The 72,089-nt window shown below is 43.0% G+C and overlaps 1 protein-coding gene and 1 long non-coding RNA gene across 3 annotated transcripts; both read left to right on the forward strand.

Annotated features, from left to right (window-relative positions):
• Positions 1-16,804: 16,804 nt before the first annotated feature.
• LOC147419453 (G-type lectin S-receptor-like serine/threonine-protein kinase SD2-5) lies at positions 16,805-20,143 on the forward strand. Of its 2 annotated transcripts, XM_086505874.1 has the most exons (3): positions 17,150-17,322; positions 17,445-18,117; positions 18,196-20,143. In XM_086505874.1, exons 1-3 carry the CDS (start codon positions 17,293-17,295, stop codon positions 19,857-19,859), a joined length of 2,367 nt encoding a protein of 788 aa, XP_086362000.1. In that variant the 5' UTR covers positions 17,150-17,292; the 3' UTR covers positions 19,860-20,143. The 2 variants fall into 2 exon arrangements, with proteins under 2 accessions (XP_086361999.1, XP_086362000.1); XM_086505873.1 differs by having other exon boundaries at positions 16,805-18,117.
• Positions 20,144-38,236: 18,093 nt separating this feature from the next.
• Positions 38,237-38,981, forward strand: LOC147419454 (uncharacterized). The gene is made up of 2 exons (XR_015187202.1): positions 38,237-38,686; positions 38,798-38,981. It is a non-coding gene; the product is annotated as an uncharacterized LOC147419454 (long non-coding RNA).
• The last annotated feature ends 33,108 nt before the right edge of the window (positions 38,982-72,089 follow it).

Genomic DNA, 72,089 nt, shown 5'->3' on the forward strand with positions numbered 1-72,089 from the left:
AAAAGTTTGTGTGATTATTGGTGAGAGCTCTACAAAGAATAGGGAATACTACTGCCAGAAAAAAAATTGCAATTTAAGACAGTAGATATCCTACACGTAGGATGCCTCTAGGGCACTTTTGGCAGGGAATTTGGGAAAACTGAGGTTACCAGTGGGTTCAGAGGGTAGGCTTTACCCTAGTAACATATTGCCTTGGGTGTTTTTACCTATTTTTGTTGACCAAAAGCCAAAAGGCGAAGTCAGAAAACGTAAAATTGCAGAAAAGGCTTAAATTGAGTGATTTTTGCATGTTTTTGCAATTGTGAAGCATACTTGCACTTGCTGAGAGTATAAGGAAGCATCAGGGACACTTCAGTCTGAAAAAATAAGCAGTAGACATCCTATGCGTAGGATGTCTACAGGGTGATCTGGGCACTTTTTTGAAAATTTGAGGTTACCAGTGTGCTTAGAAGATAGGTTCTACCCTGTTTTCACTTGGAAAGTGGAAATTTGACCAAATTTTGACAGATTAAAGCCAAAAGACGAGAATTGCCAGACATCCTACCCAAATTGTGTCCAAGGCCTAATTTTGAGACCAAACCATAGGATGACTCCATAGGCATGTTCTAAATGTTGTATTGAGTGCATGTGATAAATTTCATCTCATTTGGGTCAGTGAAAGGAAGATTGAACAGACTTTAGCATTTTTGACTGAAAAAGGCAAGAATAGCTAGTTTTGGGGTCTTTTTTCCAAACTCAAATCTAAGCCTACCATTGGGTTTTGCTGAAGACTAGGGGAATCTTTGGTCCAAGTTTGGGTTCATTCTGAGCAAAAAGATATCCTACGCGTAGGATGTCTCCTGCATGATTCTGAAACCAAAATTCTAATGTGACCATACCATGCTGTCATATAGCCTTAGATAAGCCTCCTAGGCAAATTTGGTCCAATTTAGAGTTGGTTTGACTTGGAAATTCATCAGAACAGACATTAGGCTTTTGGAACAGATTCTTGATCATTTGACCAACCTATAGGTGTCAAAATCAAAAAGTAAAAATATCTGTGAGTTTAGCACATCAAGGGAAAGCTACAGTGCAAGTTTGAGCTAAAACAGAGAAAAAAGACATCTTACGCGTAGGATGTCTCCAGGGTCATAAAAGTGGTCAAAATTCTACTTTGGCCATATAGGGAGGTTCCCAGTGTCTCAAGGATTCCAAAACTTTTTTCAAAAGTGAATTTGGACCTTGTTTGGCCTATTTACCAAGCAAAGACAAGAATTGTCAGACATCCTATTCTTGGAGTGCACTAGAAGCTTATGCAGCCCAAATCTTGACCTAGTGGCATCCAAATTCAATTCTAAGCATACCATTGGGTTGCTAAGTCCTAGGCGAATCTTGGGATCAAGTTTGGACAAAATCTGAGCACTTAGACATCCTACGCATAGTATGTCTCCAGCTTGATTTAGGACTCCAAACCAACATGTGAGCACACCACTGTGATCAACACAACAAGGAGAAGCGGGGGTGAAAATTTCAAGTCATTCTGAGCAAAAAGACATCCTACACGTAGGATGTCTCAAGGCCATTTTTAGGTCCAATGAAATTCTGAGCATACCATTGTGTTGCTGGACTTAAGGGGAGTCTCTGGACCAAATTTTGTTAAATTCTGAGCATATAGACATCCTACGCGTAGGATGTCTCCAGGCCAATTTTAGGGACCAACAGTAATTTTGACCATACAGGAGTGTTCAAAGTGTCACAAAGATCCCAAATCTTCTTTCAAAATTGAATTTGGACTCATTTTGACCATTCTAAAGTGCATTTCACTGTTTTGGCCATAACTTTCACAAACGGTATCGGATTGGAAAAGTTTTTATATCAAAACATAGCTTGAGAGCGGCACTACAGATCTTAGAGTAGGACTTGAACTGAATGCATACCGTTTAGTTCAACTTTGAAAAAAAAGTCGTTTAAGGCCTCAAATTGCATCCGAAAGACAGGTGTGTCTAAAACCGACAGTTCGAAAGAATTGTGAGAAAACGGGCACGATTTAGAACATAGTTTTGACTTTTTCCTAGGAGAGGGGCTAGTGAGCCTTAAGCGAGGTCATCGGCTAGAGTCGACCCAGGCTCTAGAACAGACCGCTCAAATCGACCTAGAGCAGACTCGAGTGCATGTGAGATTTTCATCATCAGGGAAGCTGAAATTTGAAACCAGATTTGGTCTCTAGACCTTCTAATTGACCGTCAAAGACTGCTAAGTAAGCATATTGAAATTGTCTTTTGGAAAAACCATTGGTCACCCGCCACTGGAAGGTGCTCAAGGAACAAGTGTGGCCGTGAAAGTGAAAACAGGTTAGCTCGACTCAAGAATCGCTACAAAGGGAGCAGTCGTTGCAGTATAGTGGTAAGCTGCATAACTTATCACAGTGCTTCCACTAGATCGAGGCCTGCTAGAAAGATCTAGGCAAAGAAAGCAGCCAGACAAGTCAGTATCAGCCTTGGCAAGCAAGGGAGCTAAGAAGTTCAAGCAAAGCCCAGTTCAGAAAACTCAGAGATAGGGAATCCACAAAAGCTGAAGGACCTCAAGCGAAAAAGACCGACACAAGGGTGCTAATAATTTTTATTAGCATTGAGGCAAGCTATAAGAGCTATCACTGAACAGGTACAACAAGGGAGTCAAGACGAAAGCAATGGCATCTCAAAGGAATCAGACCAGTCGGGAAGAAGCTTCAAGTACATCCACAGAAATTACAAGAGAGCAAATTTGGATCTATCTGATTGGATACTACAAAGGACTGCCATGCTATGAGGATGAAAATCGGAATTTGTACATCAAGACAAAGAAAGATACAGAGGAAACTCGGACATCTCAATATGTGGAAGTTGAAACAGCGAAGAATGTACTACACCCACATCCAGATTTCATGGAAGACTATCTGGGATCAATTTACATGAGGCACGGAAAATACATCGACAATGAGATAGAAATTTTGTACAAGGATCAACTTACAGAACTCTACGCATATCCTCCAAGTATTTTTCTGTACAAAGCACAAGATGGAAAACGGAAAATTGGTACCCTCTATGGAGACGAAGACGGTCGATACTACAGGGCTGTCACAAGTCAGGAAGTTCCTGTAGAAAACAATCATTACTTTATAGCAGAAGCGTTTGGCTCAAGAGGAGAAGACTACATGTCTAAAGGTGGTAATGTATACCATCTCCTCATGGGTTTACCTCTAACTATGCACTTGGAAGAGTTAACAACAACAGCTATTAATGCACAAATGAGTGACACACCACATGACACACAACAAGGCACAACACAAGACACAACATGGAAAGGCACGGCACAAATCTTGTGCACCGCACCAGCACAAGACAAAGCACAAGCACACCAAATTGCACGAACAGCAAATACTTCGGAAGTGCCCGCTATGAAGATAGCACAACTTCAAAAAGAACTAGCTCGGCTCCAGAGCTACTTAACAGAGCACAACAAGTCATATCATCATGCATTGAACAGATGCCAACATCAGATATGAAACCCTCTCGGATGGGGGGAGTTCAAACTCAACAAAGAGACCCTATCTCTTCAAGAGTGGGATTAAGAAGTCCAGCTTTACAAGAAGTAGTGTCCTTTTCAGGAGTCCAAGTGGAAGTTCAAGAAGCATTGGAAGATGCCGAACCGGAGGAGAGACCACTGGAAATTCACAATGTCCAATGTAGAAGGTCAGGTCAAGATGTCATTGTGGTTGACAAATATGATAGGCACTATGAAATAGCCGATGTGAAAAATATGGATGAGTTTAGCAATTGTGGGCAACCTGTAAGTCACATACTTGGACCCCGTCCAAAAGCACCATCAAGGGAAAAGAAAAACAAAGATTCGGTTCAATCTTCACCCTCGGTGCAGAACTCGCCAAAATCAACTCGGAAACATAGCCCTAAGGCTATGCAGAAGCCCCATGTCAAAGACCATATACTGATGGAAGAATTAGCATTACAACTGCTAGAAAGCATGGATAGTGATTTGATCTTGTATGCAAGCAATAATGGAAGCTATTTTCAGCTTCTTAAGGACAAGACGATGAAGGATAAAGAGACAAAGCCAGTGGATACACCTAAGTCAGTCGTAATCTACAGGTTCATGCATGCAAAGAAGAGGTCATATATATATCTAGATACCACAGGAAACCATTATCAAAAGTATTATGGAGAGCTGCCTCGTCCAAAGGGTGCACATGTTGAGATAACAACATATTGCGACCACTGTGCCATTGGTCATTTAGTGAAGGACTGCCCAGCAAAGCTCTACATGGAAAAGAAGAAGCAACAAGCCAAAAGCAAAGTTCAGACAGTGACAACAAGGGAACGGAAGAAAGAATCCCCAACAAGATCTCCGGAAAAGAAGTAGATCTTGTCATAGAGCACAAAAGATAGGGTCAAGACACAATTGCTTGAATTCAAGGGTGTCAACGACATTATCATAGAGAATCAGGCTTTCAAAAAAGATCAATTGAATCAACTGATTCAAGATCGTTTAAGGAAACTCAGTGAGGACAAGTCAAAGCATCCACAAGGTGATGAAGATAAAGCTCGTAGTTCAAGGTTCTAGAGCAAAAGAAGCCAAGATTCTGACGATAGTGACCCAACACAAGAAGAGGTGGTAGAGGTAACAAAAAATCTTAGTGCCACATCACAAGTGGAAGACATGCAAATAGAATCAATGGATGAAGCTGAAAGTCTACCAAATAAATTCTCTACTGTGGACTCTTCATTGGTGATTGAATAAATCAAAGAGTATGAGAAGCTAAAAGAAGAGCTAACTAAAGACATAGAATGCACAGAAGAACAGGAAATGACTGAGTCCAAGATTGACTACCAAGGACAAGCAATACATGATATGAATGAATATTTTCGAGAAGAGACTCTACAAAAACCCATGGAACAATGGAAACCAAAGGCCATGGCGACCATTGCATCAGAAGAAGAGAGTCAACCTCAACATCTTGCTACACAATCTTCAAAACATTTCCAAGAAGAAAAGTCACCATTGAATGACCTTCAAGTGCTAGAAGAAGTAAACAGTGACAGAGAGCTTCTGAAATCAAGAATCAAGGCGTCACAGTCAGAAACTAGCAATGAACACCAACAAGCAGCTACAGTAGAAGATAGTAAGCACTTGGAACATGCTACAACCAGTCAAATGACAAAGAAGTTCAACATACAAGAGGATGACAAAGCTTCCAAGACACAAAAGTCCAAGAAAAGTACCGAAAGCGATGAGGACATCAGCTACTTGGCAGCCAACAAGAAGATTAAATTCTCGTTGGATGTGTATGAGAAACTGAAATTCAACTTTACAACAGAGATAGATTGCACTGCCACGACTAATGTCATGTCTTATGGGTTGTGGTTACTTCTAGGTAAGCTAGAACTGTATGAAATTCAGGTAGAGGTTCCTATATCACATGGAATAGCTGTCATAAGTTTAGGGATTGCAGAAGCTACCCTTAAACTATGGTCAAAGGCAATCAAAGACAAATTCCTAGTGGTGAATTCCTCCAAAATGAGTACACATTTGATTTTGTCCAAGCTATGGGCAAAAACACTTGAAGAAGAATTTGAATCTTCAATGATGGTCATCACGACCAGCTCTCAAGAAAGCCAGCCTACTACCGCTCCAAGATTATCGGCTGCCGACAAAGGCAAAGCCAAAATGATCCCACAAATGTCCAACCAACAAAAGCAGCCCCTTAAATCAGAGTCTTCAATCCAACCAAAAAAAGTTCAAGATAGAGCTTCTATATCAACTGACCACATGCTTCCACATGAAAGGAAGACTCCAAAGAAAACCTTTCAACCGAAATACCCTACACTGCGAGATCACCGCCGCCAAAGGTTTTCAACGGTCTACATTAAAACTGAAGAAATCAAGGTCAAGGACCCAATATGGGTAAATGAGCCTAGGCAATTGACAAAAGGTAAACACATGGGATGGATAGCCTCCCACTACAGTTTAGCAGAGCAAGGCTATTATGAGGGTCAAAAGAAACTTTGGTTACCAAAACCACAGACATCGGCTTATGGGGTGGATAAAGGTTTCAAAAAGCATCCCCAAAAGCAACAAAGCTCATATTTATATCGCCAAAGGAAACCAACCAACAAGGCTCGCCAAAGGTACGCAGGAAATTTCAAATCCAGCTGGCCTTCATACCAACATAGGCCTTCATCGATAAATAATCCCAAAAATGGCACTCTTGTACATCTCAATACGACATCAAAAACATCATGGGAAGTGCCATCTACAATTCTTCAAGCACAAGGTTACTATCAAGGAAATCGAAGAATCTGACTACCAAAGATGCCAGGTAAACATTCTTCAAGCAAACGACTTCAGCTTGAAAATAATCGCAATTTCACGGAAGGCAATATCAAGGACAATGTCATAGTCAAGGAAAAGGCCCTATTTGCAAAGACACGCTAATCACACGATGCAAATACAAATGGGTGCCAAAATAACAATACATAACGAAGAAGATTGAAGTCATCTCTAGCTCTCAAGAAATGTCAAGACATGATAGACAAAGTGTTACGGAGAATGGAGCGAGTCAATCTTCTCAACCAAGGGACCAACAACAACAAAAAGAAATTTTGACAACCAAGGTCACCCAGGTATGGCAAAAGAAACCAATATTGCCAGTATGGTCCTTTACAAATCCTCTCTTTGAGGATGGGAGTTTTGAATTTCAAAACCTATTCTTGGTCGAAAGCTCTTGAGAGTAAGTCAAGTCACCATAAAAATCATGGCATAAGAGTCAAGAGTCGGGCAGCTGAGCCACTAAATGAGCAAGCGTCAAACCCAAGCTTCATGTCTTAATATTTTTTGTGGTCTATGAGTCTAGATATTTAGATTATAGCTCAAGCTGGAAGAGTTGAGCATATTGTAAAATGGGGTCGCTCATGCTGGATAGGTGAGCATAAGAGTCAAAGTCTACTATTTTAAATGGTGAAGTGGCAGAGTAGTCCAGAAAACACTCACGCACATGAACACAGTGAGGAGAGTGGACAAAACCTCGTCGACAAAAACCCTTCTTGTGAGTAACGGCAGCTCTTGAAGTCAAATATATTTTTGCTTCTCTAGCTACGTTCACTCGTGGAAGCACCCATTCAAACTCCTCTCGCACCGCATATTGTTTCCCATGCATCTATCTGTGCAAGCATATATAATGTCCCATCATTGGACATTTGCATTTGACACGATTTGTGTTCCACCCATGCACTTACACAACAAAATGACTATGACGAAGCGGTAACAGGTTTCATAAGCATTTGCTCAACAACAATGACTCTGACTTCAAGCTACTAACGCTTATCCAATGTATATCCAGTCAATAATAGTAGCCATATGGCCATAAGTACTTTAACTCAACAAAACTCGGTTACATCAATACATAAGTACATATAGCCTGACATTTAATTATTACTAAAGGCATTTTTTTCCCACTGGGTTTTTCCCTTTAGTCCTATCTGTTGGGGTTAAGGCCTATGTGCCTTGATCGGTCGCCCAGGTCATGGGTGCCCGCCCACTGTTACCCTGTACTTATAGTGAGTATACTGTATAGGGGGGCTGCCACTCTTTGAGTCTCCCCACCCACATCGTGTGTGTCTCCTTCTCTCTCTCTCACTCTCCGTCTGTGGTGCTCCCCGATCCCCTTCAATTGGTATCAGAGCTATGGTGACAGCGGAGAGCACGACGGCTTTGAGAACTTCGAGGCGATAGCTCGCTCTCTCTCGATGGTAGAGAGATTAAGAAAGCAGAAGACTTGCTGTGGGAATGCAATGGGAGCTTGTGAGCTCAGTTGAGAGTGATGTATGCTCTTGTGGAAGCTTAGAAAGGAGTGTGGAAGATTGTGTGTAAGTGAAGGTGCTGCCCTAAAAACTGTGTACGCAACAACACTATTTTCAGATTCGTTTTTCTCCTTGTAGAATGCAGATATGAGATTTTTGACTGCTCTACCCATCCGTTTCGACGTGTTCTACAACTTTGCAGAAGAAACTTTTTGCAAATTCCTCACCGTTTTGCTGATATTCAGCTCAGACTGACTGTATACAGAAATTCCAGATTTTCTGTTGTCGCATTGTGTGCGATTTTGATGCACTTTTGGAAGCATGGGAGATGCTTGAAGTTGAGTGCATAAATTCTGAGCTGAAGATGCAATTGCAGCTTGTGTTAAGCTTGTGGTTTGAGGGTTTTTTGGTAGACTTGGGCAACGAAGTACGGAGGCGTTTACACACCACCGAAGCGGTCTCTTGAGAGACGCAGTTTTTTGGAGCACACAGGTGGAGCTTCTTTCACTGGTTTTCAAAGGATAATTTGGCAGTGATTTTGTGCTTGGATTCATGGTCTTTGCAGATGGTTTGCATATGGTTATGGCGCATGGTTGATGCCCATTATACATGCATTTTGGCGAGCACTTTCAAGTGCCGGTAAGCTCTCTTGAGAGCATTGTTTTCACATTGATCAAGTTTCCGGATTGCAAATATTTTGGCGTTTGCTTATGCGCAGTCACTCCGTTGATGTACGTTGAGTGCGGATTGCCATTGTATGTGAAAATGTGGAGCCATTTTGGCATTTCTACTCATTGGCATTGAGTAGTGTTATGGTTTATGGTAGAGATTGTACTTGAGTTTTTTGCTCAGTTTTGAGGGGAAATTCTATCGGATTTTTCCCAGATTCTCGCCATAGTTTGTGATCGAGTGTTTACTCTCACTTTGACAGGTTTTGTCAGTTTGTACACAGTTTTGTGTTTTTGTATCCACTCTCGCAAGAGTGAGGAGTTGTGTATCTTTCTTTGCTTGAGACAGTGGTTTGCTCTCAGGTGGGAGAGTCTTGTGATCTCGAGCATTGTTTGCCATAGTTTTGCAGAGCTTATGCATGTATGTTGAGTGTAGTTTGATGCACATTGATTACTCATTGTATTGAGCTTGCAGGACAATGGTTATTTTGTGTTGATAGCCATTGTGCGTCGAAACTCTGGCGAAATTTTCCCAGAAGTTTTATGCGTATCATTTATGCGATCTAGGTAGAGATTGCGGGTTGCACTCAGCATTTATGTGCGGTGTTCTCTGCAGGTGGGAGATTTGTGCGTGTGTATGCATCGATACCGCACAGTGTGGGCTTGGTGATTAGCTCACAGATGTATGCTCTATGACGGCGTGTGTGCAGGTGATCTTCAGACCGAACAAGTCATAACTTCTTGGAGAAGTTTTGGGCTGATTCTTTATGCGCTACGGTTGGTAGTGTGGGGCTGAATTACAGACTGTTTTTGGCCATGCAAGAGGGCTGAGAATTTTGTAATTTTGGGCTGAATTTCAGGGCTGATTCGGTGAAGATTATGCACAAGGTTATGGTCGTCATGAATGCGTCTTGTAAGTAGTGCGTTTGATTGCAGTGTGATACTAGAGCATGCGAGGCTTGTATTGACATTGCGGGAGCTCTATTTTGGAGTGTGTCTCACAGGTTTTACATTGTGTTTCTGGCCATATTGGTAGACAGTTTCCAGGTGTTGTTGGTGAGGTGGTTTTGCTTTCTAGTTTGCTACATTGTGCTCATGGCAGAGACAAGTGATCGCTCAGGTTATGATCTCTCCGAAATGTGCATGTTTGATGGGTCAGACTTTGCAGCATGGAGAGAGTGTATGCTTGATGCATTGACACAACGAGGGTTGCATCGACCATTGAGTGGTGATGCACGTAGACCTTCAAACATGTCTGACGATCAGTGGCAGGAGCTAGAGGAGATGGCACTATCTACGCTCTCTTTGCACCTTGTGGAATCTGTATATGCTCTTGTTATGTATGAGACTACTTCGAGAGCACTTTGGCGCAGATTACATGATATCTATGATAGATCTGAGTCATCACGGGCTCGTGTGAGACATGTACATTCATGAGCACGCCGACAGGTGACATGTTGGTATTGTGGTCATTCTGGACACGTTAGACGGCGTTGTTTTCGTTGTATGCGACATCGTAGGAGACATGGCAGTCTCAGAGATGTATGTAGTGATGCCATGGACTCAGTTGCTTTGACAGTTGAGGCACATGTAGTGTCGGAGTATACTAGTGACGGGGATGTCACTTTTACCTCAAGCTATGCACGAGATGCTATACATGTGGATAGTGCACTCCCTTCGCAGTGGTTGCTAGACGCAGATGCTATGTTTCATGTCACGCCGCATCGTGCATGGTTTTGTAGCTATTCTAGCGGGATGCTTGGCAGTGTACGTTTGACCGATGGATCGGTGCATGCGATGGCAGGTGCAGGAGATGTGAGACTGTCATTACCGAGTGGTGCATCTTACTTGTTACGACATGTGCACTATGTACCAGATTTGACAGTGAGTTTGATCTCGATTGGTCAGCTTAGAGATTGTGGATGTCAGATTTCTCTACGAGAGCGAGATTTTTGTGATGCATTTGGGTTTGCTAGTGATTGCGAGAGGTGCCAGGAGTGGTACAGGTTACCCATTGCATGTGGATCATGCGAGAGACGGTGTTGTCTCTGTGATCATGCAGCCAGGTAGAGAGCGAGAGAGCAGGCGAGTCTCTTTTGCTTGTGGGTTTCAGGATGCTTTGCATGCAGTGCAGAGCAGTGAACTTGTTGTGCAGGTTGCGTCTGCGGATGCACAGGTAGAGCGGGACAGCTCTAGTGAGTCACAACAGGATGAGTCATCAGAGGTGATGACAGAGATGACTCACATGGATGCTGAGATGTCGGCTATTGTGGAGTCATTTCTTGATATGCTTATGCCAGAGCTTGATGAAGATTCAGGACAGATGGATACTCTTGGTACACATGTGATATGTGGTGGGCATGAGGAGTCACTCCAGAGCTCGGAGTCAGAGTGCCATGGTCTCTATGATAGGGGACAGGATTGCCATGAGTTGAGTTCTAAGTTGGAGGTGGCAGAGGTTGCCAGGGTTGCATCAATGTTCGGTGTCCTCATGTACGAGATGCTGATCTCGAGGCCCGACATAGCAACTGCAGTGGGAGCATTTGCAGCAGGGTTGATTAGTTGTTCGATGACTGATCTCGGCATAGAGCATAGGGGAGGTTTGTAGGTATTGGACCGATACTTGCAGGAGTGCATGAGCTCTTGTAGACTATTTGCAGAGCTTGGAGCTAGCTCTGTGTGGCTTCCGCAGCGGGATGTTTGTCTATCAGTAGAGCCGGATGCACTAGCTCATCGAGAGTCAGTGGGCATAGGTTGAGAGAATATCTCACCTTCTATTAGTTGTACACTAGTAGATCTTGCTTAAAGGCACATTGGCCTTTAAGTGGGAGGTTGTTGGGGTTAAGGCCTATGTGCCTTGACCAGTCGCCTAGGTCATGGGCGCCCGCCCACTGTTACCCTATACTTATAGTGAGTATAATGTATAGGGGGGCTGCCACTCTTTGAGTCTCCCCACCCACATCGTGTGTGTCTCCTTCTCTCTCTCTCACTCTCCGTCTGTGGTGCTCCCCGATCCCCTTCACTATCCAGGTATCCAAGACCTTCATTTTGTAATATACGCCACATTTTATTTTTACTATTTTATTTTTTATATAAAAACAAAAAAGCGGACCAATGACATCCCCAAACAACTACATGCTCATCAACTAGAAAATCCAAGGGGAACGGCCCAGAAAAAAATTCAAAAAGGCTTCAAGTTTACAGGTACACATGCAGGATGACACCCAAAGAACAAGCAATACAGAGTTGCCACGGTAAAGACTTGCTGCAACAACAAACCTCACTCGACTTATTCCCGCTACAACAACCAATCGGAGGGGGAGAGCTATGGCTTCAACTACACTACATGTACAAGAAAAAGGTACCTCTACAACATACAAAGCATGGTAGAAGCAACTGCAACAACAAAAGCTTCAACCAACACCAAAACATGAAGCACTCGTCAAGGCCACTGCAGACATAGGGTCTTGTCGGGGACGACAAGACTTCGGAGGGGGAGAGTGTTGAAAGGTCAACCTTCAACAACGCTTCCACAAAGATTCCATAAAGATCCCTCAAAGATTCTCTATAGATTCCAAATAAAGATGCTGATGAACTGAGGAAGACGAAGATGGATGTTGTAATGTGAAGATACAAGCTCATGGACATCATCGAATATCCCGTTATTATTATTTTGAGCCATTACGGCCACTTTTGTAATGTTTACGGGAACTTCATATGTTAAGTCGACAATTGTATTTTGGCCACAGATGCTTGTTGGATAAGCAAAGCCAGCTCACAGTGTTGTAATTAAGCTCTATAGAAGCATAGGGACAAATCAGGTCATTTTGGTCGCACATTAGGTTTCTAAGGCTTAGTATATAAGCAAAAACCTAAAGCTTTGTAAAAAGACTTCTAATAATCTGATCTTCTGTGTCGTTGGGAGACTACGAGAGAGTGTGTGTGTGTTTGCTACAGGAGCTACGGTGGTCGGAATCGCAAACGGAGAGCAGCAATGTGTTGCCCACGAGGAGAGCTACGCGTTGATGCTTACATCACGCGCGTTCGTCTGTGTTTTGGCAAATTCACCCACGAGCTACTTTTGGAGTTTCGGTGAGTAACTGTTGTCCGTTTTTGCATTTCAGCATATCCACGCAATCAGAGCGAGTAGAGCTACACATTAGGCACTTTAGTTTTCGGAAACGTCGACCTGAAAAAATCGGCCAGACATCCTACGCGTTTTCTGCACGGAGGATATTGGGTAGGTTTTTTTGGTCACGGACCTTAGGGAGAGTGGCCTATTGGTGTTGATAGGATATCCCTCAAGTTTCGTAACGTTTCGAGAACGTCTAATGGGCTTTTGGCTTGCGGTAGCATCATAGGAGACTCTCACATTCACAGAACCGATGGCATGTAGATTTGATATCTCTATAGGAAGTAGTCATTAGTCGATCGAGTAGAGGTTGACACCCTTTGCTTGCTTCCATGCGCCAGCGGGTCGAGCTTCGTCCTCAGTTGACATTATATGTTAGGTGAGTTCTCGCTGTGCTGACATCCATCGCGGCGTATCCGTCCAACAAGGGCCCAGCTCTAAGACAACGGAGCGTTTGTTACAGTGTGGCTTAAACATGGGGAAGAGGGAGCTTAGGGGAGACTACCTATAGCTGCCTAAATGTCTTCCATCAGGTTGATGGACCTAACAACCAACTACGTGGCTTCTCTGATTCTGGCCAAATTCCCCGTTGCCATGTCAATCAGGGTGGAGGGTTTGCATTCCTCAGAGTTGGCTCACTTTTGAGCATCCCTCAAAGATTGATAGTATATGCTAATGTCTCTCAGTACCAGGTTCCTCACATTTAAGTGGAAACTTCTGGGTGCTTAGTTCGAACAAGCTACAGATTAAAGTCAAACAACAAAAATATTAGCCTTGGAAATTGGTAGGTGATGTCAAATAGAATTTTATTCCTCTCTCTAAACTATCTTATTTTTTTTAGCTCTAATCCTATTCCAGTAAGAGGAGAGGATCCTAACAAAATTGCCTAGTAGAAGTTGTTTCCAAGAGGGGGTAAAGTTTAGTACAAAGATTAGGGGCTGGGTGATTGTCCTGGATCTTAGATTGTTGAGAGCACATAAAGGAGGGTCTCCACTTACAGGTGACATCTTGAGCAGACCCTATATGACAACCATGCATTTAGTCCCCCCCCCCCCCCCCCCCTCCCCCCCCTCTTCAAGATTGCTTTGTGGAGAATCAACCATAATAAAATATACTTTTTGAAGTGAATGATTGGATTTTGATGAACTTAAAGTACCATTGTCTCCTATCCAAGGAGACTCTCCATCTTTTGTTGATTATGGTGTGCAATGACTGGGAGGAAGAGGAGGGCAAGGGTTGGGAGTGAGCCGGGGTGAAGTTGCCGGTCCATCCAAACGCCTTGATGGCTACTTGATTAGAGACAGAAGATGGAGAGTCTCTTGTCCAAGGAGATTCTCCATCTTGTGTTAAGTATGGTGTACAGTGACACGGAGGAAGAGGAGGACAAGGGTTGGGGGTGAGCTGGAGTGAAGCCGCCGATCCATGCAAACGCCTTGATGGGGACTTGATTAGAGACAGATAGGTGCCATGCTTCTCCTAGGGGAAATGGCGTTTCTTGCTTGGATTAGAATGATTTCCCACAGTTGCAGGGGACATGAGAGGAGAAGCTCATCTGTTGTCTTCCACCTGTTCTTGATGGAGTCCCAAAGATCCTTCCAGTATTTGAGGCCTACATTGTGAATTCTGAGGGCGGATCTTTATTGAATAGAGGAGATGGGAGGGGGGGATCTAGGGGCCACCAGATTGGGTCCTGTTGCCTAATGGTTAGGGAGTGGTGGGAGTCCAAGTTGATCTTGATGTTCCTTCTATACTAGCTACATGCTGCCCACATGGATTTAATGAGGCGAGAGTCACAAGGGCTGAAGAAGTCTTCCACCCTTTGTGTTCCTCAAGAGTCCCCATTCAAGTTTCGTTGTGATTGATTACTTTGTTAGCGCAGTAGCCTCTTTTGAAATTCTGGCTGGAGGTTCGTCCACGTGGCCTTGTTAAAAATAGCGGCTTTTGTAGTCCGTTCTCTCTCTCTCTCTCTCTCTCTCTCTCTCTCTCTCTCTCTCTCTCTCTCTCAGCCTGCGCACATGTACAGGAGCGGTGGCTGCTCACGGCGAAAAAGTAGGTTGAGCCCACCACAGGCCCGCCACGCCCATGCACTTAGCCACTGTCGCTTTCACTGGCGCCACCGTAACATCACAGTGCTAGCCTTAACGGTCATCCCTGGTGAGAGTCGTTTGCTCGGCGGGAGGAAGCCCCATTGGCTGCGACAAGAAGACGCACAACAAAAGGAGCTGACTTTTGTTTTCGCCTCTGTGACGCCGATTGCAGTGGCTGCATGTGCGCTTACTACCGGTGGGTGCTGAAGGTCAAGCCTCAACCGGCCACGCGTTGGGACGGCTGCATGTGCGCACTCTCTCTCTCTCTCTCTCTCTCTCTCTCTCTCTCTCTCTCTCTCTCTCTCCCCGTTGACAGAAAAGCCGTCACATCCACGTGCTTTATTGATCCGAGCTGTCTGCCACATGCTCGCCTCTAATGATGCATGCCACTGCGAAAACGAGGATGAGGACTCAAGAGTCAAGGCCATAATGTCCATTCAAGGAATTGGCTTCTTCATAGAGTTAGGCTGGTATACCAAGTGTTGTGCCTCCACCACGTGTGTTCACAAGGTGCGGAAGACGACCCTAACACAAAAATGACGTGTAGAGATTAACCAATATGTATCATCCAATCTGTAAAGCGTAAGATTCAGTTGCCCTCGATCTGCGATCAAAACTGCAGTCCGTCTTTTGCGCTGCCAAGCTTGCAGCAGCTGTGCATTTCCGAGGGGGGGGTATCACCCATGAAGTGGCGGGTCCGGAAGCTTCTTTGCTTTTCGCTCGCCAGTCTCATTGCACCACCTAGGCAGCACGCACCTTTCTCTCTGTTTGCCACCGGGTCGTCTGAACCCAGCCTTATTATGGATGAATCTAGGCTTTCTCTCATATGTGCATATGTGCGGATGATAGTAGACGCCATGGCCAAAGTTACCCTTGGCTCATCCAGATAAGAATGCCCCTACCTATGGATTGGTTATCGAATCTGTGAGGGTGAGAAGCTAGAAAATCATTCGGATATTGTTAGTTAAGGTCTGTTTCAAATAATTGTTGTGCTTGGCAAGATTGAAAGATATGACCCACAGAGGCAAGGCCAGAACGCTCTAGTCTGTTTTCAGCAAATGCGAACCGACGACCTTTCTCCATCACCTACGCATGCATCTTGAAGGCATGTGGATCTACGCAAGATACTGAGTTTTTCAAACGACAAAATTGATTATTTCGTTTAATATAGATGTATGCTTCTCGGCATTGCTACGCCATCTTGCTTTGGTTATATTATTAGCTTGAGACTACCTCCATCCACCTTGGAATTGGGCGGAAAATCACACAAAAAGGTCAATTTTCTCACATGAATTTGTGCTTGGTTGATTTGCCGGCTCTAGATCGACATGCAGTGTCACGGCAATGATGCATGCTTCCCTTGCAGTTCCTTGCCAGCCCCTTGCCAATTGATGGACGTGGCAGAGGGTCGTTTCTACTCCTTGACCCTGACAATAGCTTGGATCACCCAGGGCCTCTTATGAGCTTTAGAGTCAGCTTCAGAGCTGCATAGATGTGTGCCCCCACTCAGTTGGAGAATCCACGATGAGATTGCAAGATATTCCAATAGGGGCGGATAAGCATCATGTCGGCAAACTCATTCACAAAGCTTTAGCCAACATCATCATGTTCGTTACAACAATTGACACTTTCTCTCTCTCTCTCTCTCTCTACTTTCTTCTTTAGGGATATTACTCTTGTTGACTCTTCAAATGACACAACCACACTTACACAAATGACAAGAACGCATAAAATAGAGCAAGATTGAATCGAAAAATTAATACAATTTAAAAGCTAAGGATATATTTAGACATATCAAAATTAAGACATCAAGATCGTTGCGTTGTAAACACAGGACCATGTCACCTTAAGGTAATAAGATTTTTGATGTGTCTCTCTCTCTCTCCAAACTTTTTTCTTCTAGGTTCTTGTTTTCTCTCACCTTGGACTCAAGTCAATTCAATATAAATGCGGCTAACTAACCACTCTAGTTTTTGTTTGGAAGGGAGAAACATTAATGAAAGAACAAGCAAATGACACAATTCGGTGAACGCGTTACGCGGTAAAAAGCCTCGCTTCGGACGAAAAGGACGGGATCCGGACTCGACAAAGTGGGGGGCGGAAGCGGGGGCTTCTGGGGGTGTGGGTTCAGCATATCAGCATAGACAACTTCAGACAAGAGTCACAGACAAGGGAGATACACCTCTTGCCTTACGAATCGCGGCTATGTAGCATGGGGGTGAAGCTGATGATATGGGATCATGGGTTCCTTTGCCATGATGAGTCGCTGTAGTACCTACTCTCTTCTGCTGCCATGGAGCTGGCGATGGTGCTTGCGGCCTTGATGATATGTCTTCATCTGCAGGTCACTTCCTCCCTCAGTCCTTACGCCCCTCTCTCCACCCTCCCCTACCCCTGCTCCACCTCCGACCCTCTCCTCTCCTCCGATCGCTTTGCTCTCCGCTGCATACCATCGCGTACGCACCCAAATTCCTTCTTCCTGGCAGTTTCCTTCTCCAACCCTTACGGCCCTCCTGTGTGGATCGCCAACCCATCCCGCCCTGTCTCCCGCAACGCGTCTCTCGTCCTCTTCGATGCATTCCAGCTCTCGCTCTCTGATTCAGGTTCGTCTCTTGTGCCCTGGTCGCTTTCCTTTCCACGGACTTCTCCTGCTCCTTATGCGCTTGTCCTCGACTCTTCTGGCAACTTCTGCATTGTGGACTCTTCGAATGCTATCCTCTGGCAGAGCTTCCTTCATCCTCTTGACCTTCTCCTGCCGCGACAGTTGATGACCCCAGGTATGCAGCTAACCTCGGAACCATCAACACCCACATCAATCGCCATGAATTACTCAGCAATCATGGAGCCTGCGGGACTTGCCCTCTTTGCCAACTTCCCTAACTCCACCAGCTTTCCCTACAGTGTCTTTGGGCTCAATACGAGCTCAGTTCGCCTCGAGGATGTGATGCATGATCAATCTTCTTGCAATGGTACTGACAATCTGAATGGACATAGTGCTCTGTTTTTTCATGATGGGAAACAGCTTATCTTGCAAAGCTGCATTGCTAATGTCTCTGTGTCAAGATCGCATGCATTCAGATTGGATGATCAAACAATAGATTTTATTAGACTTGATTCTGATGGGAGCATACGTGGCTACAAGTTCGACTATGGCAATGCGACATGGATGGTGGCTTATGATTGGTTTGCCAACAGCTCAAATGGTGTTTGTAGTGTGCCGTCTGTATGTGGGCCTTATGGCATTTGTAGACACTCATCAATGAATGAGCCTTATAGTGAGTGCAGCTGCCCTGCTTTGCCAAACGATTCAGGCTTGGATCCTCATATATTCGTGATGGCGAACAAATCAGATTCACATGAGGGATGCCACTTAACACATCCTCTTAACTGCACATTTGGTGAGCAGTCCCTCTACTTCATTGAGCTGCAGGGTGTTGACTATTTCGCCAATGATGCTCGTTTCTCTCAACACACAGGGAACAGAACAAAGCAACAATGCATAGCTGCATGTGCTCAGGAATGCAAATGCAAGGCTGCATTTTACCGAGCAGACACCGGGGCATGTTTTCGATATGAGCAAGTGCTGAGTATCATGAGGTTAGGTAATTCAACACAGTTGCACACTAATGTTATCTATTACGATGAGCAAACAACAGCAAATACAACACAGAAAGTGTCTACTTTCAAGCTTCATGAACAGGCTTTGTTGCAAGCACAATCAACCAATGTGTTCGCATCCTTGAATTTAACGAAATTGGGCATGGCCGATGGTTTAACTAATTACTTGGGTTATTTAAAGGTGCAGAATAATTTTGTACAGAATTATGGCGGAGGAACCGTAGCAAAGGCTGGAGACAGAAGGTACCTCATTATCACTTTAGTGAGTACCTTAGCAGGCTTTATTTTGTTAGGTGTCACATTTTGGGTGTTGTATGTGTGCTGCCAAAAGAGAGGCAGATTCAAAGCTTTGGGAGATGAAGATCTTTTTGCAGCTACTTTACCAGGCCAGCATAGTGTTATACACTTCACTTTTGCTCAGCTCCAAGCAGCAAGTGGTGACTTCAAAAGCAAGTTGGGTATCGGTGGGTTTGGCTCAGTTTACAAGGGCACCCTTCCCAATGGCTCTGTTGTTGCCATTAAACAGCTTGAGAGTGCAATCCGATCCGACAAAGAGTTCGAGTGTCAAGTCGTCTATTTAAGCTCTCTTAATCACCCTAACCTTGTCCGCTTAACGGGGTTTAGCAACAATGGATCTCGCCACTTCATCGTATCTGAGTACATGCAAAATGGGTCTCTTGATGCTTGGCTTTTTTACAAGGCCATCGGCAAAGACTCTTCATCATCCTCTCCACTTGATTGGGTCACTAGATTTAAGATTGCCCTAGATGTGGCGAAAGGGTTGGCTTTTCTTCACCAATCCAACCTTGTCCATATGGATGTTAAGCCCCAAAATATCCTCCTAGATGAGAAATTTGTTGCGAAGCTTTCGGATTATGGCCTTTCTAGGCTGATGGATCAAGAGGACGGTAGTCTGATTATGCATATGCGGGGTATGCCAGGCTACATGGCACCTGAATGGGTTCAGCATGCATGTGCGACAGAGAAGGGTGATGTATATAGCTATGGCATGGTCCTAATGGAGATGTTAGGGGGAAGGAAGAATGTGGATTTGTCACAGAAGAGGGAGAACTGGTATTTTCCTATATTAGCGGCCAAAATGTTGAAGGAAAACAAGGTGCTGGAAGTCTTAGATGAGAAGCTAACAAAGTGCAAGGCCATGGGGGAGGCAGAGTGTGAACAAGCAAGGAAGTTGATGCTAGTTGCTTTTTGGTGCATAGTAGAGAATCCAAGCAAAAGGCCTGATATGGGAAGCATACTGTCGATGCTACAAGGACACGTAGAGGTCCCGGAGCCGCCTTTGCCCCTCCATTTTGATGGGCACAATGTACATAATACTATGTGTAGTTATGATAATAACCAGCAATTTTATTACAATCAAAGCGGGTCTTCGTCATCCCCGTCGACCTGTTTCAACATCTCATTTGCTTCAGAGCCATTACCGACATCTGTGTATAGTTCGTGGTCTAGCAATGGGGGCAAAGTGGATGATTGTACCTTGTTACTTCCTGCTCATGAATGAGCGATGATGTACATACTCTCCATTCTCGAGTCGTATCAGAACATAAGTCTTGTGCTCTGATGGGAGAAGTAATTCCAGTAATTCTTTACACCTTTGCTGCAAGCTTCCATTGAAGAGGAGGGCTGAACATTAAGGATGGGGTGCTTACATGTCAAACTCCAACGGAGGTGGAGTTTGCCTTCTCTCCTTTGTATTGTAAGTTTAGCTTCCAAAGAGAACTGAACTCTGCTGAACATGAAAATGAACAAAAATTCACATGCCCAAGAGTTAAGAGGCTCCATTGATTCGAGGGCTAATTTTTGCAGATTTTGCGATGGCATTGTCTCAAAGTTGCACACCAACCAATTTAGTCTGCCCCATTTTAAGCAATGACCATGTCTATGTTTAACTTGAGTTTGAATCTACTCTTTGATTTGTGCTAAACCGGATCCGCAGAGCGAGGCAGTGTGAGACCTTCAGTGGGAACATGATCTAAGTATGAGTAATGAGTCACCAGGTCTCTGAGTCACAAGGTTTGTGTGAAAGCTGGAAAAAGTCCTTTGGTCAAGATCTTGACTCCTAAAATGTGTAATAATATAATGCTGAGCCCAAGATTCAAAAGTTGGAACTTGGAACTTGGAAGAGTCGAGCCACTGATGCCTAGAGAAAAGGGCAAACTCGTGGCTAAGGGCCGGGTCGCACTCGGGGAAGTGCGGGGAGGGGGGGGATGATATTCCCTATTTACAGGAATTCTGAAAAGGTTGGCACGAGATCCGAACAATGTCAATAATCCCACTAGCACTTCGAAAAAGTAAGGGATTAAGCGAGGGTTAAGGAGGATTTTCTTTATCCTTGAATGCAGGAGTTCGGGAACCAATCATAGTGTAGCATGCACGTTGGCCACTGTTGAGCTGGTCCTTTCTGCGTCGATTGGAGCTTTGGGTGCGACTCTGTGCAAGGACCTGCCCCAACGTCTTCCCCCACTGGCCCGGGTGCGACCCAGCTCTAAAGAGTGGGAACTATTATGTAGGTAGTAGTATAATCTATCGATAAAAATGGCATATATATTATACATATGTTATTATATTATTATTTTCCTCACTCCGGCCAGCTTTCAGCTTTCAGGTGAGTGCCTTGCGTCATCTATATCTATCTATACTTCTGTACTGTATATAAAAGGGGGAGGGATTCCTTCCCCCCCCCAACCCTTGGCCTATATCTCACACGGGCATGGGAGGAGATGGGATCTACGGTGGGATGATTGAGCACCGTAGATCTCGGGCTTCCGTGGACAATGTAAACTCGAGAAAAATGTAAACTCGGGTACCCGAGTTTACTTCGCTCCTCTCCCCCGCCCCCAAGGATTGAACCCACAACCTAGGGTTTGAGGGCCATGTGGCCTATCCACCACGCCCGCGTATGTCACTGTGGAATGTACACGTTTCCATGGAGTTTTGACGTGCAAAAGTATCGGGACGGGCAAAAGTAAACTTGGGTATTTTTGTAAACTCGGATACCCGAGTTTATTTTTGCGACAAGATCTACGACGCGCGCCTAATGTCGGGGCCCAAAAGTGATGGGAGCCTTTGATCCCATCTCCCATGCCCGTGTTAGATATAACTGAGGCCCCCCAACCCCCCACCCCCCACCCTCGCACGTGGTGCGTTTTCCTTACTCCGGGTGAGTGTGCCTTTGCGCGAGGCGACACAGGAGACAAGCGTACTGTGTGCGCAAGCAGGGTGCACGGGTGCAATTGGCCCTGCGACTTGCATCTCGCCCTGCACGCTAAGGCCTGCTGGGACTTGCCCCTCACCCTGCGTGTGCTAGTACAGAGCCTACATAAGGCAAGCAAGAGGAAGCTGAGAAGAAAAATCTACAAGGTGGGAAGGATCCAGCATACTCTGTTGTGACCATTTTAAGGGCAAGCACCTCAAGATTGAGGTGGGCAAGGATTGGGTCCCCATTAAGGTGTTTTTTGAGAGAAGAAGGAGCTGTCATAATGTCGGAAATTTTACTTCTTTGTCATGGCATGGGTGCTCTCTCATTTTGAGCTTAGCTTCCCATGGTTTGCATGTCATTGCGCCTGGTGTTGGTCTTTTTGAGAAACCTACTGTGAATCAAGGCAACCTCTTCTTGAAGGTCAGAGAGTTCTACAAAGAGATCTTAGAGAAAGGCTTGCTTTGCAGGTTCCAATCGATGTTTGAAATAGGTGCTTTTCCCGACTAGACACCCAACACTAGAAGTAGGTGTTCAATATGATGCAGGGGATTTGAGTGAAAGCATTGCTCAAGTGTTAAGCTTGCTAGCTTTTTGGGCTTTCCCAGACTAGGTTTCTTGATCATATGTGTTGGGTTAGGTTTCTTGATCATATGTGTTGGGTTCAAGACCTTATCAACATATCTAAGTTTTGTGGAAACAATCCCTATGCCATGCAAACAACACACGGAGTGTGCATGGGTCATATTTTAACTTTATATATATAGTGTTCTTTTTTCTTGGTGTCGAGCCTCCTCTCTCGCTCTCTCTCTCTCTCTCTCTCTCTCTCTTTCAATCTCTACTGCTCACCATGGCTCGCCTTCACCCGCCATAGCCTGCACCAACACTGGTATCATAGCCTTGTCTACTTGGCTTTGATTGGCATCGATCTCGACTCGGTTCAGCAACGCGAGAGCAGCCGCTTGTGCAGAAGAGAAGGAGGATCTCGACCTGCGCCAATTTGGGCACAATCTACATCAACAGGGCCGCTTTAGCCTCCTGGTGAATTTTTCACACTTGAGCGTCTCCTAATTCAGCCTCCTTAGCCTGCTGCAAAGCAAATCCGTCATCTCGGCGCTGTCCGCTACAGAATTCGACATCATTTTCCTTTTGTTTTAATCCTTTCACACTAGCTATTCAAAGTGGCCAACCCAATTTAATACTTCAAGCAAGAGGGCCTTCACACCTGTTAAGGCTGCAGTCTCAAGTAAAATCTCCATCATCAATTGCATTTTGGTAAATGCTATCGAGTATTGAAGACTCAACACATCTTAAGTTTGTAGCAATTGCAGCCCTCAACAAATATTGTGTAAGTAGGCCAAGGTATGGACGGACAGTAGAGCAACCTGTCAAGAAGTTTTTATCGACTTTTGCACATTAATCAGTGGGATTTCCAAAGCACTTCAAAACACCGCTTGAGAGGTTGATAAGCAAGGGTTTTTTGTGGCGTATCATAAAGCATATCAAGCATGGTATCAAAGGTGGATAAGTGTAATGGATCCGACTTTCACACCTGGAAAATCAAAGTGAAGGGATATTTGTTGCGAAAGAATCTTTGGAGCGTCGTCAAGCCTCTATCAAGAGACGAAGCAGGCACATCCGCTGCTGTTACGAGAGCACTACCTATCGAGCAACAATGTAAGGACGAGCAAGCATTAGGTATTATTCTGACATCTCTTGAAGATGATTTTATTCAGTATTTGGATGACATGCAATCTACCAATGCTGCTTGGATGGAGCTAGAGAAAGTGTTTGGTCCTAAAGCCAAATACTCCAAAATGAGCCTTTAAATGGACGTGTATTCTCTTTCTATGTGTGATGACAAGAATATTGCAGCTTTAGCTAACAGGTTGAAAAGCATCCGCACCCAGCTGATTTATGTTGAAGCCCCTATCCCAGATAAAGATCTTATACCTGTTTTTCTTAATAGCCTACTTGTAAAATTTCGTCAAATTGTAACTATTTTAAAGGAGAAGGATCCGCTGCCTTCTTTGGATGGTATTGTTAATTCATTGCAGGAAGAAGAGAAACAAGTACCACATATTAATTCTGTTGTACCTACTACATATGTAGCTCGTGGTTGCATTTTGACTGCAAATTCAACCAGGTCTACTACCAGCACTAGACCTTATGCGATATGTGGACACAGTAATCATCAAATTAAGAATTGTTTCAAAAAAAATCCTCGCATCTACTGTGCAAAGACCAATCATCCTTTGGATAAATGTTTTAAGAAGAATAAATGACAGATCAACATGGTTGAAAAGTGATGAAGATTGAGAAGCACCAATGCTTTTTGTAGATAGTGATGTCCTGTAGTTTTCAGTTTGTTCTATGTTTCCTTTTATGTCAGACATTTGTCAATAAAATGTATGGGTTATAAACACTACCATACATCAATGGTAAGACCGCCCTTTTATGTTTGGTTCTAAGTTTTGGTTTGTCTCACACTGATAGTTGTTTGAGGGAAGTGCACACACACACACCTATGTTATTGTCAAGGGGGGGACATCTACTCCTAGTTTTAGGTGATTGAACTCTGCCATGGTTTGTCTCAAATCCATTGTCAGTGGTTTGGGGGGGGGGGGGGGGGGGGGGGGGGGGGTTTGTTGGGTTCAAGCCCTTATCAACATATCTAAGTTTTGTGTGGTAACAATCCCTATGCCATGCAAACAACACACTCAGTTTGCATGGAGTGTGTATGGGTCATATTTTAACTTTATATATTGTAAAGGTTTGTTAACTAATGAATATAGCGAGCTTTTTTCTTGGTGTCGAGCCTCTTCTCTCTCTCTCTCTCATTCAATCTTTGCTGCTCACCATGGCTCGCCTTCACCCGCCATAGTCAACACCCAACACTATGGCCTTCAATTTTACTGCAGGCCCCGCTTCAGCGTTGTTGTGCTACACATGTTACACATGTTGAGGCTCATTATCATGCTTTTCTGCTTAGAATCCATGGTAGGCAAAAGTCAGCCCTTCGAACAAGGGAGATGAAAAATGCCAATTTTGATTCGATGTCTAGATTGAGAACCTTAGTCAATCACCTATACATTTGCTATGGTATAATAGCTCTTGGAAGCATTGGCAGGAACTAGGTGATTGGTCTGCTTCACACTTACCAATTGCGTCAATCAACCTATCTATATTATATGTAAAAGGGAGAGGGATCTCCACCCCCCCGGACATGTGGCTCCCTTTCCTGCATCCGACAGGTGTGTCTTGCAATGAAAAGGGAGAAAACAAGAACATAGATAGATAGATAGATAGAGAGAGAGAGAGAGAGAGAGAGAGAGAGAGAGAGAGAGAGAGAGAGAGAGAGAGAGAGAGAGAGAGAGAGAAAATGATAAAGTTTGGGGCACACGGGACTCTTGCACCGAGAAGATTGCAATGTTCAGAGCAGGGGAGATCGTACAGAGGAGCCCAAGGCCTAGCGCCCGTGTGGTGGTGCGGTCGCCCTTTTGAGGGCTCTTTTCTAGCAATGCCCTATGTGGGCTATATCTCGGTCGCAAGATGACCCTAGAGGGTCTACCAGCTGTGTATTTTGGAGTAGGTTTGCAGGCACAGGATAGCCGTCCCATGTGCTCTCTCTGAGCACCTATGGTTTTGTGAATACATAGCATCACCAAGAAGCCAACAATACTGCTACACAAGCAAACATGGACACATTAGTGGTATCAACACACAAAGGTTTTGAGAGAGAGAGAGAGAGAGAGAGAGAGAGAGAGAGAGAGAGAGAGAGAGAGAGAGAGAGAGAGAAAATGATAAAGTTTGGGACACGCAGGACTCTTGCACCTAGCAAATTGCAATGTTCAGAGCAGGGGAGATCGTACAGAGGAGCCCAAGGCCTAGCGCCCGTGTGGTGGTGCGGTCGCCCTTTTGAGGGCTCTTTTCTAGCAATGCCCTATGTGGGCTATCTCTCGGTCGCAAGATGACCCTAGAGGGTCTACCAGCTGTGTATTTTGGAGTAGGTTTGCAGGCACCGGATAGCCGTCCCATGTGCTCTCTCTGAGCCCGATGGTTTTGTGAATACAGAGCATCACCAAGAAGCCAACAATACTGCTACATAAGCAAACATGGACACATTAGTGGTATCGACACACAAAGGTTTTGTGAACATAGAGCAACACCAAGAAAGCAGCAATATCTACTACACAAGAAAACATGGAGTATACGGGGCTCCTGCATCAAGTGGATTGTGGTGTTCAGAGCAGAGGAGGTAAAATTCAAGAGTCCCAATGCCCGTGCAGATCGCCATTCTAAGGCTATTTTCCAATCACGCCCAATGTGGGTTCTGTCATTAGGCAAAATTTGGACTCACAAAGGGGCCTTATAAGGAGTTTGACTTCCTCTCTCATGTCCAAAACGGGCGTGCGGTAAAATTTTTACAAATCAACTCTAAACTTGGCGGAGATTTGGCATTTAGAATCTACTCTTCAAGCTCTTTCTATTGATATATAGCACGCCACAAGATTCCTCATATTTGGAAAGATACTATTTTTGATTCTCTAGATTCTAGACGGAGTTGTCACATCACAGGAGAATCAAAAATAAAATCTTTCAAAATATGAGGAATCTCATGGCGTGCTATATATCAATAGAAAGAGCTTGAAGAGTAGATTCTAACTGTCAAATCTCCGCCAAGTTTAGAGTTGATTTGCAAAAATTTTACCGCACGCCCGTTTTGGACATGAGAGAGGAAGTCAAACTCCTTATAAGGCCCCTTTGTGAGTTCAAATTTTGCCTAATGCTCGATCGTAATCTGACCCTAGAGGGACTGTCAGATATATAATCTGGAGCAAGTTTGCAAGCACCGAGTGGTGGTCGGATACACTCTCTCTAAGCATCAATGGATTCATGAATACAGAACAATCAACAATATCCGCTACACAAGAAAAACATGGACAGAGCAACGATATCCACTACACAATGGTTTCGTGGACACAGCAGTGCCAGGAATATTCTCTACACAAGCAAACATGGAGGGGAAGAGAATAAGGCTTTCTTTAGTGAGCTCACTTAAAGACTATGCTAACAAGTCAAAGAGCTTCCTATCCACAATGTTGTCTCATTCAGTTCATTGAATGTAGGATATGTCCAACAAGTCAGGGTTAGGAAGCTCTGGGTTATTTTCAACAGATGCAGAGAGAGAGTATCTCTCCAAATGTGATCACCTATACTTGCACCTTGAAGCCATCTAGCATTACACAAGATGCTGATATGGGCATAAGAATTCATGATGCTATTGTTAGTTAGGGGTTGTTGAAAGAAACACCGTGCTTGGCAATGCCTTGGTTGACATGTCTGCCAAATGTGGTGCACTTCATAAAGCACAAAAAGTGCTCAAGGAGCTTCATGTCTAGGATGTCATCTTATTGCTCTAAGCTATTTTTTGGCGGATTTGAAGTGGGGGTGTTTCTTCAGATGCAAACACATACACTTGCATCTTGAAGGCAATGGGTTGGGGTCACAAAGGTCTGGGCTGTTTTTAGTAGATGCAAAGAGAGGGCATCTCTCCTAAAGCAATCACATACAACAAACCCCTGCAATGGGTTGTGGATTGTATGGTCCATTGCGCAAAATAACAAGCTGTCGTATGCAGCAAGGATTGTTTGATCAGTGTTAGTGGGTCGTCGTGATGGACGTCTGTAGCATAGCTATCTAGCACTAACATAATATATCAATACTTAGGGAAGTAATTTGGATGGGGTACGGAAACTCTTTGAAGTTGTCAATCTCAAGACGTGAACCTAATAAGCAAACACACCAACTCAATGATCAGGAAAATATTTTTATGTCCTTTCTCACCGCTCTAAATCATCACGTTGTCATTTCGGCACTCAAACGAAGTCGAAATGCAAGAGAACTTTAGGGGGAGGTCTAAGACACCTAAGGACACTATCCTACCAAGTTTGGTGGCAATTCGACAAGGTAAAATGCAACAAAACTATCTAGAATGGTCTCCCTATGGTTTAGGAACACTCTCCTATGGTCAAAACATAAAACAACAGTGGTTTAAGCACTAAAATATGAAGGTTAGGCTCACTAACACGTAGTCACAAACCTCAACAAAACTAACAATGCTTATACTTGAATGAAAGAGCAAAGAGAGAGGAACAATATACAAGTTTCAAAATTAAAAACGGATTACCCAATCATTAGCTGCAATGATTACAAGTTGAAGCTTCATAGTCTTTTGAGCATAAGTACAATATAGCTCTTTCTTGTCTTCAAAAGATAAGGCTCCTTTCACAATAAGGTTATTGACCTTTATATCTAGGGCTTTCTAAATGGCCAGTAGCCATCTCACATGGACCTTTACAAATATCATGACCGAATTACAACTCAGAGAATCGACTAGCTACCCTGGAATCAGGATTTACACAGAGTATCACTACACTCGGTCGAAAAAATAATAGAGTACAAATGTGGTGTCCAACTACGAGTTCGACCAGGTGGATGCCCGTTCGGTCAATCTATTAACATTCTCCCCTTCTAGCTCATGTCGTCCCTTAACACAACCATGTGCAATCTTGTTGTTAGTCTTGTCTTCAGCTTTGTCTGCAAGGATGATCATTAGTGTTGTATGCTTTGTCATTGATGACACTATCCTTCCTTGAGTGCTTCATAACTGTTGTGTTTTTATTGATGTGTGTGTGTTGGACTTCAATTTTCGAGGAAATTTTGCATCTTGTTGCTCATTATTCTCTTTGTTGCCACTTTTGGCCGTGAAGATGGCTTCTAATGTTGCTTGTCGTTGTTGGAACTGAACATTTTTTGCATTGAGTTGATGATGGACTTGCTTTCAAGTTCCATTGCAGTGTTAGTTGTCTACAATAGGTCACGAACTTTGAAGCATTGTGTGAGCTACATATGGTTATTGTAGATAGCTCTCTTGCTGAATTTATCATTGCTTATCATTGTAGCCTGTAGCTCATTTTTTAACTCGCCATTTGTTGATGGAGCTTTTTTATCGCCCTTGTAGATAAGAGATGCTCTTGACAAGCATGTTTGAGATCTACAACTGTGGTTGTCTTTGACGATGCACATGGGTAAATTTCCTTATTGCTTATGTAGAACGAATATATAGAAGAGGATGGTGTGATTGTTTTTAGATTAGGGTCTAAAAACCTAGATAACCAAAGGAAAAAATCCGGTTGGGTAAAAAGTGCCCTTAGTATACGCTCTTACCGGAGTTGAGCAATTCCACTTGAAGTACGTGTCATGCAAGGTGAGTGCTTGGGAGAAACAAAGAAAGAGTGCCTAATGCAAGTGCCAATTATGAGACATTTTATATGCATATGAGAATTTTGTCGAACAAAAGCATACAATGCAAAAAAGGGAGTTGATGGGTGCTTCAAGGAAAAATGTAGCACATAAGACATCAAAGGACGTTACAAGAGCTTCTGGGTTTCTAAGAAGGGTTTTCAATGTTGAAGCTCCTCCACTCATAGCTCACTATGCACAGTGCGTGAGTGTCTTGTGGACTCTCTCCTTTACTTCACCAGACTTAAAATTCATAGATTTCAACTCTTATGATCACCTATACCAACACGAGCAACAAACCGTAATTATGCTTAACTCTTTCAACTTGAGTAGTACCTATAATAGCTAAGATGCTTAGACCATAGAGAATATTAATTGAAGCTTTGGGACTAATGCCTCGCTCATTTAGTGTCTTAGCTACCCGACTTTGTCTCTTATGCCATGTATTTTCAATGGTGACTTGGACATACCTGCTCAAGGCCAGAATTAACCCAATTCTTAAAGTTCTTGGAGATTTAAGCCTCTTCATTGTGTTGGTCTATGGATGCCACCATTTTGTTGAGTAGGGTGGCATATTTGGGCTCCTCTTGACTTACTTGTCGTAGTTGACAATACTTTGTGAAACAAGTTCTTTGGCTATTGTAGTGACCAATGAAGCCTTTGCTTTATCTCCCATGAGAAGCGGTTGTCAATGTATGTGGGTCCTTTGTGATTATGTTTTCACTAGTGATTTTAGAACCCACCTTATTGGTGGTCGCTGTGTGACCGTCTTTCATATTTTCTCTTCTGCTTTGGTTTGATGGAGACTATACTTTGGTATCCATACCTAATTATTTACGCTGTAGACGCCTTCTTTTTGTAGTTGGAAATGAGGTACCCATCTAGAGGTTGCATCATCCTTGGTTGCAATTGACTTCTGTTGGCTTTTGGTTGTCATTGCTATGTTCCAGGTCGTGTTCCAGGTCGAGCTACTACTTTTGGAAACAATATTTGAGTGTTACCTTCATAAAATCCTTGTGCTTCAAGTAGCCTTGACCGGAATCATCTGGTATTGCACCTCTCTTTGTTGGGTAGCCTGGTTGAAGTCTAACTTTGGCACCCATACGTGCCGCATTGCTTATTTCTTTGACCTTTTATTTTTCTCTTTTCAGTTGTTCATTCTCTTGATTGATGTGGCTATCTTCCATTGATAGCTTGGCTTTCTCTTTGTGAAACTTATTTCTTGAGGTGAGTAGATCCAAGCTGTCACTTTAGGATTTTTGGCCCAAACATTGGTATTTCCTTGGAAGTAGACTTGAGCACTGATTGACTCATTTGATGCGACCCACCCTATAACTTTTGGTTGTTGAAGTTGAACCCGTGCTTGATGTATCCAACTGGGTCTTTGACTTTGATGTGGTCTTTGGATACCAACACTTGGTTGATTCTCTTTGGCTTTTTCTCGAGGCTTTGTTGGGATGGAAACTTTGGTTGATATACTTTTTGCTTAGGTTTCCATCGCGTTGTCGATGGTGTGGCTCTTGATGTAGAGGCTACCCAGGAACTTTGATGGAGGCTCGTTGAAGGTAAAGTTGAATTGCAAGGTTGATCGACTTTAGTGGTGGTTGCTTTAGCTTTACTTTTGATATTGTTGTTCTGGGGCTTTTGATATTGTTGATGAAGCTTTTGGTTGTTGTCAAAAGAAGTCGTTTATCTAGCTTTTAGTCAGAACTAGACTCTCATTGATGTGATAGGAGTAGATTATATAGAAAGTGTCCTTGAATTCACCAATGCTCAACTTGAGACTTCGGCCACTCCAAAGCTAGGAATTGGCATTTTGGAACTTGTGTACACTATCTCCTCTAGCTCGGTGATTATTGGCTTTCCCATCACTATCCATGTTTCATAAGACATTAGATTCTTTGTCGCTTCTAGCTCTATCATAGTTGAACATGTGATTTTGAGTCTTATTTCTCTACATATACTGAATTTGATTATCGTAGGAGACACTTGATCTTTTGTCGTATCCTTGTCCTTCTCTTGATGTGGAGTTTGTTGAACATTTAATGTCAAACTTGGAAACTCTTTTTCTTCATATGCTTTCATTTGAAATTTTTTTGGAGTCGGCTTCTTTGAAACAACTTTTGTAGATTCTTCAGGTATGCCAATGATGATATATTCTTGTGGTTGCTCTCCTTGGTGTTAACCTTGGTTGTGACACCCTTATGTCGTAGATAGAGGTGGTCATGGCCCCAATTTTGAACCATTCTGAGTTGAGATATAAATGATCGTCCCAAAATAACCTCAAATTTGTTGGCGTTTCCAAAGTCAACTATAGCAAAAACTCTATTCTGCAAGAGGATACAAAAAGTTGTTCTAGCATCCCTAAGGGTCTCTCTACATGTCCGTCTACTAGTTGCAGCTTCATACGCACTTTCCTGAGAGCTGGTCTTCCCCATTTCTCTTAGATTTTCTTCGTAGCAATGGCTATTCCGGCCTCACTATCAAGTATTCTTATCATTTTCATTCTCTTGCACTCTAGTGGTAAGGTGGTGTTCCCTTCTTCTCCTTGATTATAGTCACCCACCTTATTCACTGGTACCAACTTTAAATTTGGTCTCTCGGATTAAGTTCTACCCATGTTGTCGTCTGAGAGTTGGTCATATGAAGGGATTTTCAACTCCATTTTTTCCAGGTGTTTGTCCATTTGGGCCTATAGATGCGGTCTGATTTTTAGCAACTTCGAGAGAGTAATCTTGCATTGTATAGGAAAAGACATCAATTCGTGCAAGCTTTTGGTATCCATCATTTTTGGTGTGTCTTTCCATTGAGAAGGTGCCACTCTGAAGTCAAACTTTGTTTTGTGCTTCCCTATGAAAGATGTCTATAGAGAATGTGGTTTGCTCTCTTCATACGCGATAGATTCAACATCCCCGTATAGAGATCACATATCTCCAGGATAGAGCTCGTGATCCATGTTCATCTCAGGGATAGGTGCTAACTATAAAGTAGCACTACCATCTTTGTGGTTTTTGATAGTTTTACATAAGGATTGTGGCCATGGATTGTCCACTTCAGGAATTGATGACATCTCATTAGAGTTTGCCTCATCCGTAGTCTTCGCAACAACCCTCGTATCCAATGGATTTTCATTCCTTGATTTATGTGGCTCTACTGATTTGTTTTCCTTTAAAGCAATTGTATTGTTTTCCTTGAGCACTCTTGAATTTATCTTTGCAAACACATGCTTTACTTGCTCATGGGTTTTCAATGTTTCTAGCTACAATAGAGCTTGAGCTTTCTCTAAGAGCTAGTTGCACATTTTCATCCATTTTGTTTCAAATTTTGGATGCGGATATGTCAATGGTATTTGTTCTAAAGTTTGGTTTTTATTGAGCCTTGCTGCATAGACTTGTAACATAGCGTTTGTTCTAAAGTTTGGTTTTTATTGAGCCTTGCTGCATAGACTTGTAACATAGCGTTTAGTTGCTCGTTCACCTTTTCCATCAAAACCAAACCATGTGAGTCAGTCTTTGACTCTTCTGGTCCCTTTGCGTCTTTCTTGCTCTCTTGGTTGCATCTAAGTAGTTCTTTTTTTTTGGTTCAATTACGTTGAGTCCAAATATTTTTTTTCACTACAAGAGGCTATTCATATTAGCAACGTTCACACAATGACGCTCAAAAAATTTTTTCCCGGTGTCGCTATGAGCGTCGCAAATTTCTTTGTAAATTTATGATGCTCATAGCGACGCCGACTGGGCTAAAAAAATAACAGAGAGCGCCCAAAAACTCAGATCTCAGATCTGAGTTTTTCGGCGCCCTCAAGCAAGGAGAAGGTAATGCTCTCCCTCTCTCTCTCTCTCTCTCTCTCTCTCTCTCTCTTTCTTCTCCACACACACACACACACATACACACACGAGGAGAGGAAGGAGAGCCAGGTATGCTCCTTCCCTCTCCTCACTCTCATGTTCCCTTCCCCTCTTTATCTCTCCCTCTCTCTCTCTCACACACACACATACACACACACATAGTGTTTTTGAGAGAGAGAGAGAGAGAGAGAGAGAGAGAGAGAGAGAGAGAGAGTACAAACATAAACAAAAACGCACAGACACATACATAAACAAAGAATGCACACACGCATTGAGAGAGGAAAAGAGAGGGAGAGCATGCATAAACAAGAAACGCACACATTGAGAGAGGAAAAGAGAGAGAGAACATGCATAAACAAAAAACGCACACATTGAGAGAGGAAAAGAGAGAGAAAACATGCATAAACAAAAAAACGCACACACATTGAGAGACAAAGAGAGAGAAACTAATTTAACGTCGTAGGAAACTAATTAAAATTAAAAGACCTAAAGATTTACGTTTATTTATGCTAGATTTAGATTTACGTTATATTAGATTAGATTTAGGTCTCCATAGACTGCGATGCCTGCATGAAGCGGGTGAAGAAAGCCCTCAATGGAATATAGGGTATTGCTGCCTTCACTCATGGTGGGCTCCGTCGATCCAAAAGTACTGGTGAAATGTCTTCAGAAGATAGGGAAGAAGGTGGATCTTCAGGGCGGCAAGAGTCACTACATCCCCGACACAATGACCATCTAGACAACCTCTAGTCATTCAATAGCAACTTCAAAGTTAGTAACAAGAGCAAGAACGGTCTAAAGGGCCAATTGCTGTCGTCAGATGTGGATGGAGATGAGGCAGCGTCACCGTCGGAAGTTAACTCTCACATCTTTAGTGATGAGAACGCCAACTCTTGCCGAGTTATATGAAAAATTATGTGTTAAATCAGTTTTAAGGTTCATATAATCCCTGTTAGTTTAGTTCTTTGTTTTTAATATAACATAATTTACGTTAGATTTAGATTTATGTTATATTAGATTAGACTTAGGTTTATTTAGGTTTACCCACACACACACACACACACACACACACACACACACACACACACACACACACACAAGAAGAAGAGAGTTTTAATGTCGTAGGAAACTATTCCAAAAGACGTTAAAGATTAGGTTAGATGTAGACTTACGTTAAATTAGATTTAGGTTTATTTTTAGTTAGATTTACGTTTATTTAGATTTACGCTTATTTACGTTAGATCGAGTCCACGCAAGAATTACTTACGGTTTACGGTTTAGAGTTAGACGAACAGTGAAAAGATCTACTGTGAAAAGATGTTAAGATGCTGTGAAGTGCTACAGCTAGAGAAGAGGCAAAGGGGTTTTGACCACTACATGCAGTATCATGTAGACGTGGGTCTGTAGATTTCTTGTACCCACAAATATAGGTATTGACCAATAAAGACAAGATTATAACCCGGTGGTTCTGATCTCCGTGCACCTCTAGACCGAGGTGTGCGGGGATTGGACATGAATAGAGAATGTGAGGTAAAGAGAGAGAGAGAGAGAGAGAGAGAGAGAGAGAGAGAGAGAGAGAGAGAGAGAGAGAGAGAGAGAGAGAGAGATAAGACGAAGAATGCCAATAGAATATTAAATTTGTTGTCCAGGTTATAAGATTTTTATCCTCATTATGAGTAGTGACGAGGATGTGGGACCGTCCAACCGAAACACCTATCTCTCAACGAGGGTCTTATGTCCTTGTAATCAATGCAAGCATGCTGTGGGACGGACAAGACGTGTTTCTTTGCAGCACGTTCGCAAATTTGGCGAGTTCGATCCATCTATTATAGATCGGTTTGTTGCCAATTATAACTCGTCGGACTCTGACGCTGGCCAACAAGCAGCAATCTTGCAACGCAATAGACGTGTTCGCAGGCGCTTTGGTCAAGCAGCATATGTGAGGCCACAAGATGTAGCCTCTGACAGCTCGAGGGATGATCATGCAGAGCACATTCCCAACGAGGCAATGTTTGAGCCCGAGATTGATGAAATGATCGAGACGATCATGGATTCAGAAAGGCTTATCTATGATGATATGAAAAGTGAAGCCGATACGCCATTGTATAATGGAGCACGTATGTCTAGATTGAAAGCACTCCTGGTTCTTCTCAACATGCAGGCAAAGTTTGAATGGAGTGACACTAGCGTCACAACGCTTTTCAGGTGATCTATTACAATTAGTTTACTTTAATAAAACTCTAAATGTATAATGATCTGATAGATTTTTACACGACTGTATCGTATTTTTATGTTGTGTAGATTGCTTAAAGAGAACATACTACCAGCTGACAATGTGATGCCAGATTCCCGAGATGAAGCAAGAAAGATTTTGCGAAACTTGGGGATGGATTACAATTCTATCCACGCTTGTCCTAATGACTGCATTCTTTTCAGAGGGGAATACATAGACATGGAGAAGTGTCCGAAATGTGATTCCGAAAGATATCGAGTAGATCTCCACGGGACAAAAATTCCATAAAAGGTTTTGCGACATTTTCCTCTGCTTCCTTGCATCAAGCATTTCTTCGAATGTAAGTCCATGGCCGCCCTAGCATCATGGCATGAGGAGAATAAATCTTCGGATGGTGTGCTACGAATTCCTGCAGATTGCGCAGCCTGGAAACATATAGATGGAACATGGTTGGATTTTGCCAGGGAAGCTCGAAATTTGCGCTTAGGCCTGGCTATGGATGGCGTAAATCCATTTGGTCAAAGATCAACATCTTACATTGTATGGCCCGTTGTCATCGTCAACTACAACATTCCCCCGTGGTTGACTACGAAGAAGGGGCACCTATGGCTAAGCTTGATTGTGCCAGGGCAACATAAAGTGGGGAATATGGATGTGTATCTTCGTCCACTATTGGAAGAGCTACAACAATTGTGGATTGGCATAGAGGTGGTGGATATGAGCCGACACACAGGACGACAGATTGCTTTGATCAGAGGCATTCTAATGTGGACCATGCATGACTATCCCGGGCTAACAGAATGCTCAGGTGATCTATTGACACTCCTCACTCAGACACTGTAAATCTTGTTTTTTCCCATAGTTGATCTATTATCATGTGTATACATGCAGGGCTTCAAACAAGCGGATATAGAGCATGTGTCACATGTGGACCTAGACTGAATGCACGTAGGGCGCCCTCACTGAAGAAGCAAATCTACGAAGGTCATCAAGCGTATCTTCCAGAGAATCATGTGTTACGCGACGGCTTTTTGGGAAGAGAGCCACCAAGGATGTCTGCACAAGCATGGTTAGAGCAGAAGGAGATGTGCGATGACGGATTGCCTCCAGGGATGAAGAGACTATCTCTATGGTACGAGTTACCATACTGGCCTCGACTCATGATCAATCACTTGTTCGATCCAATGCACATATTCAAGAATGTGGATAATCTACTATGGGACCATCTGACCGATAAGAAAGATACTTTGGGAGCCAGAGTTGACCTTAGAAATGTGGATCGTATGGAGCAATATTGGCCGCAAACAGCGTCTGATGGATCGATAAAACTCCCTAAAGCACCATGGATTTTCACAGGAGCCCAAGAACGCAAAGTAAAAGAGACCATTCGATCTTTGCGGACCCCCACTGGCGTAATGCACTCGCTCCGAATGTGTTTTACTAAAGAAGGAAAGCTTACCGGTTTGAAGTTACACGATTGGCATAAAATGTGTCAGGTACGTTCATAGTGGACTTTAATATCATTGCATAAAATGTGGACTTTAATATCATTGCTGCACATACTTTACAGTTTATTTTACCGGTTACCATTGAGGGATGTTTGTCTCTCGACATCCGTAACACAATCTACAAGCTTGCAAAGCTGGTGCAATGGATCTCACAAAAGGAGATCAACGTAGACTCCATACCATTCGCCAAACTAAATGCTGCGGAGCTTGTGTGCATGTTTGAGAAATATTTTCCTACTACCATGCTAACCATTCAGGTGCATCTTCTTGTTCACATAGTTGATGAGGTGGAAATAGCTGGCACAGTTCATTCCAGATGGATGTTCTTCTTAGAACGTTTCATGAAAACGCTTAAGGGATATGTGCGTCAAAAGGCACGTCCGGAGGGTAGCATGGCAGAAGGTTGGTTGGTATCAGAGTCCCTAGTGTACATTGGAGAGTGGCTAGACGGATTTGATAAAGCCCAGGACACGCTATGGCGAACCATAGATGATGAGCGCATATCTGGGATTGTCATGTGCAATCTCGGTGTTGAGAAGAAGATGACGGAAGATCTAGAGGCTAAAATCAACCGATTTTGCATGCTTCACAATCCAGTGATGCAAAAGTGGATTTCACAACATGAGGATGCAAAGCAAGAGCGACAAAGGGCACGAATTGAGTGGAGACGGGGAAGACGACCACCGATGCACTATCCGACGGTTCTGGAGAGCCTACCAAACTTCATGAGCTTAAGATGGTTGCACAACCAATTGAAAAACGCACAACAATGCGGTGACGAAGTGACTGAGGAAGAGTGGGAGTACTCTCGGGGTTGCGCGACCAAGGTAAGTTTGCAATGTACGACTAGCTAGTGACTTTATTTCTAAACGTTTGAACGGCCACTCATAATCTTTGTTCGTTGTAGTATAAGTCATACACAGCAGCATGGTGTAAAGGTCGACATTTTAGGGTGGAACGAATCGACAAAAAGCGTTTTACTCAAGATTGTGGAATCATGGCAAAATTTGAACAGTCTAGTCGACGACGTTTCTCTGATGCAGATCCTGTGGTGGCGGAACTCACTTACTTCGGCACGCTGCAAGAGATTTTGAGGATCGATTACAGAGGATTTTTTGTCGACTTGTTCGACGTGCAATGGTTCAAGATAATCATGGAGGGTCGCAACGCTACTGTGCGTAGAGGAGAGTCTGGTTTTCTTGAGGTGGATTCTACTAAGAAATGGATTGACCTAAGAGACACTTTCGTACTACCCGAGCATTGTGAACAAGTAAATATGTAAATAGTTAACATCCCCCTTTTACAAGTTATGTGCTTGAAAGCTCTCATGTAAGTTATGTGGCTCTGGCAGGTAATATTTCATCCTACAAAGTCTACATCAAACTGGTGGTACGTCATAGAGGTAGCCCCTCGTAGTGCAAGGACGTATGAAGGCTACCATGTGCCAATCACAACGGCATCAATGGAGGAGATCAGAGAAGATGCTCAATCAGAAGCCGCTGCGGTGGTGCCATCCGTACCCCCATCGACACGTCGCTAGAGACCCCTGCCGGGACACCCAGGTTCACGCGTCACCGGCCAGAGGGCTTGCCTTACTCCGTCGACTTCAGCGGCGACATCATCATGGATGATGACGGCAGGAAGGTGATCTCGCGCATGCGTGGTCTTTGCTCTCAGCTGTCTAGACACTACATACTAAACAAATGGAGTGAAGTACCAAGTGATTTAAAAAACAGAGTCATCAGCATACTTCATGATGAGTTTCCCGTTCCAACACGGGATCAGCGCTTCAATGAAGACCTGATGAAGATTCGAATGCGCGAATACTGCAAACACAAGCGTTCCGAAGTGCAAAAAGCAATCAAGCATGGGTGGAACAGGCCAGATTGGCTGGCCAAAGAAGATTGGAAGAATGCGAAGAAAGCAGCGCGCGAGAATCCCGACAAGTGGAAGCAACAAAAGGATGCAGCCAGAGCGCGAGTAGAGGCAGGGAGCTCGCACCACTTGGGGAGCGGTGGATGGGCATCATTTGAGGCCTATTTTGTAAGTGTTTTCGCATTGCTCTTTATGTTCGATAGTTTAGGGTTTATGAGTTTTTTAATTCTAACATAATGAATTCTTTGTATGTTTTGACAGTGGTCGATGACAGGACGTGATCCCACACCGTACGAGCGCGAGTACGTAGGCAGGAAGGGCTTAAACGCCCTGATGGACATTCTCAGTTCTCGCGGCGGCATGGTTAGTATTAGGGTTTACTCTTTTCTATTTTTTGTATTGTTTTATAAATGTCGTTATATGTTTATACTTACTGAAAGCTGTCTTATTGTCTTTTTTTGCAGAATCCGACAGATACGCCGCTTGGACGCGATGAGACGTCTGACTAGACGACGTCAGTTTAGCCGTAGCTAGATAGCATTAGTTTAGGGTTTCTCATAGCTTATGTATCATGAGACGGATTTTATACGTCTTTTTGAACCATGTATATTATTACATTTGTCACCGCAGTTCATTTTGCCAATCAATTCTTTATGCCTATGATGTTGTACAATTGTCATTATTACATTTGCCAATCAATTCATTTTGCCTATGATGTGTACAATTGTCAATTTTACGCTTGTCAATTTTGCAAACAATGCGTCTTGTGGGTGATTATTTTGGGTCTATTATCTACCCTTGCACTTTTTTTAAAAAGTGAATCAAGTACAATATGGTTGATGGGTGGCAGGGCATTCAATGCCCTGTCACCAAAAAAAAAATTCTCTCGGGCGTCGCTATAACCGTCGCTATTTATGGCTCTGGAGCGTTGCTATAGACTTCTGTGTAAACGTCGCTATGACCGTCGCTATGAGCGTCTCTATATAGCGACGCTCTCGTAGCGACGCTATTAGCGACGGTTTTAGCGACGCCGGGGGTTATAAAAACCCAGTGTATTTCCGTCGCTAACAGCGTCACAAGAGCACACAACCTCTTGTAGTGTTTCTTCAGCTTCTTCGCTTTCATTTTGTCTCGTTTGGCTTTCCATGATTTTCTTCTAGTTCTCACCGCCAATAAATTTTCGATTTCTATTTGAGGTGGCAATATATTTTCCTCCTCAAGGGTTGTTTTTGGCAGCTTCTTGAGCTTAAACTTGAGTCATCACATGTACAGGAACCATTATTTCTATCTCAGGTCCGCTTGAAGAAGGCATCATCCCTACAACGTTCAATGTTTCTTTTCCCTTATTGTTTGGGTGTTTTAGACAGTCACGAACCAGGTGTGCAACAATGCATTCTAGACAATATTGAAATATCACCACGTTCTTTACCCAATGAGGACAATCTATTGGCCAGTGATTACCTCCACACTTGTAGCACGGTCCTACTTGTTGCGTAGTTGGTGGTATGGCCAATGGTTGTTCTTGCCTTGCAAAAATGGTCTTTGAACCATACTCTTGATTGGTTATGAACATGAGCGTGAATCGTCCATGGAGTATTGATTTTTTACGAGATTGTGACACATATGCTGGTTTAGTGTAGTTGACTACTACTCCACCATCATTTAGAAGAGGTGATTTTTGCCCTAGCCCACATTGCGATTTTGGTTGAGTGTTATACCATGGAGTGGGGTGATCCCCTTCCCATATGTCACATATTCTTGTGGACTATTGTCGTTCATTTAGGTTCTCTTTGTAGCATGTCTCATTGGTTTTGATGAATCTCATGTTTGGTTTGTTGATTAGAGGGTACCTCTTCTCTAGGTCTTCGTCGATTCTCACTCTCGAAGGTATCACAACGTTTCTTGTGGTTTGCATGTCTTTGAGTGGAGTAGAAAACCCTGGTGGTGGATAATTTGTGATGTTTAAATCTCACTCAATACTCTCAAGACAGTCTCTGACAAGCCCACTTTGGCTTAGTGCAACTTATCTCTTTTTGCCCTTGATTAGGTCTCTCAAAAGTCAGGTCTTTGTGGTCCTTTGGTCTTTGGAAACTAGTTATGGATACCCTAAAATTTTAGAATTAGGAAACTTGAAAAAATTCAACCCTAAAAGTCTAGGTGTGTCCTATTGCCTGCAAGCTTTCTTCCTGGCTTTATCTGGCTTAATTTTTTTGGTGAAGTGCACTTGAAACAACACTCAAAACAGTTTGAGGACTAGGACACAAGAACTTTGGCTTGTATCTTGGTCTCCAGAAGGTATTTTTTGTCCAAACTTGAGATTTGAAATGTACTCAAGTATGCCTACAAGCTTATTAAGTCAAATACCCCCAATATTTTATCAAATTTTGAGGTTGGGGGACATGGATCTCGATCCATGTTCAACCACCTTTGGTCTTGATCTCTTGGCAACTTGTTCCTCACTATGTTCACAAGCTAAATCTCAACTCTTTTTGAATTTGGAGTTGTTTTGATAGGTAAAATGACCAATATTAGTTCAGAACTGCTGTTTTCAGTCTGTCACCTGTTTTGATGTTTTTTGACCCAAATTTGCTCAATTTTTTTGAAAACTAGACTTGGGGAGACGTTTTCTTATGTATGCATACTGATCTGGAAAATTTGAGGTCAAGCTGTCACTATATATGGGGAAATGGATCACGATCCATTTTTGAAACCAAACTGATTTTTCTTGGTACCATCAGAATCAACATGACTAGTAGGTGCTATGGTATCATAAATTTTTGAATTTGGACCTTTGGATTAAAAATTAGGTCAATTTTGACACTTTGTCAGAATGCTTGATAGTTCTGGGCTTTTGGATTGGTTCTTGATATGCAACTTGAATTTTGAAAAGACCACTGGACTCCTTGCGATGTGCTCTAGCTATGGTACAAGTTTTCTCTCAGTCTATGACAGGGGAACATGGATCATGATCCATATACCCTTGTGTCAGAAGGTGATGAAACTTGACACACACCTTGCCCTTAGTCCCCTGATCCCTGCTATATGGTTTTTGTATGATTTGGACCTGATTAGGTCAAGCTAAAACCAATCCTTAGGTATGTTTGACTCTTTTGACCCTCTCTTTATACTTTTTTGACCAACCTCTTCCAGGAACTTTTGTTCACAATGGTCTATGCTACAGGCTAATATTTATTTTTTTCCAAAAATTCCCATGGGGGACATGGATCGCGATCCATGTTTGGTCACATATGGACTTGAGATTTGGTGAGCTGATAGAATATGATGTTTGTAGCCTGCTCATTAATTGTTTTTTGAATTTGAATTAGTTTTTCCCTACCAAAAGTGAATTCTACAGTCTGCTGTGATAGTTTTGCCAATTTATGTTTTTGGCTCTTTTGACCACTTTTTGTAACTTTTTTGCATATGGTTCTTTTGAGAAGTGTTTGTCTATGTCTCAACTAATCTTAATGGGAGACATGGATCTTGATCCATGTTCCATCAGATCTAGACACCAAATTTAGCATGCTGATTACTTGTAGTATCAGTAGTCTACTCCACCACTTATTTTTGGATTTGGATAAATTTTTGTCAATCAAAAGCAAGTATTTCTATCTGTCGTGCGATTTTTCACTAGTTTCTGTATTTTGGCTATTTTGAACAACTTTTTTTAAATTTTTTGCTAATATTCTTTTTGAAAAAGTTGTTTTAAATGATATCAGCTACCTACTGGTCAAATCTTAGCCTCAGATGGTCAAGGGGGACATGGATATGAAATTTGGTCAATTGTATGTCTATACTCAGTGGATATAATTTTCACTTATTTTTTAATTTCGTTCTTAAAGAGCTGAAAAGCCCTAAATTTTGATCAGTTTTCAAGGTTTTTTTTGCGTTTTTTGTCCAGTTTCTTGATTTGAGTGAGTTTTCAATGTCAATTTCTTACCAAAAGTGTATATTCAATAATCGAGAATCACACTGGACCCAATGGTATCAGTTTCTATTCAAAAATTCAAAGGGAGATGGATTGCGATCCATGTTCCTCTACCAAACAACATGAAAAAGATCAAGAAGTGAACCTCACAAGAAAACACACCAGCTCAACAAGAAAACCACCACTGAATGATAAAAAAAATCTGTCTATGTTCTTTCTCACCAATCTAGGTCATCACACCATTTTGGCACTCAAACAAAGTCGAAATGCAACGAAACTTTAGGAGGAGGTCTAAGACACCTAGGGGTACTATCCTACCAAGCCTGGTGTCAATCCGACAAGGTACAAAAATCACGGTCTATCATGAAAAAGGTCCTGAGAACTGCAAAAAAACTATCCAAAAAGCTCGCCCTATGTTTTATGAACACTCTCCTATGGTCAAAACATCAAAAAATAGTGATTTAAGCACTCAAATATGAAAATTAGTCTCATCACTAACGTGTAGTCATGAACCTCAACAAAACTAACAATGCTTGCACTTGAATGAAAGAGCAAAGAGAGAGGACACAATGCAAGTTTGAAAATTGAAAATGAATTACCCAATCGTTAGCTGCGATGATTACAAGTTGGAGCTTCATAGTCGCTTGAGTGTACGTGCAATAGAGCTCTTTCTTCTTTTCAAAAGATAAGCCTCCTTTCACACTAAGATTATGACCTTTATGCCTAGGGCTTTCTAGATGGCCAGTGGATGGCTCACATGGACCTTTATAAAAATCATGACAGAATTATAACGCAGGGAATCGACTTGCTATCCTCGAATTAGGATTTACACAGAGTATCACTACACTAGCTCGGAAAAATAATAGAGTACAAATGTGGTGTCCGACTAACTGTCCGGCCAGGTGGATGCTTGTTCAACCAATCCGCTAACATACACATTTGGAGCTATTTTGAACAGATACCCTCCTCAATGGGTTGTTTTGGGGTGCCCGTAGTAGGCAGCATTACACAAGATGGTGATATGGGTAGAAGAATTCACGATGATATTGTTAGTCACGGGTTGTTGAAACAAAACTTGATGCTTGGAAATTCCTTGATTGATATGTATGCCAAATGTGGTGCACTTTGTAAAGCAAAAAAAGTGTTTGAGGAGCTTTCTATGTGGGATGTCGTCTCATGGAATGCATTGATTGTTGTATATGCCCACTTGGGCAGGGCCAAGAAACTCTGGGTTATTTTGGTAGATTCAAAGTGAGGGTGTCTCTCTAGATGCAAACACATACACTTGCATGTTGAAGGCAAGGGTCAAGGCCATGAAGCTCTGGGCAGTCTTTCACCCAATCGATCATATTTTTTAGAGCAGAGGCGGTCGCATGGAGGAGGCCGAGACCCAATGCACATGTGGTGGGGCGCATCGCCCTTTTGAGGGCTATTTTCCAGCAACGCCCAGCATGGGCTCCGTCTGGCCTCGAGTTGACCCTAGAGAGGCCGCCAATTGTGTATTATGAAGCAGGTTTGTAGGGGCCATGTAGCAGTTCCATGCACTCTCTCAAAACACCAATAGTTTTGTGAATATAGAGCAATGCCAGCAAACATGGAGGGGAAGAGAATAAGTCGTTCTTTTTTTAGCTCACTTTAAGGTTGTGCTAGTGTTCTAGCCCCTCTACTCAGTGGGATAGCCCCTCTACTGTGTGTGTGTGTGTGTGTGTGTGTGTGTGTGAGAGAGAGAGAGAGAGAGAGAGAGAGAGAGAGAGAGAGAGAGAGAGAGAGAGAGAGAGAGCGAATGAACTACAAAGACTTCTCTATCTTCTTGCATGCTTTCCCGAGGAGGAATTTCACCATATCTCAAGCAAGTAGCTATGGCGGAAGATCAACATGATGAAGTTCTGATGCTGGGAGTGGGTGAGCTTGCCCCTTTTGATAGAAGAAAAAGATGAAAGTGGTAATTCAAGATTCTAGAAGCCGAGAATGCAGATAGTGTTGTACAGAAATTCAAGGGTCTCTCATTGGCAGAAGGTATGGACTCAACTTTTGTAGGCAAGAAAAAGAAACCGGTTAAGAATGATGCTCAAGATGATGAGAATGGAGATACCCTTCGCGATACCAATGGCAGAGAGGCGGCTGATGATTCCGTAGCACCAATCAAGGATGGATTTTTTGCACATGCTAAGAAGAGGAAGGTTGGAATGTGAGATGGGGGTTGTGCTTACCAATTAGCAGGCATTGGAGTTATCTGAGTCTAGAGTTGACTATCTACTAACATAATATGGCGGAGGGAGTGACCCTTTACACATGTCACGTTTTGCAAGAAGAAGGCTATAAGCCGAAAGTGTGGGAGCGAAAAAGAGAGAGAGAGCTCAGAGGGGAGGCGAAGGAGAGAGAGAGGCCACCAAAGGAGGCCGGCAGTACTCGTGTTCTCTAAATCTGGTGACATTGCATGTAGCTCCTCTCTGTTGGTTTACTGAATGGCCCAGCCAGACAAGTGCGCTCGCACGCGCGGCGAGAGAGAGAGAGAGAGAGAGAGAGAGAGAGAGAGAGAGAGAGAGAGAGAGAGAGAGAGAGAGAGAGAGAGAGAGAGAGAGAGAGAGAGAGAGAGAGAGAGAGTTTATGGCCGCAACCAAATAGGAGCCCTTGCTTTTCCATTTCCAACTAGGCCTCTCTACAGTTTTCAGCATCGCCAATGCGGATAAAGAAAATGTCGTGCTTGGCACTGCCTTGGTCGATAAGTATGCTAGATATGGTACACTTCATAAAGCACAATAAGTGCTTTAGGAGCTTTCTGTTCGGGATGTCGTTTCTTGGAATGCACTGATTGCGAAATATGCCCAACTTGGGTAGATAAGATCTGGGCTCTTTTTGGCAGATGCGAAGCGAGGGCGTCTCGTTAGATGTAATCACATACCTTGCATCTTGAAGGCAAGGGTCCGGGTCAAGAAGCTTTGGGCTGTTTTCAGGAGATGCAGAGAGAGGGATTGCATGTGGAGAGACACCCTCACTTTGCATCCACCAAGATCAACATCAGCTAAGAACGAAGCATTTATACGTTTGTATAACAAAAATTGTACGTATAATTTGGTATTATATGTTGTATACCTATATTAGACACGTATCTCCGAATAAAACATATTTTGATCAAAATATAATTTGCTTTATAAAAAAAGGCATCGCGACAGATCGAACGAACTGTCGTGACAGTGACATCCAAGATAGAGAGAGAGAGAGAGAGAGAGAGAGAGAGAGAGAGAGAGAGAGAGAGAGAGAGAGAGAGAGAGAGGGAGCAAGTAGTCAGGTAATCACTTTTACTTCTTTTTATGTTTTTTTCTCTATCATTGTATTTGCTAGCTCTGTTGTTGTGGAGCTTTGCTCGCATTGCAGTATTAGTTTGCAGGTTAGTGCGCTCTCTTTGACTGTGTTGACCCTTGTGTCACACTACAAAGAGAGAGAGAGTTTAGACACCCACCCTTGGTTGCACTACAAGAGGCTATTCATATTAGCGATGCTCACACAGCGACGCTCCAAAAAAAATTTCCCGGCGTCGTTATGAGCGTCGCAAATTTCTTTGTAAATTTGCGACGCTCATAGCGACGCCGACTGGGCTAAAAAAATAACAGAGAGCGCCCAAAAACTCAGATCTCAGATCTGAGTTTTTCGGCGCCCTCAAGCAAGGAGCAGGTAACGCTCTCCCTCTCTCTCTCTCTCTCTCTCTCTCTCTCTCTTTCTTCTCCACACACACACACACACACACACACACACACACGAGGAGAGGAAGGAGAGCCAGGTATGCTCCTTCCCACTCCTCACTCTCATGTTCCCTTCCCCTCTTTCTCTCTCCCTCTCTCTCTCTCTCACACACACACATACACACACACATAGTGTTTTTGAGAGAGAGAGAGAGAGAGAGAGAGAGAGAGAGAGAGAGAGAGAGAGTACAAACATAAACAAAAATGCACACACACATACATAAACAAAGAATGCACACACACATTGAGAGAGGAAAAGAGAGAGAGAGCATGCATAAGCAAAAAACGCACACATTGAGAGAGGAAAAGAGAGAGAGAACATGCATAAACAAAAAAGCACACATTGAGAGAGGAAAAGAGAGAGAAAACATGCATAAACAAAAAAACGCACACACATTGAGAGAGAAAGAGAGAGAAACTAATTTAACGTCGTAGGAAACTAATGAAAATTAAAAGACCTAAAGATCTAGCCGACGAGGAGTTGAACTTAAGACCTATTATTCAAGAGGGAAATGGCATAACCAATCTATCATACTTGGCATGGGTGATAGAAAGGTTATACCATTTATCTCTTTTTATTGGCACACACATCCACACATGCGCACACACACAAGAAGAAGAGAGTTATAACGTCGTAGGAAACTATCCTAAAAGACGTTAAAGATTAGGTTAGATGTAGACTTACGTTAAATTAGATTTAGGTTTATTTAAGTTAAATTAGATTAGATTTAGGTTTATTTTTAATTAGATTTATGTTTATTTACACTAGATTTAGATTTACGTTATATTAGATTAGATTTAGGTCTCCATAGACTGCGATGCCTGCATGAAGAGGGTGAAGAAAGCCCTCAATGGAATATAGGGTATTGCTGCCTTCACTCATGGTGGGCTCCGTCGATCCAAAAGTACTGGTGAAATGTCTTCAGAAGATAGGGAAGAAGGTGGATCTTCAGGGTGGCAAGAGTCACTACATCCCCGACACAATGACCATCTAGACAACCTCTAGTCATTCAACAGCAACTTCAAAGTTAGTAACAAGAGCAAGAACGGTCTAAAGGGCCAATTGCTGTCGTCAGATGTGGTTGGAGATGAGGCAGTGTCACCGCCGAAAGTTAACTCTCACATCTTTAGTGATGAGAATGCCAACTCTTGCCGAGTTATGTGAAAAATTATGTGTTAAATCAGTTTTAAGGTTCTTATAATCCCTGTTAGTTTAGTTCTTTGTTTTTAATATAACATAATTTACGTTAGATTTAGATTTATGTTATATTAGATTAGACTTAGGTTTATTTAGGTTTATCCACACACACACACACACACACACACACACACACAAGAAGAAGAGAGTTTTAACGTCGTAGGAAACTATCCCAAAAGACGTTAAAGATTAGGTTAGATGTAGACTTACGTTAAATTAGATTTAGGTTTATTTTTAGTTAGATTTACGTTTATTTAGATTTACGCTTATTTACGTTAGATCGAGTCCACGCAAGAATTACTTACGGTTTAGGGTTTAGAGTTAGATGAACAGTGAAAAGATCTACTGTGAAAAGATGTTAAGATGCTGTGAAGTGCTACAGCTAGAGAAGAGGCAAAGGGGTTTTGTCCACTACATGCAGTATCATGTAGACGTGGGTCTGTAGATTTCTTGTACCCACAAATATAGGTATTGACCAATAAAGACGAGATTATAACCGTGGGTGCATGCAGAGGAGCTACAAAATGAAACAGAGGATATGTGTTTAAACGAAGAGCTCTATATAGATATAGGAAGCTATGCTGAGTTATGCGAGGATGAGAGAGAGATCTCTTAAAGCCACAAATATTGTATTTGAATAATTTTGCTCCGTGTTGTAAAAGCTCTGGCTCTCTAAATACCTTCCATGGTGTATAACGCTCTTTTCTACTCGCGCTCACATCTTTTGATTGAAAATTATGAGTTTTCGACTTGCCTCTTCTATCACTCAATTCATTGCGTCATTGTATTTATATGCGTCATTACGTCATTCAATATTAAGTTTAAATATTTGTGTGTTTAATGCAGGTATGGATGATGAGGAGTTTCTTTCTTCTTTGTCACCGCAGCAGAGACAGTGGTACATGGAGCGTCATCGCTCTGGCGCATCATCGCGCGTTCCTACTCCATCCGCATCTCCCTCTATTTCGGAGCATTCGGCGCATTCCGAAGCTTCGGCGTCGACGAGACGAGCTTCACACTCGTTTAGACACCGGCGCTCTAGTGGTGGCGGTGGCGGTTGTTGTGGGGATTCCGCCACCGATGCTTCCACACCGCCTCGTGTTCGACGAGGCTCTTTATCCTCCCCTTCTTTGCCCGCCCCCACACCAGCCACAGCATCGCCATCTACGCCAGGTTTTGCACGGTTGACTGTTCCTAGCAGCTACACACCTATACCTACTCCGCCAGGAGCCACCCCACTCGACACTCCTCTCTTCGGGGCCCAGACGCCGGTGGAGACACCTGACGTCCGTACCCCCATCGACACGCCGCTAGAGACCCCTGCGGGACACCCAGGTTCACGCGTCACCGGCCAGAGGGCTTGCCTTACTTCGTCGACTTCAGCGGCGGCATCATCATGGATGATGACGGCAAGAAGGTGATCTCGCGCATGGGTGGTCTTTGTTCTCAGCTGTTTAGACACTACATACTAAACAAATGGAGTGAAGTACAAAGTGATTTAAAAAACAGAGTTATCAGCATACTTCATGATGAGTTTCCCGTTCCAACACGGGATCAACGCTTCAATGAAGACCTGATGAAGATTCGAATGCGCGAATACTGCAAACACAAGCGTTTCGAAGTGCAAAAAGCAATCAAGCATGGGTGGAACAGGCCAGATTGGCTGGCCAAAGAAGATTGGAAGAATGCGAAGAAAGCAGCACGCGAGAATCCCGACAAGTGGAAGCAACAAAAGGATGCAGCCAGAGCGCGAGTAGAGGCAGGGAGCTCGCACCACTTGGGGAGCGGTGGATGGGCATCATTTGAGGCCGATTTTGTAAGTGTTTTCGCATTGCTCTTTATGTTCGATAGTTTAGGGTTTATGAGTTTTTTAATTCTAACATAATGAATTCTTTGTATGTTTTGACAGTGGTCGATGACAGGACGTGATCCCACACCGTACGAGCGTGAGTACGCAGGCAAGAAGGGCTTAAACGCCCTGATGGACATTCTCAGTTCTCGCGGCGGCATGATTAGTATTAGGGTTTACTCTTTTCTATTTTTTGTATTGTTTAATAAATGTCGTTATATGTTTATACTTACTGAAAGCTCTCTTATTGTCTTTTTTTGCAGAATCCGACAGATACGCCGCTTGGACGCGATGAGACGTCTGACTAGACGACGTCAGTTTAGCCGTAGCTAGATAGCATTAGTTTAGGGTTTCTCATAGCTTATGTATCATGAGACGGATTTTATATGTCTTTTTGAACCATGTATATTATTACATTTGTCACCGTAGTTCATTTTGCCAATCAATTCTTTATGCCTATGATGTTGTACAATTGTCATTATTACATTTGCCAATCAATTCATTTTGCCTATGATGTGTACAATTGTCAATTTTACGCTTGTCAATTTTGCAAACAATGCGTCTTGTGGGTGACTATTTTGGGTCTATTATCTACCCTTGCACTTTTTTTAAAAAGTGAATCAAGTACAATATGGTTGATGGGTGGCAGGGCATTCAATGTCCTGTCACCAATTTTTTTTTCTCTCGAGCGTCGCTATAACCGTCGCTATTTATGGCTCTGTAGCGTTGCTATGAGCGTCACTATAGACTTCTGTGTAAACGTCGCTATAACCGTCGCTATAAGCGTCTCTATATAGCGACGCTTATAGCGACGCATATAGCGACGGTCATAGCGACGGTTATAGCGACGCTATTAGCGACGGTTTTAGCGACGCCGAGGGTTATAAAAACCCAGTGTATTTCCGTCGCTAATAGCGTCACAAGAGCACACAACCTCTTGTAGTGTTGTGTTGATCCTTGTGACACACTACAAGGGGGGTTTAGACGTTAGACGCTTCGTCCTTGACTGCTGTTGACGTCCGTGTTGCACTGTAGAGAGTAGCTTAGGATGTGCAATTAGATTTCTCATCTCTAGTTGTTTCTGACCATTGAGTCGCATTGTAGGGAGGGATTAGCTATCGTACATCCTTTCTTCTTGGTTGTTATTACCACTATGTCGCACTGCAGGAAGATTGGGTTTAATAGATTCTTCGTCTTTGTCTGTTGCTCACCACCGTGTCGCACTGCAGGGAGGGTTATGTCAAATTTATATCTATTCTAGATCTATATTAATTTTATTTGCTTCATGTATTTTTAGGCTTCAGTCATGGTAGAGACAAAGTTAACACGTCAGCATCGCAAAATCATTTGTGATGCTCTACTTTTACCTCTCTATGGAGCTTTAGACGATCACTTTGGTCAAGAATTTGACCCACTGTAGGCAAAGTTCAATGATTTTGTGATGAACTTGTGGAGTAGTGCTGACTAAAACTTTGCAGTGCATTCCCTGTTTCATTTGACCCAACTCTGCACACTAATGGAGGAATACACAACACAATAAAGCAATTATTCGGTCAAGTCACTAGAAGCTTTGAGAGTATGGTTCATCCAAAAGTCAAAGCCAAACCTCAAATCAAAGAGCGAATGCAGCTTGTGGCACAACTACATTCAGAATTGAAGAGCAAGGATAAGGTCAAAGGCTCTTCTAAACGTCCTAGGACATAAGAGGATGTGCCTCCTTCTTCAGGTGCCGAGCCCTTAGCTATACACCTGGATGATACTACATGTCCTCCTGTCCTACACTTGGGGATCATTCTATCTTTCACTTGCAAGTACCCCAAGAAGATGAAGGATGTTCTCCAAATGTGAAACAAGTTTTGATGGCCCATCTCTCTTCAAAGATCCTATCTATGCGGCAATATATCTACAAGGACCAGATAGGAAGCAAGTCGACTTTACAAACAGTGCTAGAGGAAGCAATTGCTACTACTGTTCAACACTGTGGCATGATATTGCTCTGTGATCTTGTTCGTTAGAGCAAAAGGCCCATGTTCATCTTCAAGATTTGGAATGGAGGTCACCTTGAGCAGTGGATTCAGGCATGTCATCATGATGGAAGCAAGCTTGCAATCAAAGAGTTTCAACACACATCTGGAACTGTACAACAATTCATAGACAACATTTTGTAAATCTGCAACACTCTTCTGTAGACAATGAAATTCGTGCATAGACATGATTTCATTCACAACAATCTACACACTAAAAACATTCTACTACATTTGGGCGAGCGAGGAGTGTATGCTAGGATTGCAGACTGGGGTTAAAGTTAAATCTCAAGATTTGTAACTAAAACCTCTTTTTGATATGTAAATATCTATTTGTTGGAACAAATGAACATGTCGGATGTTGTTGCAATTGTATAAGTTTTATTCTCTCTCCCTCCCTCTTTTTGACAATGATAGAAAGAAGATGGAGAGAAAGAGAGATAATGTGTGTGTGTGTGTGTGTGAGATAGAGAGAGAGAGAGAGAGAGAGAGAGAGAGAGAGAGAGAGAGAGAGAGAGAGAGAGAGAGAGAGAGATTGTGAAGCAAAATTAATTAAGAATATAGTACAAACTTTATAGCTCATCCGGTCCCTCAATCATAGGTACCATGTCATCAATTTCTTTGACACTTGAACATTCCGAATCAATATCTTCCGGGTTCCATTCCATTTCATCATCGAAATTGAGAGTCCTAGAAGTAAATAATCGCGATTATTTACATCCGTCCCAAATTTGAGATTTTTTGCACAATTGAGTATACCACATGGTTAAGCACATCAAGTAGACTACTCATTTCAAGTTTGGTGAAATTTGGATCACAAAGGTGAGACCTAAGTCAGATTTGTCTGTGAACACTAAACAGTTGATAATTGTTTGAGCCGAGATCATCACAATTCTAGCCCAAATCTGGAAGGTCTTGCCACAATTTAGTCAAGAAGCTAGAAGTGATTGTTCATGCAAAAAATTGGCTAGTGCAAGTAGTTGCACTACAAATTGGGCTTCCAGTTGGACGAATAGGGACACAAATCAAGGTGGATTGCAAATTACACTATCCAAAGCCCATATTTTCATCATTGCAAAGGATGATATCAATTTTGACACTTTCGAGCTAGAGTTAATCAACTCATGTGAGTCTAAGAGCAATCAACTGCCAAAAGTACTTTGGCAAAAGCAGTCTGATCAAACTCGAGCAAGAGTAATTCTGCTAATCAATAACATGATCTGCTGAGAGATAGTTCTTAGAGACCAAGAAAACATGGAGTCAAGTCGAGCCAAGAGTTCAAATGCACGAGAATCAACATAGAGGATTTTACAGCTATATGGCTACAATGGAGATAAGGTTTTGTATACAGATTCAAAAGGCCATAGGTATCTTATGAGTGGAAAAAGAAACACAGGAGTTACGATTAGAGTAAAGCAAGATTCAGAAAACTCCTACATGTTCACACACTTCAGTGGAGCTAGGTATTGCAAGCTCAAAGACGAGGTGCAGATAGAAGTGAAAACGATGGATCCAAGTGGTTATCTAGAAACCTGCACAAGCTCACAAAGCATCCATTTAGTGTATATGCAATGAGGATCGTTGTACATGGATTACATTGGTCAAATCTACAGTCAAGAGCCAGTAATGGAAGGTCTAATTGATCAACCAATTAAAGAAAATCTAATTGGAGAGATGAGTCACATTATAAAGATAAAGATGGAGTAGTCTACAACTTGATGCTCAATGTTTTAAAAGAAGATGCCGAAAACTTGGCTTGTACAAAAGTTGAAAATTCTCAACTAGAGCTTGACATGACAGAACCAAATGGGATACCACCAGTCATGGCGTATTGCTCAAATTGTGGAATAAAAAGTGGACATTTTTATGAACATTATCCAAGAAATCCAGACTATAAGGATACATCAAATGCCAAGCAAAGCATGGAGCAAACTGGAAATGGGAATCTCGATGTAAGTGCATCTAACTTGTCACTTTTAATAAAATCATATGATTTTGCATTACGTGTCATGAATTGGTGACGTGGCTGGCTGCCCACAGTTTGACATGGCTGGCTGCCCATTTGTACATACACCCCGGGGAAAGGGAATTACCAACTGGTGATGTGGCTGCCCTGCACATAAATACACTGCCCATAGAAAGCGTGACGTGGCTGCCTAGTACTCAAACACACACCCGCTGCAGCAGTCTCGGAAATTAAGGACAGAACGCTGACGTGGCATAGCCTTCTATATGAACGCTGACGTGGCATAGCCTGCTATATGAACGCTTGGCTGATATGGCCTCCTGTACGGATGTCTGCTGTATGGACCCAAGCTTTTGGGCATCATACGGTTTTTTGGCTACGCAATTGCAGAGAGAGCCTTTTTGCTTTATTTTCTATGCAAGCTTGAAATAGAGAAAGAACTTTAATTTTTAAAGATGTTTTAAATTGCAAGCCTATTTTTTTGGTGCAGTTTTTTATGAGAAGCTTTTGGGGCTCTACTTTTAGCATCCCTTGTTTTGTTTAAATAAGCAGGCAGGGCCTCATAACTCAGGGCATCTGGAGGTAGAGTCTGAGTGTGAGCGCCTACCCGCACTCTTGTACTTTGAACAAAGATTAATACAAAAAGAGATACCGAAAGGGGTGCCAGTCTTTGTGGCCAATATCTCTAGGCACGAAACTTCGCCGGGCCAGTGTCGAATCAGTTGTGAACTGTGAATTGTTTGAAGTGTTTATTTGTGCTGTCGTGGTAGATTCTTGACTTGGAGTGTCCAAGTCTGTTACAGTGGTATCAGAGCACGATTGATTTCTCTTCTATGGGAAATCCGATTCCTTTTTCCGCGGCATGGCTTCTGGCAAAGATTAGTCGACTCTCTCTACATCCGGAGATGTGGGAAGGGATCACAATGAGGATTCACGCGAGTACGGCCTACTCAGACTGAACGTCAAGAGATGGAGCATCGACAATTGATCGGCGATGCAACAAAGATGATGCTTAATTTTGCGAAGGACCCAAAATTTGCAAAATATATGAGTGAGACTTCTTTTGATGAGGTGCACACATAGTGGCAGAAAACCACAAAACCAACCCCCAAACCCGCTCTCAAGAAACCTCCTACCCCCAGGAAGTATACAAAGCAAGAATTAGAAGAGGTGGTTGATGCACGAATTGCTCAAATTTTTGACGCGTAGAACAAAGTTAAAAAGCACGAAAAAAGCAAAAGAAAGGCACTGACTTCCCGGGTTATTTGGGTCGTCGGTCTACATTTGAAAAGGCAAAGAAACAGAAGAAGCGTGTTCGATTTGAAGGAGTACCCAGTTCTTCTTCTTCTTATTCTTCTTCTTCTTTTGACAGTTCTTCTAGCTCATCTGAGTCGAGCGAAGAAGACAGAAAAGGAAAAAAGTGAAGCAAAAAGCAACGATTTGGAAAGGGCAAGAGAAAGGCAAAAAAGGCTAAATCTTGCCCTGTGGTTGACAGTTCTACAGAGGACTTGTCTACAGACAGTTCGGACTTTGATGATAACAACTTTTACGCAAAGAAGAAGAATTTTTATAAAGCTAACCAGTATGAATTTCAAAAAAGACAAAAGCAAGAAAGAGAGTTTAAGGAAGGTGGACAGTCAATTAAATTTGACACGTTTTCTGGTTATAGAGATGCTTTGATGGCTTTGTCTTTTGTGGAGCAGTTTGACATCGCTTTCGCGGGAGGGAGTTACTTAGAGCACTCTAAGATTCGGAGAGCTGCCTCTTACTTTAAGGGGAATGCTCGAACTTGGTGATCCACGCTTCTAGTAAACAAGATTGTGCCAGTTAAATGGCTGAAATTCAAGAGGCTTCTTATTTCTTCTTGGCTGACTCGTGAGTATGAACGCGATATAGGAACTGCTTGGAACCATCTTTGGATGACCAAGAAGGATACAATGGACGCTTATTGCGAGAGATTCTGGAGCTCTTTTCTACCCGCCTCTTCATTTAAGAAGATCTCGTTCAAGGAACAGATTGAGCGGTTTACCTTGGGTCTTCCTACAGAGATCCGAGATCACTGCTTGGAACAAAAGTCAGCTTCCATTCAGAAGCTGATGAGTCATGTGAAATGGGGCTTTGCCATTCACTCAGGCAGTTTGACCTATCCCACCGACGAGATCATGACACAAAGAGCCCAACAGACTTCGACAAATGAAAGTAGAAAGAGGAAAAGCAACCCAAAATAGAAAGATGCATGACCCAAACTCAATTCTCAGGAGCGAGCTCGCTACATCAGAGAAGGAAAGTGCTTTATATGCGGGGAAACTGAACATATCTCCGTGAAGTGCCCTAAAAAGGCATAGAAAGAACAGAACGACAAGGACGACAAGAGGCTTGAGAGTTTGAGAGCAGCTGAGGAACGTGGAAGAAAAGGCAAGATGAAAACAGGACTGGTTCCAGATTGCGTGGGTACCGATCCCAGCACGTTGGATGAGAGTACACAGCTTTATCGAGCTTGGGGCAAAGTGGAAGACCAAGAAGCCCTGATCTTCTTTGATGGAGGAGCCAAGGCCAAATTCATTTCACCGGAATTGGCGGCACGGCTCGAGGACACTCCCGATCAGCCATGACCAAGGCCAACTTCATTTCACCGGATAGACATGGTTGCAATAGGGGTTAGTCAATCGGGCATCTATGAGGTCCTGAGTGGATCTAGATGTGATTGCTAACTGCATTGCCGATAGATCATGCTCTAAGATCCGAATGAATGTTGAATGTGATCTGTCATGTTATGTACTCTGATGTCAAGTGATGTCCTATGATGTCGTGTGATGTGACTGTCAATTGGTACATGTGCTAGATGTGTGTTCCTAGTGCATAGGTACTAATAGTCAATGTCTGCTAAGATAGTCTATGGATTTTGTCTATTTTGCAAGCGTAATCAAGGGTGACTACAATGCTTTCAAGAGGGGGGGTATGTCACAAACTGGTGACGTGGCTGGCTATCCACAGTTTGATGTGGCTGGCTGCCCATTTGTATACACACACCCCACGGAAACGGAATTACCAGCTGGTGATGTGGCTGCCCTGCACACACATACACTGCCCACAGAAAAGGTGATGTGGCTGCCTAGTACTCGCACACACACACACTCACTGCAGCACTCCCAAAAATTAAGGGTAGAATGTTGACGTGGCACAACCTGCTGTACGAACGCCTAGTTGATATGGCCTGCTATACGGATGTTGGTGCACCCAGTTTCTGTCGACACAGGGAGAAGGCAGCAGCAGGTGCCCGGTATTAGGCAGGATGATGGTATCGGACTTTGGTAGGACTCAGATGCATTTTGGGGCAGGTCTCACAGTGATGTGTATGCCAGATGTGGAATTTAATACGTCAAGCGGTGATTCGTGGTCTCAAATGGTCGAGATGTTTACAGCTACATGAAGCATGGTCTCCGTTTATTCTATGACTTGGTTATTGGGCTTGTCATTCGGGGCTTTTTTGGAGGTTCATTTCGAATTAAAGCTTGAATGTGGCCATCTATCGCGATTGCATCGGGTTCGAAGTGGCCAATGCTTGGTGCGGCCGCCATTATTGGTAAATATCAAGGTGCCCGGGATGAGATTCTTGAAGGGTCAATTGTGCCTACATACGGTCGTGAAGGCGTTGGTTCGAGAGCATCGGCTTCAAGCCGTGGTACAGTATAGGGTGTCGGCAGCGGATCATGTCCAATGGGAACGTCGGGTAGATTGTAAGTTAATAAAAAAAATTAAACTTCTAAAATATGCCATGCTAAAAACGAGCTGCAGTTGGCGAGGAGGTGGCGCTGGTTTTGGGAGGCCCGGAATGAGAGAGGAGGGCGCCATTTGGATGGAAAAAAAGCACCATTTGTTTGGTTGCATGGCAGCACAAATTAGGAAGGTGAAGAGGTGGGCCAGGGGGGAGCCATGGGCAGGAAGATGGGAGACTCCATAGCATCAGGACTGCAGGGGGGAGTGGAGGGCGGAAAAAGGGGTGTCGAGAGCTACAAGGGGAAAGCGATCGGCCGCAAGGCTGGTATGGAGGAGAAGAAGAGGATGGCCGCCAGGGCTTGAGAAGGGGAGTCGGCAGGCAGAGTACCATGCATATTATTGTCACAAGCTGTCTGTGGAAGGCCGTCATCTGCTGGGGGGTGTTGAAAGCCATCACGGGCCACTTGCATAATGGTGATGTGAGCCCATCAGGTGCAAAGGGAAAGAGAAAGTACTGCTGCTGCATTGCATGAAGTGAGGTGGGCCAAGGCTTAGGAGGTCGCCAACTAGGGCTGCAATGGAAAAGGGCTGAGCGAGTGTACTGAATTGTTAGGGCCGTCCGGGCTTGAAGAGCATAACATGGCGTGAAGGACGAGAGCTAAGAGCACAGAACATGACACAGGGATGCATGATATAAGGAAAGGTGCCATCATGGCTTTGTGACGGGCCAGATAACGCTGCAGGTGGCTGCCAAGTGAAGGCAAGAAGAGGAATTTAGAAGACGAGGAGGCCATTGCAGATTGTCTTTGAAATGCGCCACATAAAGGCGAGGTCAAGTTAGGCTTGAGGGTCACAAGCAAAGCAACGACGGGCTGCAAGCCGCCAAGGCATCAGAATACAAAGGGGGTAGTGGTGACAAGTCGAGGGGCAGGTTCTGCAGTTAAAGCCGCCAATAGAGCTACTTTGAGAAAGCTTTGAAGTAGATCACCAGTGCGAAGAGGATCAATTAGCTGCACGAAGCATCTTGCTATGAAGCCGGCAAATATCGAACTCGCCATCATTGTGTTTGATTGTGTTTATGTGATACATAGTTGGATTGTGTTTTTTGTAGAGTTTGCCATCAATTTCATCTGCGTCTCATCTTTTGCCGTATACCCGTGGTAGCGTTGGCTCTGGGTTTGTGTGTGTGTGTGTGTGTGTGTGTGTGTGCAAAGAGGGAGGGAGGGAGATTGTGCGGGCAAATTGTACATGTGGTCGAGGCGTGTGTCGCCTCCCTGTGTGAGTGTGTTTACAGAATTGGAGTTTACAGAATTGGAATGAGTGTATGCATCGATGGGTACAAGTGTGGGATGGTGGGTTGTCGATAAGTGTTTGTGGTTATGGTCTAGCGTGTGTAGCCCTGATTGCTCGCAGGCGAGTCCGTGGTGTGAAGGTTGGTAGATAGTGTGCGTTCGTGTGAGTTTCTGTGTGGTTAGGGGTGCGGAATTTATCTTGGGCTATAGAGAGGCAGCTTACTTGTGTGCTGGGTTTTCTCCTACTTCCCCCTTTCCATCAGTGGTCCCCCCACTGAGGAGCTAGTGATTGCTCCTTGGTGAGGTCAAAGACGGTGTCGCGGTTTGAAGAGCGGGATCTAACAATAATGGCATGGTCAGGTTTTCCGACTTTTACAGGTGCTGAAGATGCTGAGGTTTGGTTGCAAGACTACGACCTTTTTTTTCTGGACAGCGGCTTGTCAAGAGAAGAGGGAGTGGCTCAAGCTTTCTCTTTCCTGGTTCTTGGAAAAGCAAAGGTATGGTACGAGGGCATGCAGGCTGATGAAAAACAGGGTTGAGCACACCGGAAGCGGCATTCCGAAGCCGATATGTGGCCAACACGCAGTGGAGTGAAGTGAAGCAGATGATGACAACCTAAAGCAAAGCGAGTTAAGTGAAGCAGATGATGACAACCTAAAGCAAAGCCTTGACGGTGATTTTTGAGCATTCGTGAGGGAGTTTTGAGACCATATAGAGCAAGTTGGTTAAGGTAACTGATATAGAGAATGCAGATTTTTTGAAGATGACCAAGTTTGTTCACTGCTTGCATGTAAAAGTGCGGGATAAATTCGAGATAGATGGACCGTGCACGTATGAGGAGGCAGTAGCCTATGCACAGAGCAGGACGAAGAAGGTTTTAAAGAAGCAACAGGCAAAGCAGGTTCTGGTGAGTCCATTGGTGCCATGGACAATTGCTAGGGAAGAGCTTCAAGTAATCCGACCCTTTGTTGATGCACATGTGGTAGCAGCGGATAGGCGTGATGATAGAGTAGAGACGGTACCGTGTGGGCCTATGAGGCCTTAGTAGCTACACAGAGGAGTCTACCGAGTACTGCATGATGTGCTTGACCAAAGTGACTTTCGAAAAACAAGCAATGGAGAAGATAGTTGAAGTGCCAAAGCCGGTGATTTTTGTGGAGAAAGCCGAGGTGTATTCGAGCTATAGCAGTGCCTTGGATCGGACAGCACATGGGAAACAGAGTCTGCTTTCTCAAGGTATGAGACATATGATGTTATGCATGTTGATAAGGTGGTCAAAGAGGAGCAGATTGCAGGTGAAGAGACATTTTGTGCGGACCAGAGGGTTGAGAAACCCTCTCTCTTGCCTTGTGATGGTAAGGCCATGTTGGCTGAATGCTTCGATGAAGCAGACTGGGGGTTCGATGATCCAGTGGTCGACAAGTCACAGGTTTTGGTTGCTAAAGCTATGGCAAGAATACAAGGTATGCAAGGCTTTCCGCCTTTTCCAATGCTGTTTGAAGGGACTATAGGTGAAGGTATGCCGGTGTTTGCTTTGGAGAATCAGTTACCGCAGGTGGATGCCATGCTATTGACGGATATGTTGTCGAAGCTTGCTATGCAAGCGCCTCTATGCCTATTGCTACATGTTATCTTGTTTGAAGACAATCATGCTATGGCGATCTCTCTAGCCGATGGTTGGGAAACAGATAATGTAAAAGGTTTGCAAGGTGGACATGCTCGTTTTATGTGTGAAGAAGGTTCACTTGTACAGTTTTTTGAAGGGTTATGCTATCAAGAGCTACATACATGGATGGCTTACAGGTTTACAAGTGCAACGCTGGGGTGGTTTGTATCAATTTTACAGATGGATGGTGATGATCAATGCCATATTTTTTATCTAGGTGGAGTTTACATTATGCTTGGGAGAGCCTATGGATTTCCATTTGATCCGGGCGGGTGCTACGGCAGACAGTGAATCCCTCTCTGTCTATCTACTGCTATTTATCAAGCTCATGTGCATAGTATCTATCAGTTTCTTCTTATGCAATAATATATTATTTAAATAATGCTATGGTTGAGCATAAATGCTCAATGCGGGGGTGGGCAATGATGGTGCACCCAGTTTGTGTCGACACAGGGAGAAGGCAGCAGCAGGTGCCCGGTATTAGGCAGGATGATGGTATCGGACTTTGGTAGGACTCAGGTGCATTTTGGGGCAGATCTCACAGTGATGTGTATGCCAGATGTGGCATTTAATACGTCAAGCGGTGATTCTTGGTCTCAAATGGTCGAGATATTTACAGCTACATGAAGTATGGTCTCCGTTTATTCTATGACTTGGTTATTGGGCTTGTCATTCGGGGCTTTTTTGGAGGTTCATTTCAAATTAAAGCTTGAATGTGGCCATCTATCGCGATTGCATCGGGTTCGAGGTGGCCAATGTTTGGTGCGGCCGCCATTATTGGTAAATATCAAGGCGCACGGGATCAGATTCTTGAAGGGTCAATTGTGCCTACATACGGTCGTGAAGGCGTTGGTTCGAGAGCATCGGCTTCAAGCTGTGGTAAAGTATAGGGTGTCAGCAGCGGATCACGTCCGGTGGGAACATCGGGTAGATTGTAAGTTAATAAAAAAAATAAACTTCTAAAATATGCCATACTAAAAACGAGCTGCAGTTGGCGAGGAGGTGGCGCTGGTTTTGGGAGGCCCGGCATGAGAGAGGAGGGCGCCATCTGAATGGAAAATAAGCACCACTTGTCTGGTTGCATGGCAACACAAATTAGGAAGGTGAAGAGGTGGGCCAGGGGGAGCCATGGGCAGGAGGATGTGAGACTCCATAGCGCTGTGAGCATAAGGACTGCAGGGGGGAGTGGAGGGCGGCAAAAGGGCCGAGGGGTGTTGAGAGCTACAAGGGGAAACGGATCAGCCGCAAGGCTGGTATGGAGGAGAAGGTGGGGATGGCCGCCAGGGCTTGAGAAGGGGAGTCGGCAGGCAGAGTACCATGCATATTATTGTCGCAAGCTGTCTGTGGAAGGCTGTCATCTGCTGGGGGGTGTTGAAAGCCATCAGGGGCCACTTGCATAATGGTGATGTGAGCGCATCAGGTGCAAAGGGCAGGAGAAAGCAGCGCTGCTGCATTGCATGAAGTGAGGTGGGCCAAGGCTTTGGAGGTCGCCAACTAGGGCTGCGATTGAAAGGGGCTGAGAGAGTGTGGATTGGTAGGGCCGTTAGGGCTTGAAGAGCATAACATGGCGTGAAGGACGAGAGCTAAGAGCACAGAACATGACACAGGGCTGCATGATGTAAGGAAAGGTGCCGTCATGGCTTTGTGACGGGCCAGATAACGCTGCAGGTGGCTGCCAAGTGAAGGCAAGAAGAGGAATTTAGAAGACGAGGAGGCCATTGCAGATTGTCTTTGAAATGCGCCACATAAAGGCGAGGTCAAGTTAGGCTTGAGGGTCACAAGCAAAGCAACGGCGGGCTGCAAGCCGCCAAGGCATCAGAATACAAAGGGGGTAGTGGTGACAAGTCGAGGGACAGGTTCTGTAGTTAAAGCCGCCAATAGAGCTGCTTTGAGAAAGCTTTGAAGGAGATCGCCAGTGCGAAGAGGATCAATTAGCTGCACTAAGCATCTTGCTATGAAACCGGCAAATATCGAACTTGCCATCATTGTGTTTGATTGTGTTTATGTGATACATAGTTGGATTGTGTTTTCTGTCGTGAGTTTGCCATCAATTTCATCTTCGTCTCATCTTTTGCCGTATACTTGTGGTAGCGTGGCTCCGGGTCTGTGTGTGTGTCTGTGCAAAGAGGGAGGGATGGAGATTGTGCGGGCAAAATGTACGTGTGGTCGAGGCGTGTCGCCTCCCTGTGTGAGTGTGTTTACAGTATTGGGATGAGTGTATACATTGGTGGGTACAAGTGTGGGATGGTGGGTTGTCGATAAATGTTTGTGGTTATGGTCGAGTGTGTGTAGCCGTGATTGTTCGCAGGCGAGTCCGTGGTGTGAAGGTTGGTAGATAGTGTGCATTCGTGTGAGTTTCTGTGTGGTTAGGGGTGCGGAATTTATCATGTGCTATAGAGAGGTAGCCTACTTGTGTGCTAGGTTTGTTCCTACTTCCCCCTTTCCAACGTCTGCTGTACGGATGCAAGCTTTTGGACAACGTACGGCTTTTTGGCTTTTTGGCTCAGCAGTTTGCAGAGAGCCTTTTTTCTTTATTTTCTACACAAGCTTGAAAGAGAGAGCTTTAGATGTTTTAAATTGCAAGCCTATTTTTTTGGGATAGTTTTTTACGAGAAGCTTTTGGGGCTCTGCTTTTAGCATCCATTGTACTCTTTAAATAAGTAGGTAGGGCCTCATAACTTAAGGCATCTGGACGTAGAGTTTGATTGTGAGCGCCTGTCCGCACTCTTTACTTTGAACACATATTAATACAAAAAGAAATACCGAAAGGGGCGCCAGTCTTTGGGGCCAATATCTCTAGGTACGGACCTCCGCCGGGTCAATGTCGAATCAATTGTGTGCTGTTTTGAAGTGTTTATTTGTGCTGTCGCGATAGATTCTTGACTTGGAGGTCCAAGTCTGTTACAACACCATTAGAAGCAGGATTAAAAGCACTACAAGTTCAAAATCAGCATAAAGATGCACATGCACTTGAAAAGCTTCAAATTTATTCTTTGAACAACAAATTCCTACGTAAATTTGGTCAAAGTGTCCAAATATCATCGAATGTTGAAAAGATTGTTAAGTTTTCAAATGCTTCTGCATCCACTGTCACAAGTGTGCAATCATTCACAAGTCTAAGGGACACATCAAAGTGAATGATGCTAGCTTGTATGGCACACATAATTCATATGCACACTATGTAGACAAAAAATGACAACTGTACAAAAAGGATCAACCAGTGTTTGAATGGCCCAAATCCCAGCTCATAGGAGTTCGTCCGGTGATAGATAAAAAAGGATACTTCATTTCAGAGGATAGAATCTATTATAGCCCATCCTCTCTAGAGTTGAAGCTCTCTAGAGTTGAAGGATATTACCCAAGTGAACTTAGAAATCTATTCAGAGCCAAACTCTCTTCCATCAGAAACCAGACTTCGACGTTGTGACCAAACGAGCATATATTTTGACCAAAACAGACGTAGATATAGACGAGAGTCAAAAATCTATGATACTATGGGTCTTGAAACCACATAATCTCATATCAGAGGAGACCCATGGGATAGACAATATTAGGGCAAAGATAATGATATCTATAGCTTGACTTGGGGAATAATTTATCATGTTTCACGGGGATACATAGGAAACTATGTAGAAGGTTTACAGATACCAGACACCAACAATGCTACCCAAAGTGTGCCTTCACAATCCCAAAAGGTAAGACTAAGCCAGAGACAAATACTTTTGAACTCTGATAATAGAGCAGGCTATAGTGATCACCCAAGGAAGGGGACAGCTGTAAATCCATCAAGCTCAGCTCTAGTACCACGAAATGCTACACCACTTAGAAGCCCAAGAACTTCTAGCAAGCAAACCCATTCAAAGCAAAAACCATTGAAAGATCATATGGTTGTTGGAAGTTCCCAATTGACAAGATTCCATCAGAATCTGTAGAAAAATTCTTCTACAAAGATCATCAAGGACAAAAGTTTCAGTTGATCCCCACAAGTCAAATCCAAAAGCCAACAAATCCCATAGTGTTCAAGCAATTGCATGTGACCAAGCTCACATATGCATATCGAGATACGGACGATAATGAATACTACCAGGTTCATGCCCTTGTAGAAGCCCCTATGGATGTTAAACTTGAAGTCAAAGACTATCTGAAGATGATGCAAAGCCTCAAGCTATCAAAATAGGTGATAAATAGGTCAAAGTCAATGGAAGCTAAAGTCCAAAGAGCTACACAAAGGTCACCAACCAAATCTCCTCCAAAGAGACAGATTTTTCTAGAAAATACAGTGGACTATTAAGATCAAGGGTTACCCAATGCAGATGGACAATTCTCAACAGTTGCAAAAAGGTGCAGTATTACTACAAAATGAGCCAACATCAACCCAAGCAAGTGATAAAGACAAAGCCAATGTAGAAAAAGTTCAACCAGACACCTCCACCACAAAAGCACTCAATACAAAAAAAGATCCTGACACGATCAAGTGCAACATTGTTAGTGAGAATGAAAAAAAACTCTCAAGCAAAGTAAATTTAGATTTTTAGCTAGACAAGAACCCCATGTCTTTTCGCACTTGGAAAAAATGTGGCCAACCATACCTGGAATATGCTCCTCGATTTGTGAGCATATCTGGAGATCACAAACGAGAAGAATACTGGGGAATCATCTCCATCGCCATTCAAGTAGGTCCAAAGATCATCATTGCCCAATTCCATGTGATCACAATAGAATATCCTACAGATAACATCATAGTTGGAATGCCAATGGCCCAAAAGATGTTAGAGATATGGAGTTTAAACATGACGGAGTCATCACAGACAACAAAGAATGAAGACCAAGACTGATCACTCAGGGATGGTAGCACAAAGTCCTTAAGCATAGTTAAAATGGAGACCGATGCCAAAGCAAAGCTTATTGAAGATGATTCATCTCCATTGAAAATAACCTTAGAAGAGCTTAAAGAAGATCAGGCATCAAGAAGTCCAGATCAAACAAAGCAAAGAGCAACCACGAAATCTATTGAGCAGAGAATGCCACCAAGACAAAAAGTAAAGAAGATCAAAATGGCAGACACCCATGAAGCAATAATAAGTCCAAAGATCCAGACATTGCTAGCTAAATTAGCTGATGAAAGTCAGATTGGAAAACAGAGTCTCAAGCCACCCTCCATAGACACATTTAAATCAAGATGAGACCATGAAAAAAGTAGGATAGAAATCTTCAAGAGCACCTCCAATGAGAATAACTATAGTCTTCAGTAGTGTAAATGGAGCAAGTGTCAGATGCAATTCTCTATTGGATAAAGAACTAGAGTGCAATATGATTGTAGAGAACATCCAAAGAATCCTCCATCTCACTCCATGCAAACATGACAGCAAAACAATGCTAGGTATGCATAAAGGTCAAGAAGACATGGTTGCTATTCTTAGCATCCAAAAGCATGAAGAGCAGGTAAAGTTTCAAATAAATCCTTCAAAAGAAATGCTTATAGATGTCATCCTTGGACATCAGTGGTTAGACCAATACAAGGCCTACAGAGAAGATACAATGTTGATACTCTCGTTCAGAGTTGCAAAAGTCACAAGAATGAACGACAAATCTTGAAGACAAAGGTAAATCCAAAGTGGACCTTTTATTGATTAGCACAAAAGTTGAGACGACATGAGTACTATAGAGGTAATAGACATATATGGGTACCAAAACCTCATGTAAGGGCATATGAAGTAATGTCAAGTCCCTTCTAAGAAAGAAGGCACACAAGGTATCAACCTCAACAATATCCAAGGATACCTAAGAAGCAGTTATATAACAAAACAACATCGGAAGATGTTGAAGTCTACCAAAACTCTCAAGAGGATATAGAACATAGACGGATCTCAAAGAATCTTTCTCTTAGACAAGGATTTAACACAGGTTATACAAAGATTTGGCTTCTAGTTAACCACAAGCCAACTGCAACTACACTAGCTACATGAAGATCTCAAGAGCTCAACAAGACCTAGAGCTAAGCAAAGTCAACAAAGGAGTTACAAAGGTCCTCCTCAAGAGATTTGGATTCCTGAGTCTTCCAATGAACCGAGTCAAAAGCCAGATGCCAACAACCAACAGAGGCTTACAACAACCTCCAAGACTCCTTACAACAGGCCCAATTGGAGACTCACATGAACAATGGAGTCTTCACAGTCAAAAAAGGGCAACCCAACCAACCAAGCTTTTGATTCAAAGATGATAAAATAGGTATGGCAAAAGAAAACTTCAATGCCAACTTGGTCCTTCACTAATCCTCTTTTTGAGGATTAAAGCTTACTTTTACCTGAAGAAGTATTTGTAGTAAGCACAATAATGTAAAAAGTCAAGTCACCAAGGTGCCAAAAACACTCTTTGACATAGTCAAAGTCAGGTTGCTCAGCCATAAAATGAGCAAAGCATTAGTCCCAAAGCTTCAGGTCGTAATAAAATCTGTGCCTAGAGTCGTAGTTATTAGGCTTACACTCAAGCTGGAAAAGTTCAGCATATCAAAGTCATGTCGCTCATGCTGGATGAGATGAGCATAAGACAAAGTCTATTAACTTACAATTGGTGGAGTGTCGTAGAGTCCAACACTCACGCACAGTGTAGAGTAAGATGAGAGTACATATTCTCGACAACAAAAACTATTCTTAAAGGGTTGCCACCTTGCAAAGCCATGTCATGTGATTTTATAGCTATACCATCTTTTTTAAGAACCCCTCAAAATCTTCCTTGCACAACATATGGTTTCCCATGCATTTCTATGTATGCATATAGGATGTCCCATCATCGACATATGCAGACACTCTTTTTTGCTTCCACCTAAAAACCTTGAGGGGACTACAACATGCAAAACAATGTTCCATCATGCTACCTTCATATATTTATTTCCCTCTAATTTTAATATCTATCAACAAATAATCCCTTCAATACTTTATTAATATTCACATGCTAATCAGTACTTCATAATGCGCTTATCCTAAAGGCACTTTTTTCCATTGGGTTTTTTCCTTTTGGTCATCCAAGTAATAGACCCTAGTTCAGATCCTCATTGTTCTACTTTCCTTGTACATACTTTTCATAAATAAATAGCAACCTCATCATATTTGATACCCTAGCCAACTGCCTTTTATACCTTTTAAAATATGCAAATTGTTGCTCATATGTATCCAAGTTTCTCATGAGCCTGAACAAGCGAGAGCCCTATTAATGTCCTTTTAGAAGGTAAACAGGGCTTCTGCTATGATTTAAGTGGGAAACCTTCAGAACGAAGAAGTTCTTTACGGTTTCTATGCCAGATGCATGTTCTTACCACCAAGCAATATGTTGTCATTCAAAGCAGCTTTTTACAACAGGTTCTTCACATGGCGTACAAAGATTTTTGAACCAGTGATCAACAATTTAACTGCAACGTTTGTCAGATATTCAGCCATTAAACTAAATAATAGAGTTACTATTCAATTTTTGCAAGTCCCTGAGAAAAAACAGCGCATGGGATATCAAAAAGCTCTTCTAGTACTTAAAGATTAATTTAGTCCATGAAACTATGTCAAGGGATGATATAGTCGAGGTGGGGGAGAATGTTAGCAACAAGCTAACTCATGTAACATTTTTTGGGAGCTTCATTGTAAAAACACTTATTCTTTTGATAAACCGGGAATATTATAACTCTTATTGAACAAGTGGATATTGTAATCTATGAGGCGGAGCTATAAGCTTCCAGATTGTATCAGTTAATCTTTATTTAGAGCTCCTAGATGAAAGAGAAGATGCAAGTAGTGCGATGTAGGAGCCAGAGAGCAAGCAGAGAGAGAGAGAGAGAGAGAGAGAGAGAGAGAGAGAGAGAGAGAGAGAGAGAGAGAGAGAGAGAGAGAGAGAGAGAGAATGAGTACATTGTTTGGAAGGGGGAGATCCAAAAGATCATTAGCCCCCAATTATTATTATGCACATATATAATAAATGGCTCAAGTTTGTATAGCTATACACTTGGGTTAGTAGAAAGTAGATGGGTGGCCGGACATGGCCAGGATAAACCTAACAATCTCCCACTTGATGGCCAATGTGGGAGGCCAAAAGAAAAATGAGTGAGGAAGTATACTTCTCACCCAATGCCCATCAACTCACGATGGTGTTGAAATTGATGGCTGGAGAGACTCTTGGTGAGTGCATCCGCTGTGTTTTCTGACGTATGAATCTTCACTAAGTCAATGCTCTTGTTTGCCAAGCATTCCCAACTGAAGTGATAACGCACATCAATGTGTTTCGTTCTGGAATGAAACATTGGATTCTTAGCCAAGGCAATAGCACTCTGACTGTCACAATGAAGAACTGGTAAACAATGCTCTAGTCCAAGATCCTTCACTAGGCAAGCAAGCCAAATAGCTTCTTTGCATGCTTCACTCAATGCAACATACTCTGCCTCTGTAGTGGAAATGGATGTACAATCTTGAAGTACTGATCTCCAAGAAATAGCAGAACCAGCGAATGTGTAAATCCAACGTGTTGTGGATTTACGATTGTCAACACAGCCTGCATAATCACTATCTACATATCCCTTAATGGATAAATCTCCACCACCATAGCATAACTGTCTATCTGCTGTGCCACTCAAGTATCTGAGAATTGACTTGACAACATCCAAATGCTTTTTACCAGGGTTAGATATAAATCTGCTGACAACTCCCACTGCATGTGCAATGTCAGGTCTCGTAGCCACCATGGCATACATAAGACTACCACAAGCTGAAGTATAAGGAATTTTAGCCATCTCAGCTTTTTCCTCAACAGATTTGGGACAATCGTTCTTGCTAAGTTTCAAATATGCAGGCAATGGGGTACTCAATGGATTCCCCTTCTGCATGTGGAAACGATCATGAACCTTGTGCACATACTCCTTCTGAGAAAGGTATAACAACCTCTTTTTATGGTCACGAGTAATGCGCATACCCAAAATGTGATTGGCTTCACCCAAATCTTTCATGTCAAATTTACTCTTCAGCTTGGTTTTCAAGTCATCAATGTCTTTCTTGGAATGACCAGCAATGAGCATGTCATCCACATAAAGTATAAGCATAATAAGTCGTCCATTGGGTTGTCTTTTCACATAAAGACATGGATCCTCATTACTGCGTTTATAGTCAAGGGAACGCATGAATGTATCAAACTTGTGATACCATTGTCTGGATGATTGCTTCAAGCCATAGAAACTTTTTAGAAGCTTACAGACCAAATGTTCCTTGCCCTTTTGCACAAACCCTTCAGGTTGCTGCATATAAATCTCTTCCTCAAGATCACCATGTAAGAAAGCGGTAATAACATCCATTTGATCAAGCTCCGTATCTTGAGTGACAACCAAATCAAGCAACATTCTCAGTGTCGTCATCTTGACCATTGGAGAAAAGATATCCTGGAAATCTACACCATATTCTTGCTTGAAACCTTTGGCCACTAAACGAGCTTTGTAATTCTCAACATTGGATGCAATATTCTTCTTGTAAACCCATTTACAAGGCAAAGCTTTCCTACCTTTTGGCAATGGAACAAGTTCCCATGTTTTGTTCGTTGCAATAATGGACTCCCTCTTCATAGCATGTTCCCATTGAACCTTATCATTGGCTAGCATAGCCTCTTTGTAACAAGAAGGCTCACCACTATCTGTCAGCAACACAAAGTCCACGCTTGGAACAAACCGTTCTGGTGGATGTGAGACTCTTTGAGATCTCCTCGGCTGATCAGAGCTTGTACTAGCCTGTGTAGTAATTGGCTCTGGAGCTATCTGTGCAGGAGGTGATACATAAAAAAATGTCACTTTTCAGAATTCAACCTCTTTCATTGGTACTGATCGACTTTCCGGATCCCATAAACGATAGCCAAATTGACCATCTACACCATAGCAATAAAGATGCATTTCCTGGACTTAGGGTCAAGCTTAGCACGCAACTCCTTGGGTACATGTGCATAAGCTTCGCAGCCAAATGTACGGAGTTTTTCATAAGACAAATTATGTCCTGACCATAACTCCAAAGGTACACGAAACTGTAATGAAGCATGTGGTGATCTATTGATCAAATACACAGTAGTGTATAATGCTTCAGTCCAAAATGCTTGCGGTAAATTAGCCTGTGATAGCATAGACATAATCCTCTCTTGGATGGTCCTATTCATTCGTTCGGCAACACCATTTTGTGCAGGGGTATAAGGAGCTGTAAACTCGCGTTTAATTCCCCTTCTTGAACAGAAGTCTGCAAACTCTTTGGAGACATATTCTCCACCATTGTCTGAGCGTAAAGCTTTCAACTTATGTTCAGACCGAGTTTCCACACTAGATAAGAACTTTTTGTGAAACAAGAAAAAGTCTCATCTTTAGACTTCATGGCATAAACCCAAACATGTTGTGTTGCATCGTCAATGAATGTAACATAATAAGACGCACCGCCATGGGATTTAGAAGGCATAGGCCCACATAAATCAGTATGCACAAGCTCTAAGGGCTTTCTTTCTTTGTCAAAAGACTGTGTATGATGTGCTCGTGTTTGCTTACCATATTGACAGTGTTCACAAAAGGGAAAATCAGAAAATGATAAAGACGGTAAGTAGCCCAAACGAGAAAGAGTTTACATTCCCTTCTTTGACATATGACCTAATCGGGTATGCCACAAAGCAACAGTTGGCAACTCGGTTACAGAAAGAACAATGTTCTTGTTAGAGACATAAAGAGGATAAAGTGTACCAACTTTAGAACCATGGGCTAAAATAAGATGACCTTTCGTAATACGCCAAGACTGCTGATGAAAAGTGACTTTGTAACCCAAGTCATCAAGACGTCAAACCGAAATCAAATTTCGTGTCAAAGCTAGAACATGATGCACATTATGTATGGTAAACCTCACCCCATTTGCCATAACCATAGCAATATCACCTATGCCCACAATGTCACAAGAGTAGCTATCACCTAGTGTAACAGTGCCAATGGTTTCTTCATATGTGGTAACCAATGCCTATGAGGTGTAACATGCAACGAAGCGACTGAATCAAGAATCCATGTATGGGACACTTCACCACTAACAAGTAGCTCTGCTGGCATAGAACTCTGCAAAGAAAGAGTTTCTTGTGCATCATAAAATACATTATTATTTTCTGTCAACATATTGATGTCTTGTGCATCAAAATCATCTTGCACTATGTTCAGCTCTTCAATCTTAACCGAACTCTTTGGTTTCTCGTCTTTATCATCATTGTCTTTGTCTTTGCTTTTGCCTTTACCTTTGTCACGCTTCCAAGCATAACAATCCTCATTTATGTGACCAAACTTATCACAATAATGGCATTGAACATTGCAACGACCAGGAGACTTTGATCTACCCTTTGAAGCATCCCTGCTGCCCTCTTTCTTGGATTCACGATTCCAAGAATGACCTTTACGCTGTTTTCCATCCTTTTGCACATACTGAGCTTCGCCATGATGTGAGCTACCCATAGCCTTGCGGCGCATTTCCTATGACAAAAGAGAACTAGTGACATCAATGTACACTAGCGTACCATTAGGAGCAGAGTTACTGACAGCTGTGCAAAAGATATCCATGAGGGTGGCAACAAATAAAGCAAGAAGTTTTCTTTCATCTCATCATCAATATTGATCCGTTCTGCACGAATCTCAGAAAATAGATAATCAAAGTCATTAATATGACTTGCAACACTGGATAACTCATTCATGCAAAGGTTAAACAATTTTCGCATCATGAAAACCTTATTACGTGCCGTATCATAAGTGTTGCATAACTTTTGCCATAAAACATAGGCAGATTCACATTCTAGCACTGAAAAGTACACTTAGCAAGGTGGAATCTAATAGTAGATATGCATAGCTCATCAAGATCCTCCCACTGAAACTGATTCAAATTCATTTCTTCAGTCCGTGTCGCATAAATAATAGGCAATTTCTGTTTCTTTTGGCCAAGCACATCTTGCATCTGATTCTTCCAAAGCTAAAAATTAGTGCCATCAAACTTCTTTATGTCATAAATATCGCGGTCTTTGCTGATAGACATTGTGACAAAATGACCAAAAGATTCTGAAAAAAATTTGGCAGAGTCTTCTTTGTATTTGGGACTATGTCAACCAAAATACAAGACAATAAGAGACCAAAATATCACTCACAAAGTAACAAAGAGTACTATGTCACTCAAAAGCAAACTGTATAGAACCCACTGAGGCACATCAACTGTCAATCTGACCATAGACCGACAACTCGGCGTCAAAAGCACCTATACCAATCTATACATGTCTTATGGCGAGGTCATGAAGGGTAATTCCAACTACTTGTATCACCGAAGGTATCTCCACATTTGAGAATACCCCAGCTCAAAGAAAACCTCACGCTATCGACC

This window comes from Adiantum capillus-veneris, chromosome 29 (assembly GCF_014529385.1).
Source record: "Adiantum capillus-veneris isolate H3 chromosome 29, ASM1452938v2, whole genome shotgun sequence".
In the NCBI taxonomy this organism is placed as follows: domain Eukaryota; kingdom Viridiplantae; phylum Streptophyta; class Polypodiopsida; order Polypodiales; family Pteridaceae; genus Adiantum; species Adiantum capillus-veneris.

Excerpts from the sequence above, each read along its gene's own strand:
- LOC147419453 (XM_086505873.1), top strand. The coding sequence starts at position 17,013 with ATGGAGCTGGCGATGGTGCTTGCGGCCTTGATGATATGTCTTCATCTG. Across the intron at positions 18,118-18,195 it reads TCCTCTTAACTGCACATTTG|GGAACAGAACAAAGCAACAA; the intron begins GTGAGCAGTCCC and ends CTCAACACACAG.